At 43.4% G+C, this 72,089-nt stretch overlaps 1 protein-coding gene across 1 annotated transcript; it reads right to left on the bottom strand.

Annotated features, from left to right (window-relative positions):
• Positions 1-32,184: 32,184 nt before the first annotated feature.
• On the bottom strand, positions 32,185-70,175 carry LOC310823781 (beta-secretase 1-like; the record flags this gene model as incomplete). Its single annotated transcript, XM_083696630.1, has 9 exons — positions 32,185-32,435; positions 49,377-49,548; positions 60,054-60,203; positions 60,345-60,446; positions 60,832-60,966; positions 61,147-61,284; positions 61,405-61,621; positions 61,995-62,083; positions 69,879-70,175. 9 exons carry the CDS (start codon positions 70,173-70,175, stop codon positions 32,185-32,187), a joined length of 1,551 nt encoding a protein of 516 aa, XP_083552756.1.
• Positions 70,176-72,089: the final 1,914 nt, after the last annotated feature.

Raw genomic sequence — 72,089 nt, 5'->3', positions numbered from 1 at the left:
TGTTTAACTATCACAAGCTCCGACGCGTTTATCTCACTTTCGGTGCCAAGTGTCATGCTGACAGACGCTGGTATCGCGTCCTCTACTGGTAGGCTTTCCATAGTGAGAAGCGAGTTGTGTGAGAGGACTCTAGTTCACCTGGCCGGTCTTCTATATCAGACAGAAGTGGTTCAAACCCATCAGAGTTAAACTCGGCAAACGGACACATGCTATCGCTGACTGTAGGGAGGTTACATATCATTGTACAGGCTGTAAGAACTTCTACAGGGATCTCTTCTCCAACAACATCCCGGGTCACAGGCTTATCCAGCGTGTGTACGGGGAAGACAAGAAGAGAAAGATAGGACAGTGTGTCAATGAAAGACTGATGGCTTGTTTGATGTTGGTGTTGGCGCGATCTCCTCTGTGTGGCCACTATGCCACAATTAGATTGAGACGAAAAACACAGTATATACGTGTGGGGGGACATGCAGCGTTCGGCCTGTAGAGGGAGCTACAGGACCGTGGCCAGGGTTGTGTCGGCGAGGGTTCGTTGCACACCTGTGGCAAATGAAGCCTCGTTGGCTAGTGCTTAAGATGTGTGTGCCTTTGTCATTTCAGTAGAGGGGCTGGGAACGAGAGGAGGTTTTCCGGAGACGACGACTGGAAAGTCGCGAAAGCGTTGAGACGGGCTGAAAAGCCAAGACTATATATATGCTATATATATATGCTATGTATATGCTAATAAACGGGACAAAATCCCTCACCGACATACTGCGTCTGCCTCTGTGTACAACGGACATTATTACAATACGATTCAAGATACAAGATACAAGAGCTCGACTGTTCATCTTTCCCTCCTAGAGATATCTACAAGGGATGTATCGTAATATCATACGCTGTGATGAAATACATGACCTCCCTATACCAGACCATGAGCGACTATGTGGATAACATTGCGATCGTACACCATAATACCCCACACATCAAAGTCTTGATCGAGAGCCTGAGAACATAGGTGAAATCGCAGGCCGTTTGTCCCTTACAATAATCTACGGATCAACTCTCTCAGCCATTTACAGCAAACTCATCCGTGGCATGCACCACGCGGAGGGATGTGAGGAAGACCAAATTGAGAACATGACAGATATTACACAGTTGAGCACTGACGTACTGATGAGGAGAACGCGGTTGAATTTTATGTTGAATAATCATATGTCCTTAAAGGATTGGTATACTTCTACTATGGGCTGAATGAATGATAGTTGTAATGTATGTGAATAAAGACAAGACAATATATGTCAGAAACTGAATGGGCATTCAGTGTATTTATTGACATCAGTAACAGATATATACTTTACACTTGTGAGTACTGTCATATTCATGAGAAGCACAGGGTGTGTTGATGGCTTCATTCCTGTTCATAAGGGCAAAACCTGTGTTTGCAATGTGGTGGGTTTATGGGTTTAGATCTCAATGTCCTCCATCCTGATCGATCTGATGTCTTGCAATGTATATTCACTTTATAGGTCCCAAATCACACTGTCAACGATCTTGCAACAAATGTCAGATTTTTAACCGTGACCATGTGCCGGATCAGCTCTTCCGCAGCGTTGAAGTGTTTACCGCTCCTAAGTCGAAGACCCAACTTGTCAAAGGTAACCTTGTGTATGGTTCCAGTTGCGGTTATAATTTCAAAGAGGTATCCAAGACTGTCTTCACTCATATGACAGAGTGCAGCAGCAGGGTTGGGGTATAGTTGTCGGTTCACCTTCTGTAGGTCCTGTACCGCTCTAATGTGGTGATCTGAATCGGGTGAACTATCAGTTGCAAGTCCCCACCTTGCAGCAACTCTACCAGGTCATGCATCTGCTTCACAACATATGTGCCAGAAAAACAGTTCTCACCATCAGCTATGCCATCGGGTCTATGCTGCAAGTGCCCCCCTGGTACTTCCTCCATGATGTCTCTGATCAGGCTAACTGTATCTGCATATTCCTGCATTGTAAAGCGGGTGCATTTGTAATAGCCTCTATTGACATGGATATCAAATGCCTCTATGGTATCTTGACGGATCCCGAACACACTCGTCCGGGCATGCCACCGAAGCACCCTGTGATGACAATAGCGCCAACCTTAACCGATTTGTTTTTGAGGAAATGTATAATATCTTCCTCAGAGACGGAACCCCACCAACATCGATGCTTCTTCATCCGTGCTAGAGATGTATACCATGACTTTTCCAGCAGAGCCCAATTGCCGTAATCAGATGTATCGTCCTTGTCTTCTCTTGGGTAACAAGAACGGAGTGCATTGAACTGGATGGGAGTGACGTACGCCATGGCTCGACACGCTATTTCGCTGTATATGCAATTGGTATCAGACTTGATTTTTACATGTATCGTAAGTACTTTTGGTCGACGGATTATGGCCTGTGTCCGGGTATGGATCTTAAAAACACCCTGAATGTGCTTACATCGAAGCCTATAGCAAAACAATTCCCGAAAATCAGGGAGCACAGTGTAAGAATTACCAGAGTAGTTGAGTCCTTTTATACACACCGAAAACCTGACACTGCACCATGACCAATCCGAACGGGGTTACCAGGTTCATCCGACCATGGCTACCCGAATCATCAGATTGTGGCTGATTCATCCGACATTAGCCTATTCATCCGACGCTATCACATTAATCCGACTGTTGCTGATTCATCCAACCCGTCAGGAGATCCTCATTCTAGCTCGGTCGCTGACAGAATGGCAACCTTTTATGTTTGAGAGTCTAAGATGGGTGGGGCTAGAACATTCATCCGACTGTTGCTGATTCATCCAACCACAGTGGGGAATGATGCATACTGTCTGGTTGCTGGTTGTGAAAATGTTGAAGCTTAGCATAGTAGCAAACAGAATACTAAACACTCTCATGCACAGGTAATGACAAGACTTTACAGGTTGTAACTTGTGTCTAATCCTAAATTAAAAAAAAACAACCCTGGGATTCCTTTGGTCATAACGCGTGGTGAAAGTGTCACATTATACTAGCGCTTCAACCTGTATCACTTTGAGTTAATTCGTTGTAATGATGTCAGAGGATAGTGGTAAAGAAACGGACAACATCGAGCTCAGTCAGGTACGAACACACGATTATATCCTATATTGCAGCACCGTATTTACCCAACAAGTTAATCATAATGCTACATCTTGCCAATCCCCCACCACAGGTATCTACCGTAACCCTCAACCGTTCTGTATGTAATACACTATATTATAAATAGCTATTCCGTCACATTTCATACAATGTTGTACAGCATACCATGTGTATGTGATAGTTCTGTGTCATTCAATACAAATTCTAGGAGAGCGATTAGATACTTGAAACGAGTGGGAACACTCTAGGTAAGGTGAGGCACTGGGAACAGGCTGACCACGGTCAGATGGTTGGGGAGTTGGAAGGAGGACGCAGGCAGAGAGAAGTCCAGTTTAGCCGCAATGGGCATTTATTGATAATTATTTTCTTTCAAGTACTCTTTCTTTAATGTTTCTGGAAATTGGTTACATTGCGTGTGTGTGCTGTAACAACAAAAGAGGCAGAAACATAGCTGTCAGAAATAAGAATACATAACCAGCACACTTCACATTCAGTGTCATAAGTTGAGTGTTGGCCCCAAATGGGCCTCCACACTAACATCTCACATTAGCAAATCACATAATTAATTAACTGTTCGAACAGCACAATACATCATTATAAAGTTACATAACTACCATGGCAGCATTAACATAAATTATTCCAAAGGATAAATCAATATACTGCAGATTTGAATATTTACATATTTACATCACTACTTCCGGTTACCGGCATCGCGCTCACGTTATCACCGCTTGCTACACAAACAATACTTGCAGGCGCGAACTTCAAACAACATGCAGGTGTCAAATAATGTTGGATATACAGCCAAGATCAAAGGCAGGAGGAGAGGGAAACCACACTCACGTTTCAAAGACGCACACAGGATAATTTCGCAGGCCAGGAGATCGGAGACGTGTCGGGATCTCGGGCAAACGATCTGGATGCAAACGACGGCACCTCGCAGCCAGGTAGGTTATATTGCGGTTCTAATTAGCTGATTGTCATCAGGTGTTTGCGTTACGTGTGAGTTGTGGCATGGTTGCATGAGTGCGTTCTGGGCAGGGACAGTTGAAGCAGCGCGATGACACAAGCCAGTTATTCGGGAAGTGAGTGGGGATTTTGTACAATACTATCGTCTGACGGAGAGGTGGGTCAAAACCATGTCGTTGAAGAAGAAGATAGACTCTTCCCCCTCGTGGTCTTCAACTGTGGACAACCTCATCAACTACTGTGTCCTATTCTCCAGCTAAACAACGAAGAAGATGACATGGTAGATCTGGAAATGTATAAGATATTTTACGATTCGCATATGTCTATGGCATTTTGGTGATGTATTTTTGTCTTTCTCTCAAGTATATAGCTGATGATGAGGAAGAGGAAGAAGTTGACGACGTGTCAATCTCGGAAGAAGACTCATGAGAAGAACTCTTCTTTATTCCATAGTGACCACAATAAAGTTGTTGGTCTTTGAAATGAATGTTGTTTTACTTCCCCGGTTGTTGACAGTGACTGTTTTGGTATGGCGTTATTGTAAATGAATGATTGTAATCTACTCTGTCAATAAAGCGAATGTTTATTCCGTTTCAGAAAACCTCTGTCTTTATTTAGATATATAGATTGATGAGTATAATACAAAGAATTCGAAATGACAGTGCAGGGGTTCTCAACCTTTTGCAAGCTGGGCCCCCCCAAAGCTGGTTCATTGCAGTTGGGGCCCCCCCCCTTCCCGGCGCCACCCCAACTACACCACCTTGCATAGATAGATAGATAGCCCTAGGCTAGGCTATTATTGTTAGGCCCACACTATTATTATTATTATTATTATCATCATCAGTAGCGGTAGGTAGGCCTATTATCATTACTAGGCTATTGCTATATAATTATATGAGGTTACATGCTTTATTGTTGTTGTTGTTATTATTATTATTATTATTATTATTATTATTATCATTATCATCATCAGTAGGCCTATTATCATTACTAGGCTATTGCTATAATTGGGAATTGGCACCAGACCTCTGATATGAATTTATGCTTTATTATTGTTATTATTATTAGGCCTAATAGTAGGCATATCATCTGCATTTTTTACAGAAGCTTGCAGGTAGGCGATGTTAATGTGAGACCTGAGCCTGCTTTGCCTTGCAAAGATCCTCAATTCTTGGCGCAATGTCTGATAAACATAGCCTCAAATCATCCTCGATTTGTGCACGATTGCGGTATTTAGTTTTGAGTGCAGTAATTTTTGAGAATCCGCCTCACACAAATATGTCGACGCGAAAGGGAGGAGAATCTTCAAGGCGAGTTGAGGGTATTCCTGCATCAATGCTGCCCAGAATGACGAAAGAGGGCAGGAGGTAAAGAGTTCCTTCAGCCTACTGTCACTCTTCAGCTCAATAAGCTGTTCCTGCATATCAATTGACAGCTCGTTTGCTGTGCACACAAATGGATCTCGAACCCACGCAAAAGAGCGATAATCCTCTTTAAAGTACGTCGCAAATTGTTTTCTCATTGCTGACAGGTGCTCAGACGCTGATTGAAATAGAGAGGAGAAATCGTGTGACGTGCCTGCATCAGTGATAAAGTCTGCAAGGCTGGGGAACTGCATTTCGTTGTCTACTGCATTTCGTTGTCTCTGTACTTGTACTCTGCACAATGACAATAAAGTTGAATCTAAAAAAAAAACATGTCGCAGTTCCCTCGACTGATGCGGCCATGCCAGAGGTCAAGTTTTTGTGTGAAGGCGTCCACTCTGTCTGCGAGGAGCAAAATATGAGTTTCGCGGCCTTGCAAAGACAGGTTGAGGCCATTCAAGCGGTAAAATATATCGACCAAATAGGACAGAGACGCAAGCCACATAGTGTCATCCAGATGCTTCGCCAGATCTGATTTGATTTCTGTCAAAAACCACTTCACCTCCTCTCGCCGCTCATACAACCGCTGTAACACCCGCCCCCTGGAGAGCCAGCGAACTTCAGTGTGCAGAAGCAGCTGTTCGTGCCCTGAAAAAAAAAATAATAATAAATTGCTAGCTAGTTAGGTAAGTGCACGCCTAGCAGTTAAAAAATTACTGGCTAGGGCTGAGATGGGGATAATCTTTAGATAGACTGTTTGTGGGGTTAGTCTTTAAAAAGACTGTTTGGGTTTTGAAGTATAGGCCTAAGTAAATCGATATCGAGATTGATAACAGAGACTAGCGAGAGCTGGCACAAGCGAACTTGGCAAGAGACTAGACTAGAGTGAATGGAGCTACGACGCGTGTGCGGACGCTTATATAGTAGCACTTACGTGACGTCGCGTCACAGGCTCAAAATACTACCCCCTGTATTGGTAGATTTGAAATGAAACTGTGTGGTTGATTTGTTTGTGTGTTATAATAGTCCAACCACTTGCATTTCGACATGGGGGAATCTGTTGCATCTCCTTTGTAGGTCTACTAATAGCCAGTGAGTCCGTGATTTTTTTTTGTTTTTTTCCCCCTCCCATCCTGTAGCCTACTCGCGCCCCCCCGGGAGCGCGCCCCACCAGTTGAGAACCACTGACATAGTGAAACGGGGTTATAAGCGTTATCACACAGACTACCAGCTCTACAGATAACATTTTGCAGTGGTGGCACGAGGGGCGACTATCATGTCTTCAGCCTCCATGCTTGTGTTCACTTGAATCAGCTACGACTGTCTTCGAGTTACAAATGTGACCTTTTCAAGAAAGATGCTTCACCTCGGCTTTTGTTACTTGTAATAAAAGTCTCTGAATAAACCATCAGCTCTAGTCTTTGACATTTTATTTCAAAGTATTTTAACTTAGAATTCCACCACAATTCCATACAATACTTATCACACGATTATACACTATTTTGAGATACAACTCAAGGGTCAGGTCAGATGGTTCCCAGCATTACACAGCCCTTAACGTCAGCAGTTTATGATCAAACGTATCTGGTTGGACAGTATCTTGTTTTGGTTGGACAGTCTTCAAAAATTAATTAAGGAGACCTTGAGTGCTTTCTGGTGTCGGACAGTAAGCACTTGAAAGACCATCTTTTGCACATGACTGTCACGCCTGAGGTTGCTGTCTGGTGACTCTGGTGCCCTCCTCTGGCGGTACGGGGCCAGTGCCCTCCCAATCTATCAGCATTTGTTTCACCTGTGTATTCTGTCTCCTGTTTGTTATATATAGCCTGTGTGTTCCCCATGAGAGAATATAGTATTCACCTTCTGTCAAAAGGTGATGACGTCACATGAATTTAATCATCAAAAATAATACTTGAAAATTATAAGTCCCGCCCCTTTGGGCTGATGTGGTGGGTGTTGATGGTTGTGCAATGAGACGTAGGTGAGAGGTCAAGGTGTTCTGCTGTTTGTGAAATTAGATTTAGGAACTTGACCCTGAGAGCTGGTCACAACGGATCAAAGACTTGTGACAGCTGCATCAGATCGATCTCTCAATGTTTAGTTTCAAACATGGGTATGACCCTGAGAGCTGGTCACAACTGATCAAAGACTTGTGACAGCTGCATCAGATCGATCTCTCAATGTTTAGTTTCAAACATGGGTATGACCCTGAGAGCTGGTCACAACTGATCAAAGACTTGTGACAGCTGCATCAGATCGATCTCTCAATGTTTAGTTTCAAACATGGGTATGACCCTGAGAGCTCGAAAGAGTTGGTGTAAACCCTCGTGATATTATTCAGCTCAATTTACGAGCTGATAGTTTACAAGATGATGTCTCAATGACAGTGCGATACGGTGAAGGTAGGCTAACAGATTTCAACCAAATTCTTGACCGTCTTGTTCAGTCTAACATGGCGATTTTCAGAGATGAGGGGGTAGAACTCATTGTAAACTTTGTGAGGGCTCCAGGGGGGTCGGGTAGGCGGAAGATTAATACATTATTTATTACGGAGACCCTAAAAAAAAAAAGCAGACATTTATTTGTAATTCCAAATCAGAACCAAGCATGCTTCGGAATAAACCTAGCTCTACTTGCAAATCCCGGTTTAACCTTTGAAGAGGCTATGCGCGAGGGTTACAATATTCATATCGAGGCCGGGCTCGGGCCTAATGATAGGACCACATTCGCGGATGTGATCAAATTTGAACAGCTGTTAAACTGTAAAATCGTTATGTTTTACAGAGCCTCAGATAGAGATAATCTGATTACGTTCCAAACTGAAACAGAGTCAGAGACAATCCGTTACATGCTTTTACACGACAATCATTTTTACGGAATAAAAAATGTTAAAGGATTCCTTGGCTGTGCATACCTCTGTGTTCACTGTCACACGGGGTATAGCCGAGAAGGTGGACACTTCTGCGAAAAAGCTTGCAACGTCTGTCTTTCAGACTGTAAACAACAAGCTGCATTTCAAAAAGTCCGTTGTAATGATTGCAATCGTAACTGTTCAAATAGTGTATGTTATAGGATGCATAAAGTGTGCAGATGGCGCCCAAAAGCTGAAAAGATGGCGAGCAATTGTCAAATAAATAAAAAATGCCTTAAATGTGGATTTACATACCGTATAAACCTCACAGACTCTAAACCCCATGTCAGTACAATTCAAGTTTGTAACATCTGTAAACAACCCCTTCAGACCGCTAAACCGCCACCTTCATCATCTGTTCAGACTTCTGAAGAAGTGTCAGAGTGCGTAGATATTCAGCAATGTTACATGCAACCTAAACCTCGTGCAGCAGAGGAGGAGATTAATCAGAAGCTGGTATTTTATGATTTTGAATCAAGCCAGACAACTGGAACACATATCCCTGTCTATGTGGCTACACAATCCTTGCAAGGGGATAGATGGGGTGCACAGGGCCCTGATTGTGCTCTAGTGTTTTTAATGTATTACCGTCAAAAAAAATTCAAAGGCACAGTGTTCTTAGCACATTATAGCAAAGGTTATGACAGTTATCTAATTTTAGATGCTTATGTAAAACAGGGGATAACACCGTTCGTCATAGCCCAAGGGAGTAAAATCATACTCATTATAGATAGACAATTCCGGCTCAAATTCATTGACACATATTCCTTCATCCCCATCCCCTTAAGACAGTTTCCAAAAGCGCTCGGTTGTAAAACGGAAGCAAAAAAGGGATATTTCCCTCATAAAATGACCGATTATTCAAACATGTTAAATCACTACAAAGGTCGGTACCCTGCTGCTGAAATGTACGGGTGTGATGAGATGTCTGTAGAGCAGAGAAACAGTTTCTTTAAGTGGTATAACACAGTAAAAGATCAGGAATTTGACTTTTTAACCGAGTTAAAGGCTTATTGTCAGAATGATGTGGAGATTTTAGCCGAAGGTGCCACCAATTTCCGCAATGAATTTATAAAGACAACTCGATGCGACCCTTTTGAGAGCGTGACAATTGCGTCAGCTGCTTTAGCTGTTTTTCAAACCAACTTCTTAATCGAAAACACAATCGCATTACCCGATGCTAACAACTACAGACGACAATTCAAGGCATATTCCCATGCTTCGATACAGTGGCTTCAGTATCTAGCGTCTTCACGCGGCATTGACATTGAACATGCATTAACACCGCAAGGTGAATGTTGTTTTGGTCCTCTTCATGTCGATGGATTTGCCGTGATAAAGGGTGTGAAAACAGCATTAGAATTCTATGGCTGTTATTTTCATGGTTGTCCGACTTGTTATAACCCTCATGACATATCACCGCTTACAGGATTAGAGTTTGGGGTGATGTACTCTGACACCATGAAAAGGCTAACTCGGTTAGAAACAGAGTTTAAGCTGAAAACAGAGGTTATATGGGAACATACATGGAATTCGATGAAACAACAGCAACCTTCTGTTAAATTGTTCCTAGAGAGATACCAGGAGCCGAGCCCTTTAAATCCCCGGGCCGCGCTATTCGGAGGAAGAACAGAGGCCATATGCTTAAGACATATTGTTGAACAGGGTCAGACCATTCAATATGTCGATTTTACCAGTTTATATCCGTACTGTAATGCAGAGTTTGAATATCCAATTGGCCACCCGGTTATAATCAGAAAAGATTTTAAACCGGTTGAAAATGACTATGGCTTCATACATGCTAAAGTTCACCCGCCGAGGCGTTTGTTTTTCCCTGTGCTACCTATGAAAAATGACGAAGGTAAACTGCTTTTTACACTCTGTCGAACATGTGGGATTGAGAATAATCAAGCAACGGCGTGCATGCACTCACAGGAAGAGAGAGCGCTTCAAGGGTTAGAATTGAGTTAATAGAAGCACAAAAAAGAGGCTACATTATAGCTGAAATTTATGAGGTCTGGCAATTTGAACAGAGATCCGATAAATTGTTTAAAGATTACATCTACACATTCCTTAAGCAGAAGCAGGAGGCCTCTGGGTATCCTGATGAGGTTACAGACGAGGTTAGTAAACAGGCTTACATAAACGATTATATAGAGAACCAAGGTATCCAACTTGACCCTCATAAAATTGAGTACAACGCAGCCAAGCGTCAGATCGCAAAACTTTTACTTAATTCCCTCTGGGGAAAAATGGCTCAAAGATCTAATCAACTTACAACCACCATAGTGAAATAACCCAGAGGGTTTTCCAGTACCTCTTTAGCAGTAAGTATGATATAAGCCAGTTCCATTTCATAAATAATGATGTTGCAATCATTCAATGGCGTCATAATTCCAGGTGTGTCTTACCACCCGGTGAATCAAATATTTTTTTAGCTGCGTTTACGACCGCATATGCGAGAGGTGAATTATACAAACAGTTACATTTATTGCAAGAGCGAGTCCTATACTATGACACCGACTCAATCGTTTACCTCTCTACCCCTGAGGATCTTTATACCCCTCCGACAGGCAATTATTTAGGTGATTTGACATCGGAATTAGCGGCTGATGATTATATTTGTGCGTGGACAGCAGCGGGGCCAAAATCCTACGGCTTTCTCACCCAGCAAGGAAAGGTGTGTTTGAAAGTCAAAGGTTTTATCCAGAATTATGAAAATTGTAAAAAACTTAACTTTAATAATTTGACTGATCTGGTAGAAGACTATATTATAGATCCTAACACGCGACGCGAGATCCCTGCCCGTTACAATAGAATTAAACGTGATATCAAAGCTTTTTCGCTCACTAATAAACAACAAGTGATCAACTTTTCAGTTGTTTTTGATAAGAGACGCCTTCTCCCCTCAGGTAGAACACTGCCGTTTGGTTACTGAGTTGTTATTACCTGTTATCACCTGTTATTACCTAGGTTCACAATAGACTGTATTCACAATATTACCGGGTGTTTTCTATAGTTCTGTCGGAACATTATTTGAAAAAATGTATTCTACAATGTATTCTACGATGTATCCTAATGGTGTTTTATTGAAATTGGAAAATGTATATCTCATTAAATTCTTATTCATACGTCACCCCGCCTCATCATTTTTACATATTCCAGGCTGGATAAAATCAGGGTTCACAGTTAACCATGCTGTTAGTCTGCTATAACTCAGCCTTGAGAATGGAGGTGACAGCCGACCTGGCATTCCAAATGCCATGTAGCATGCTAATAGTGGGGCCTAGTGGCTCAGGTAAAACTTTTTTTGTAAAACAATTACTTGAAAACATGGAGAGTACATTTTCAAAAGTTCCGGCTCGTATAATCTGGGCATACTCTTCATACCAGCCATTGTATGACGAACTCAGTCAAAATGTCAATATCGAATTCATAGAAGGTATTCCCGCAAACTTTAATGATGAAAATCTTTTCCCTCGGAACCAGCACAATCTTTTAGTAGTAGATGATTCCATGGATGTGGGAGGCAATCATGATGAATTAATGAAAGCGTTCACAGAATATCGACATCATAAAAAATTGAGCGTATTTTATCTGCTTCAGAATTTGTTTAATCAAGGGAAACATTCGCGCACGATTAGTTTAAACACTAATTACATGGTGCTGTTTAAATCACCGCGTGATAAAATGCAGATCCGGGTTTTAGCTCAACAAATGTATCCCGGCCTGAAAAAATTCTTTTTAGAAAGTTATGAAGATGTTACAAGGGAACCGTATACATATTTAATCGTTGACATACGTCCTAATTGCCCAGAAGCCTTAAGACTAAGAAGCGGGATACTTCCAGGAGAGTGGCCGACGGTCTATCAACCTAGAAAGTGACAAGAGACTTTTTAAATAAATAAATAAACAATGTCTCAACGGATAAAAAGAAACCTTCCCATTTTAAAAGCTTTGCTCGCTCTAAAACCCAAGGAGAGAAGAAGCTTTCTATGTAGGGGCTGGGAAGATCTCATACTCGCACTGTGTGAGATTGCATTAAACATATTGAAGGGAAACATCCCTCTCACACCTGACCAGTTCACTAAATTAAAAAAACAGAAAAAATTTATCAAGCTTTTTGCCGAGCGTAAAACTGGATTTAAGCACAAGCGGAAAGTGCTGACGCAATCTGGGGGCTTCCTGCTACCATTATTAGCCACTGCAATTCCGTTTATAACTAGTCTGTTCTCTCGTCAGAGATAGCCATAGACACTCTGGTTATGGCTGCGTTTAATAAAATGTACATGATTTCTCCACAACAGCTGGATAATTTAACCCAAAAGAGTTCACAGAGCATTGGTGAGCGAGCCCAACATGTCTTGCAAAACAATATGGAACGAGTTCTGAAACAGACAAGTGTTGACTCGCATACTAAAGCCAAGCAGTTCAATGATTTACTCGATAAATATCTAACCTTACATCGCAAGGGGGAGACTCTAGATCGCGAAATCGTTTTTAAACTACCTGACAAGCCCTCTGAGAAATCAGGTGAAGCTGATGAAGGCTATATAAGAGTGGGAGAGGAGGAAGAAGCTTCTGACAACCTGGAGGGTGAGATTTTGGAGAATATAGGTTCTCGCAATCGAAAAAATGCCGCCTACATTCTGCAGAAGCTTCGTCAATCAAACCTTCTAAGATGGAATCGTTCAGGCGAGATAATTGTCCAGGATACCCCTATTAAAGGATCTCATATTTTCGATTTGATGAAGACGCTGTCAAACCGTCGGTTCCATTCCGGAACTCTACCACGCGGATGGGATGTATTTTTAAATACAATTTCTGAATTAAATATTCCAATCACAACGGTTACGAACACACTGGCTCGCCAGCAATTACGGCTTAAACCCTCCAAAACCTCGAGTGAATCAATTCCTCAGATACGTCACAGCAAGAGAAACCGTGGAGAAAAAAAAAAAAAATCTCCATTGTCAACATCATTATTATTAGACATGTCTTACGCCAGGACCCCTTCTAAAACACCTAAGGATATATTACAGATGGCTACATCAGCAGACTCTGAATGGTCAACGCCCACCGAATGGCAGCTCTCTACACCCATCCATCCTAGATGGCTAGATTTCAATCGAAAAAAATGAATTCAAGCAGACTGTATGATGTTTTAATCAATAAAATGATTTATTGAAATTAATATATGACCGAAAGAGTATTCATTCATGACAATTATAACACTCTTTAAACAGTTTTAAAGAGCAGGCATTCTGATTATACATTTTAACAGTCTTCACCCGTGAAATACATTTAGCATATTTCTTGACAAACTTGCTGACCATAACATCATTCTTTTTTAAATGATCAGAATACAATCGCATTGTTTCTTGAAAGGAGAATCTTTTAAATCGTTGACAGAGGAAGAATACTACATGGGCTCCACAAGTCGTTGAATAATCATCTTGAACCTTCTGTTTGTTATAGCGTATTTCATGAGCATTCCTTGATAGAAAACGCATAAACGCTTCAGGGTAGAATCTGTGATCTGGAGGATTTGCATATGAATCAAAAAATGTTGCCTTGTCAGGTTCATCTTCAATAATCATACCCACCCAATGTTCGCCCTCTCTGTTCTGATCGTGCGTGTTAACGACTAGATAGCTCGGTCGTCTATCTATCTTGGAGGGTAGTAAATCACTAGGCCAAACACCTGCAAAAGCATCACCTAAAATTGGCTTTAATATAGACTCAGCTGATGGTTATCCATCCTTTTTCAGGTTTAAAGGTTTCCACTTTTTTTAATAGTCGATCAGGACTTGGCGCTTTGAGTTTATCTCTATGACACTGTCATAGCAGGCATACACTATCAAGGTCATTGTCTGAGGCAGGGCTACTCTGAATCTTAAATCCAGACGACAGGTACCATGCATCGAGGGTGAGAGAGCCTCGCTGTCTAATTCATCATCCCTCGACAAATTGAACAGGAACAATGAGTAACCGTTTTCAAAGTTGTCACGGTTAATGCAGAGCGGAGAGTCTCTGATATGTCGGTTTGTACCCAAATATAAGTTGTAAAATTCTCGAACACTCTGATGTGTATCAAAGTGGGGTTGGTAGGGTTTTGCGGGGATAAAGCGTGAATTTACACTGAGACTGAGATATTCAAGATCCGAGTGATGGAATCTGAACGGGTTCTTTTCCCTTGCTCCAACGAAAGCTCGATGATCAACTAATCCCGCTACTATATATTTAGGGAGCCTCCCTAAATATAAATTGTCTTGCGAGCACACCCGTGAGCCTCTAGGGATTGTATAATTCTTAACGACTACCCGGCTTATAGGGTATAGCGCATTGGATTTCATCAGAGCAGCCGAATGTCCTAACATGACATCGGGTGAAACCTGTACTTTTTTCGCAAAAATACTTGCCGATAGGATTTTTAATGCATACTCCTGGTCTGCAGCTGACACCAGTGTAAAAGCACTTTTGGCTTTCACCAGTTTCAAACGGACATCCACATTGTTTAACAAGAGTCTTTCGGAGAAAAATATGTCACTGTGTAGAGGCCCCATAAGTTCGAATGCGCGTGAACCTCGACAGAAGCTCGCGCGCTTAACAAGCCCTGTATTAGGACCATCAGCCGCGATAGATACAGAATCCAAATCTGCACCTTCATCTTTGTACCAGAGCCCTGCTGAAAACTGGCTCTCCAAGGTTTCTTTTGAAAAGTTGAGCAGAGTTTCAATAATAGATCTGTAAGGATGTGTTGCGGACGATGAGCTAATGAGAACATCATTCAGACTGACATCTACCTGTGAGAATATAGTAATTAATGGGTATTGTATTATTCCACAATTATCAGCGCCTGCAAGATCTGTTCCATCTGCCTTGGTAATCTTGAGTCGTAGATAGAGCAATGTTGAGTTTAGATCTAGATAGGCACTTCCACTTCCGGATATCTGAAAATCCAGAACCTCTTGATCCACAATAGAGTTTAGAGGATGGATCTCCACGTAACTGCTTTGTTTTATAGACAATTGGGTCATGGGCGGTGCAAAAAGGTCAAGTTCCGATTTGGTGCACTCAGCTGAGAGATGATGTACAAGAGACATTCTTCTTCTTATTATTCTTATTATTTTTAGAATATATGTCCGTCACTTAGTCTTTTAGTCTTTCTGGGTTTTTTTGATATGCGTTTCTTAGAGGTGCGATGCTCTAACAATGCCACAGATCTTTTTCTTCTTCTTCCTCTGGCAAGGCGTCCTATTCCTGATCCTTCCTGAGACTGGCTGGCTCGATTGACGATATGACTGGTTACGGCCCCCACAACGTCTGATGCTATCCCCTTCGCAGCTGATTTCAAATGTGGTTTAACAATATTTGCCCCTCGCTTAAGAAACGGTAGGACAAATCTGAACGCCCGACTTAAGATAGACCCTAACCCTCGGCCATATTGCACAGGAGCACCTACAAACCCACTTAGACTGCCACGACCTGTTTGGTTTACGTAATAGTTCACAAATCTTTGTGAATCCATTCTTTATTATTTATTTATTTTTTTGCGGGTGTTTTTGCTTTGTTCTATAGATTCAGATGAGAGACTTTGGTTTAAAGTGCAGCTTGCAAATTGTCTTCCCGTATGTGAATCGAATCGGCTTGTTTAAATCCGTTTTTAGCTCAATCTGTATATCCTGTATGCGCTGTTTATTAACAGGAACGTAGTGTAGCTTGCTATAGGAGAGAGTGATTACATCACCGTAAGATCCTTCTTTTTTAACGATTCTTAGAAGGGGAACAACATAGTCTCCAACATGCTGTGCTTCCACGATATTCGTATAGACGAAAACATTATACTGCCCTGCATTAATATCGCTGGGATATTTACTCATGGGATTTCCACCCGATCGTGTCCATTCGTCAGGCTCAAATCCTAGCATGTAGGCTAGTGGAGCCTTGAACCTGAGAGAATATTTATCAGGTTCTAATACAGAAATTCTTTTATGTATAGAACTGTAATATAAAAGTAGATCTGTTTTTTGTTTCTTAAATATGACATTTATCTCCTTCACTATCGCATCGACACTGTCATAATAGCCTGTAGGGATTTTCTGGTAGATTGGAGGGTCCCGCGGTCTCGAATGGTCTTTCAGGTCATAGGTATCTTCTAAACTTATAATATTATTCCATGTATGACAGTACATTATCTCTGCTAACGCCACCTCATATGGTCCATGTAACTCTATAGGCTGAGACAGCGTTATCGTATAATTTGAACTGTTATTGCTAGGGTAAACGTTGTGACATGCATTTGAAGGGAGCGTCACATAGAAAGATTCTCGCTCCTCCATCCTTGCTTCTTCTAGTTTGGCTTCTTCTTGTTTTTCTTCTTCCCAAGCTCTATGACCTCTTTAGCAGGCAGCCATGAGTCAAACTGACTAGGCCAACCTTGCCAGTGGATTAAAACCATCTTCCGTCCATTTTGAATTTTCTTGTCTAAAATCCTTTCTACCCGAAAGACCGTGTCAGGGGTGATTCTCACTTTCTGCAGTTCTGCCTCATAGAATGTGCCAGTAAGAATTTCACCTTTTATATCCCTTAATTTATAAACGGTCGGGAGTCTAGGTATACATTCGTTAACTATAAAGTATTCATCAGTGAATGATTGTTCGTACATTTTATCGAATATCCCCCTGTATTTGGAAATCCGCACAATGTCACCCTCTTTGAATTTAAACACTGGGGGCTTACTGTTCAGAGGTAAAGTCCTGTATAAATTCTCAAAGACTTGCATGCTATTGGAGGGTGTTACCTCAACAGGTTTCATTTTGATACTGCTATGATAACTATTATTATAGCTATCAAGCAAATCCGGAATCACATCAATATATCTGCGGGTGTTCTTAGCAGTGAAAAACCTCCACATCTTCGTCTTCAGCGTACGGTTAAAACGTTCCATGACTGACGCCTTCAAATCACTACCCGTTGCAAAGTGTTGAATATTATGTTTCTTCATTAGTTTTTCAAAGATACGGTTAAAAAATTATTTTCCTGCATCCGTTTGAATTTTAACAGGTATACCGCTCTCCTCTAAGACTGCAGCAAAGGCCTCTGCAACTACGACGGCCGTCTTGTTTTTTAAAGAGCGTGCATAAGCTTTTTTTGAAAATACATCTATTACTGTAAGCAGAAATTTAAAGTTATCATTGTCTTTAGACAGTGCACTCATATCGCAAAGATCCGCTTGAAATTGATACATAGGACGTGGCGCAAAAACACGATTTCTAGCATAGGTTTTTCTAGCCGTTTTGTGTAAGGTATACGCCTCCTGACCAGACAGCCATTCTCGTACTTGATCAGGGCTAACTTTTTCAGCCGTCTGCTCTTCGACGGCTTTTTGAAGTTTTTCTACCCCTCCAAATGATCCCGGGTGTGCAGGGTCATAATATATTCTCTTCATTACACGCTCAGACTTTTTTGAGGTCATGACGACTAGTAAGCATGCAAGATCTGAGTACAATGACGATTTTGCATAATTATTTATTGACTACATGTCATTACATTTGAATGATTAACACATGTTTTTAATACAACCCCACAGAAGTGTGTAAGGCATTTAGGGCCCTATCAACATCAAATGGTAGACCATTCTTAAAGCGATATGCTGCTACATCAATTATATAGGTATACAACACCATGAGATGACTAAATTTGAAGCTATGCCTAGACACTTCGATAATAATTCCATCTAATGTTTTTTCAAATTTCTCCGCATCAGATGCACTTGAACCAATATACACCAATTCCTTCCAACGGTTAAAAGACACACAATCTCTCACAATTTCCAATGACCTCTCAAAACGGACAACTTGTTCAATGTCAACATCGCTACATGTTTGAAATAAAGATTCATCATTAACACGATTAGCAATAGCCCGTTTTACAAGAGAGCTGACCCCAGGATGACCTGAAGTGGAATTTAAAAAGTTAAAGAATAGTCTGAAAGCATTCCCCATTTTTTATCAGTTTAGACTAGTTCAAAAGAGGGTGTGAACTATGTCAACACGCTCCCAGTAGGATACGAGTTCATCTGTCATACGATCCCGGTCCTTGTTAACCCCCACATACGCATCAACGATCTCTTTAAGCTTCCCCTGGATGTTTTCTTCATACTTCAGACCGTATAGAAAGGCCTCGGCTGCTCCTTGAACACGGCCGGTTGCTATCTCCCCTAATCCAACCGTCTCCAGAGCAACCATAAGAGTCGGGAGAAATTTCCATGTCCACAGGGCGGTCATCAGCGCCTCAAAGTTGCTGTAAAAGTAATCACTCTCTAGAGGGTACAGACAAGCATGCTGACGTTGGCTTGGATGACCGGTTTTACACCCATAACATTCGTTTTTTATCTGATCATCTATCACCACTGTTAACACAATGGCAACGCCGGCCTTCACTGTGTCCAGAAAAACATCACCACCCCGACGCTGAGATTGAAGCCGGTTCTCTAGAATTTCTTTAACCTCTACAACCATCGGATCATTCAAGGGAGGGTTCTGAGGGGTCCCCTGAGCAGTGATGCTAGCTTCCGCACCGGGTTCGTTCTGAACCCCAGCGGATCCCGCTACTTGCAGGCGTGGCGAAGTCGGAGGTGTTGGATAGACGTTGAGGACAGAACGATCTTCAGCCACGGGGGCAGCAAAATCTGAAGCCAGGCCCCCAGGGGTGTACAGACCGGGTGCTTTGTCGGATGTTGGCTTGCCGGTATACGGCCTATATCTTCTGACGGGGAATTCAAGAGGCTCGAACAGAGTATTTGACACGTCGCTGTCGGGCGAGACGGGTGAGTAGGTGACAGGGCTAATAGGCTCCTCTGAATCGCTCTGATGCTCTAGGTCTTTCCACCTTGTGAGGTCGTCCGTCTGTGCATTCCGGTAGTCTTCAAGAACCGGTTTATACAAATCATCGTAGCCGCCAGATTCCTGAGAAAGGCTCGGAAGATAGCTGAGAAGCTTAGACTCTTCATCTTGAGATTCTAGGGGTTTACATTCCGCAGCGGCAGAGTAGCCTTCGTCTTCACTTGATGAAGGCAAATCGTTGACTGTGAAAAAATCAGCCATGTTGAAGTAATAAGTAATGTCGCACAAACTCGTTTTTCCAAACTTCTTATATAGATTGAAGGGGGGTGTGTCTAGTAGACGTGTCTAGTAGGCGTGTCTAGTAGACGTGTCTAGTAGACGTGTCTAGTAGCCATTGGTAGTAGAGGTGTCTAGCATGATTTACTATGATTCAACACCGTCTGTTTCAAGCATTGAAAAGATTGGAAAATAATTACGTCTGGATGGCTCAGAGTCAGACAGAGATCTAGGGGTTAAACGCCTGGACGGGCCTGAGATCCATTTACCAGAGCACGTGTTCAGACGTTTTGACAGCTGGTTGAGTCTCAGTCTCTGACTTTCCTGATTGAAAAACTCGGTGATAGTTTTCAAGAGATTTGTCAACCTTGAGAAGTCTACCACTTTGAACGCCAGTTTAATAGGCCAGTAGCGCTCTTTCTCCATCACCGTCTTTGGTCTTTCAGAAGACTCTGCCTCTGTCTGGAATCGCACCAACAGCCATATGTGAGATCTTGAACAGTCAACAAGAAAAGCTTCCTGCAGGGAACGGCTCGGTACTCTGGGATCCACGTTCATCTGGATAGAGGGTTTCATACCCTCCAGGGTCGCATTTTGCTTGTCGTGTACAGAATGCATGTAGCAGATGAATTCCATGATGTGACCCTTCAATCTTTCGAATTCTGATGAATAGATTCTCAAAATATTCTCAGATTCTTTTTCGAAAGTGTATATGTCCACATAGGGGAATGCACCTCCTGATGCAAACTCTACACGCACTACACGACCGCCGTCCAATTCCCACATCATACTTGTAGACGACATTTTAGACACTGTCATATAGTGACAACTACTACAGATCTCACACAGGCTCATATATATACACCTTTTGCCCGGGAAACATGTGATCTTATCAGTGACACGCCCGCGACCTGTCATTTTAAAAAATTTAACCATTTTTTAATTCCCCATTTTATTAACCCTAACCCTTCATTATTGAACACATTACTACCACTAGAGTAGCAGCCTAACCATTTTTTAATGGCCTATTTTTTAATTGCACATTTTAACCCTCTGTATTGAGCCTTTATTTTAAGCCACATATGCAATTTTGACAGATGTATGTATGCGGCATGAAGTCATCACGACACAGTCATCACTAGCCCTTGCTTGGGGGTTCAGCCAGTTCAGTTCTGATGCAGCTGATCAAGTCTTTGATCCGTTGTGACCAGCTCTCAGGGCCCCTGGTTAATTTCTAATTTCACAAAGAGCAGAACACCTTGACCTCTCACCTACATCTCATTGCACAACCATCAACACAAACCCCATCACCCCAAACGGGCGGGAGTTATAAGAGACCTCTCCCCTACATCTCATTGTACAATCAACACAAACCCCATCACCCCAAAGGGGCGGGACTTATAATTTTAAAGTATTATTTTTGATGATTAAATTAATGTGACATCATCAACTTTTGACAGAAGGTGAATACTATATTCTCTACTTAGTCTTTTAGCCTTTCTGGGTTTTTTTGATTTTTGCGTTTCTTAGAGGTGCAATGCTCTAACAATGCCACAGATCTTTTTCTTCTTCTTCCTCTGGCAAGGCGTCCTATTCCTGATCCTTCCTGAGACTGGCTGGCTCGATTGACGATATGACTGGTTACGGCCCCCACAACGTCTGATGCTATCCCCTTCGCAGCTGATTTCAAATGTGGTTTAACAATATTTGCCCCTCGCTTAAGAAACGGTAGGACAAATCTGAACGCCCGACTTAAGATAGACCCTAACCCTCGGCCATATTGCACAGGAGCACCTACAAACCCACTTAGACTGCCACGACCTGTTTGGTTTACATAATAATTCACAAATCTTTTTTATTTATTTGTTATTATTTATTTATTTTTTGCGGCTGTTTTTGCTTTGTTCTATAGATTCAGATGAGAGACTTTGGTTTAAAGTGCAGCTTGCAAATTGTCTTCCCGTATGTGAATCGAATCGGCTTGTTTAAATCCGTTTTTAGCTCAATCTGTATATCCTGTATGCGCTGTTTATTAACAGGAACGTAGTGTAGCTTGCTATAGGAGAGAGTGATTACATCACCGTAAGATCCTTCTTTTTTAACGATTCTTAGAAGGGGAACAACATAGTCTCCAACATGCTGTGCTTCCACGATATTCGTATAGACGAAAACATTATACTGCCCTGCATTAATATCGCTGGGATATTTACTCATGGGATTTCCACCCGATCGTGTCCATTCGTCAGGCTCAAATCCTAGCATGTAGGCTAGTGGAGCCTTGAACCTGAGAGAATATTTATCAGGTTCTAATACAGAAATTATTTTATGTATAGAACTGTAATATAAAAGTAGATCTGTTTTTTGTTTCTTAAATAAGGCATTTATCTCCTTCACTATCGCATCGACACTGTCATAATAGCCTGTAGGGATTTTCTGGTAGATTGGAGGGTTCCGCGGTCTCGAATGGTCTTTCAGGGCATAGGTATCTTCTAAACTTATAATATTATTCCATGTATGACAGTACATTATCTCTGCTAACGCCACCTCATAAGGTCCATGTAACTCTATAGGCTGAGACAGCGTTATCGTATAATTTGAACTGTTATTGCTAGGGTAAACGTTGTGACATGCATTTGAAGGGAGAGTCACATAGAAAGATTCTCGCTCCTCCATCCTTGCTTCTTCTAGTTTGGCTTCTTCTTGTTTTTCTTCTTCCCAAGCTCTATGACCTCTTTAGCAGGCAGCCATGAGTCAAACTGACTAGGCCAACCTTGCCAGTGGACTAAAACCATCTTCCGTCCATTTTGAATTTTCTTGTCTAAAATCCTTTCTACCCGAAAGACTGTGTCAGGGGTGATTTTCACTTTCTGCAGTTCTGCCTCATAGAACGTGTCAGTAAGAATTTCACCTTTTATATCCCTTAATTTATAAACGGTCGGGAGTCTAGGTATACATTCGTTAACTATAAAGTATTCATCAGTGAATGATTGTTCGTACATTTTATCGAATATCCCCCTGTATTTGGAAATCCGCACAATGTCACCCTCTTTGAATTTAAACACTGGGGGCTTACTGTTCAGAGGTAAAGTCCCGTATAAATTCTCAAAGACTTGCATGCTATTGGAGGGTGTTACCTCAACAGGTTTCATTTTGATACTGCTATGATAACTATTATTATAGCTATCAAGCAAATCCGGAATCACATCAATATATCTGCGGGTGTTCTTAGCTGTGAAAAACCTCCACATCTTCGTCTTCAACGTACGGTTAAAACGTTCCACGACTGACGCCTTCAAATCACTACCCGTTGCAAAGTGTTGAATATTATGTTTCTTCATTAGTTTTTCAAAGATACGGTTAAAAAATTATTTTCCTGCATCCGTTTGAATTTTAACAGGTATACCGCTCTCCTCTAAGACTGCAGCAAAGGCCTCTGCAACTACGACGGCTGTCTTGTTTTTTAAAGAGCGTGCATAAGCTTTTTTTGAAAATACATCTATTACTGTAAGCAGAAATGTAAAGTTATCATTGTTTTTAGACAGTGCACTCATATCGCAAAGATCCGCTTGAAATTGATACATAGGACGTGGCGCAAAAACACGATTTCTAGCATAGGTTTTTCTAGCCGTTTTGTGTAAGGTATACGCCTCCTGACCAGACAGCCACTCTCGTACTTGATCAGTGCTAACTTTTTCAGCCGTCTGCTCTTCGACGGCTTTTTGAAGTTTTTCTACCCCTCCAAATGATCCCGGGTGTGCAGGGTCATAATATATTCTCTTCATTACACGCTCAGACTTTTTTGAGGTCATGACGACTAGTAAGCATGCAAGATCTGAGTACAATGACGATTTTGCATAATTATTTATTGATTACATGTCATTACATTTGAATGATTAATACATGTTTTTAATACAACCCCACAGAAGTGTGTAAGGCATTTAGGGCCCTATCAACATCAAATGGTAGACCATTCTTAAAGCAATATGTTGCTACATCAATTATATAGGTATACAACACCATGAGATGACTAAATTTGAAGCTATGCATAGACACTTCTCTAATAATTCCACCTAATGTTTTTTCAAATTTCTCCGCATCAGATGCATTGAACCAATATACACCAATTCCTTCCAACGGTTAAAAAACACACAACCTCTCACAATTTCCAATGACCTCTCAAAACGGACAACTTGTTCAATGTCAACATCGCTACATGTTTGAAATAAAGATTCATCATTAACACGATTAGCAATAGCACGTTTTACAAGAGAGCTGAATTTAAAAAGTTAAAGAATAGTCTGAAAGCATTCCCCATTTTTGATCAGTTTAGACTAGTTCAAAAGAGGGTGTGAACTATTTCAACACTCTGCCAGGGAAACACGTGATCTTATCAGTGACACGCCCGCGACATGTGTCATACCCATGTTTGAAACTAAACATTTTTAAAAATGTAACCATTTTTTAATTCCCTTTTTTTTTTTAATTGCACATGTAACACTTACCTCGAGTTGTAGATAAGTATGCTATGTTAGGACCAGTGACTAGGCTCGTAGGGAGCAGTAGTAGTTAAAACAGTAATAATAGCAAAATAATAATCAGACACACCACAGACCATCAAGTAAGTTTTAAATGCCGGCTTGTTTATACACATTTGTAGAAAAAGTTAGAAGTAGAAAATTGGTACCATAAGACAGTTTACATTACACATACATACATTGAATACTGAAAACAATTGCATCTAAATGCAAATGGGTCAATAATAAACCTCTTCTTAAGGAATATCAAGAAAAACAAAGTCTCTCAGTTCAAGAAAATATTTCTAAAGTGAAGTCTCGGTTAAAGTTTCTTTTAAAGTTCTATTTGGTTTCTAATTTCAATAGTTAACTATTTTAAGTTCAATGGCTATCTTACTTTTCCATAAGATTATTCTATCTAAGTATCATTAAGATCTTTTAAATCTTCATTAAATCAATATTTTCACTAGGCCTATTTAGAATCAAGTATCAAGTATTAATCTCCTATTCTAGCAATATAAACCAGTGAGCTACTATGTTTAGCGAGTTCAGAAACAAAATCAAAATCAGTTTGGCATTAGCATGAAACCAGTAGGCTAACAATAATACCATCAAACATCAAGTAAAACATTCACCATTCAACATTAACATCAAGGCTATGAACGTATAGTGAATAACTATCAAGTATCAAGTTAAATGCTAATCAATCTTTTCAGGCAACAATGCAATTCAATCATAGACCGTATACAACGGTCAACGAATTCAACCTTGCTAGCAACCAGGCGAACAGTCCAGCGAATGCCACGTGCGAACTTAGTTTTCATTGAGTCCACGCTTACCGCAAATTAAAGTCCAAACGAATCCTCTTGCAACGAAATAACGAAGGCTTTACACAGTCCTACCGCAAATCCGATGAAAGAGTCCTTGTTCTTCTCCAGAATGTAGATGAATCTTGTGGATGCAACGTGATGATGATCCGATGGGTCTTCTCAAAAATGTAGGAGGCTCGCCAGCGGGAGCGTGGCTCCGGATAATACACGGTTTTACTCTCTTATATAATGTCTAAATAAACCACAGTCTACCTTTGCAGACAGAATACAACATAAAACACTTTCAAATCAAAGAAAATAAACGTTTTCACTCGGTTTTGCTGTTATTTTGCTCACTGGTTAGTTCCACTAGCTTTCAACTTGCTTCGTCTCTGACTCGCATTCTCAATGAAAAAGGAAGTTGCAACCAGCCATTCTGATTGGCTGACTAGTTTAAGTGACAAAACTTCCTGTAAAAATCAATATTGTAACGAATTATTTTTAATCCTATTTATTAGACTAAATCATGGACTTTCATTTCTAATGTCAGAATATTTATTCCGAAATATTTTTACTGTTATTTATTCAAGTATCTGTTTATGGCTATTTTAACCTAGGTTACACACATTTTAACCCTCAGTATTGAGCTTTTATTTTAAGCCTCATATGCAATAAACGTTTATAGTATGCGTGTCTAGATGTATGTATGCGGCATGAAGTCATCACGACACATCACACAGCACTTATCAGTGACAAACTTTAGCTGGCCCTTGGTTGGTCTTCAGTCAGTTCAGGGCCCCTGGGTTCCTAGAAAGAGAAAAGGCCCCTAATCCAACCGTTCTAACGGTTCTATATCCTATGGGTGTGACCACATCCTCAAAAAACTGTCAAGTTCCTAAATCTAATTTCACAAACAGCAGAACACCTTGTCCTCTCACCAACGTCTCATTGCACAAGCATCAACACCCACCACATCAGCCCAAAGGGGCGGGACTTATAATTTTCAAGTATTATTTTTGATGATTAAATTCATGTGACGTCATCACCTTTTGACAGAAGGTGAATACTATATTCTCTCCCATGTCTTTGTTGGAGATTCTCCCTGTCTGCCCGTCTGTTCCGCGATTCTAGTTGTTTACCCCAGTTCGAGTTTAGTATTTCTTTTGTTCTAGTTATTCCACTTGTTAAGTGTGTACTTTTGTTAAGGGAGCTGGTTTTCTCCACCTTTATTTTCCCCTTTTTCCCCAGTGTTTGTTTGTATGCCGTGCCCCACTTTTCTGATTAAAACATTACTTGATTTTTACTTTACGCTGTCCGCACTTGGGTCCACTGCACTTGCTAACACATGACTCTTGCATTCAGCACGCTTCGACATATAATGGAAAATTACAGCAGTACAACAGTTCAGTGAAAATACAGTACAGTATTCTAAGTTAACTTTTCCTACAATCTATTAGGTACAAATCATCTACCAATCTTTAATTTTTCTATCACAGGATCTACACTCATCTTATGATTTATGTAGTGCATTCTTTGGCATCCTTATGACTATGTAACACATTCTTTGGCATGGTAGCATATTTTTGTACACTATGGAAATTTACCGTAGCAGCAGAGCAGGCCAGCCGGGAGCAGAGCTAATCTCAGGGCGTTCAGAAGCACTCTCTGCCGCTTCGGGTATCACTATTTTGTGGGGGATAGATCAATTTTTTCGGCTTTGCCCCACGCGCATTCCAAAAGGCAGTGTCGTTACTGACAGCCTGTTTCCCTGGTACACTGTTGACTGCCGTGGCAGCCTCGGCATTAGCAGTGTCCAGAACCAGTGTAAGCTTAGCATTGTCTATGAGCTCTGGGCAGGGTTTGGCTAACGTTAGCTTAGCAATTGGAGTCCAAGGCAAAGTTGCCACTATTGCAATCATTCTCTGCTGCGGTACTCACAGAGTCTTCCAAACGAAATCATTTTGTTTCAAGTACTGCAATCTCCTGTAGATGTCCACAACAGTCTTTGCAGTGCTACATATCCGTGGCGAGGGGATATTTTAATCCAAGCCGACAAGGAATGAAACCGACGACATGTAATGCGTAGGCTCGTAAAGTGATTGGAGTACAGTGACTAGACTAGAGTATGAGTGTATGTGTATTTAATGGATGTTTTAGCAAATGTGCGCTTGTGTACATTAGCTAATATCTAATATATAATAGCTAATATATGGTACCCAAAAGTGATGGGACGATTGGCTTGACAGGTATTTCTAGTTCGTTCGATGTGTTTCGTCACATAATTTGTGGAGTCATAAGACAGCTGTCAATGTCGAGTATTGATTCTAGCCTTTGGAGTCTGCTATTGCTGTCTGCCAAAGAGACATCAATGAAAGTCAGGGAAGCCTTTATGAGGCTGAAATATCAGAAGAAACAGTTTGGAACATCATTAAATGTAAAGAAAGCACTGGTGAGCTCAGAAATCGCGAACGGCCTGGTCGGCCAAGGAAGACTTCTACAGTGGATGACCGAAGAATGTTCACCATGATTACGAAAAACCCCAAAACAACCATCCCACAGATCAGATCATCTCACCAGGAGGTAAGCGTGAATGTGTCAGAGACTACCATCCACAGAAGACTTCACCAGCAGAACTACAGAGGCTACACTGCAAGCTGCAAACCACTAGTCAGCCACAAAAACAGGATGCCAGGTTACGGTTTGCTAAAAACTACCTAGAAGAGCTTGCAGAGTTCGGGAAAAAGGTCTTGTGGACAGATGAGACACATATTAACATGTACTAGAGTGATGGCAAGAGTAAAGTGTGGAGGAAAACTGCCCAATATCCACAGCATACCACCTCATCTGTGAAATATGGTGGAGGGGGTGTTATGGCTTTGGCATATCTGGCTTCCACTGGAACTGGCTCACTTGTCTTCATTGATGATGTAACTGTTGACGGCAGCAGCACAATGAATTCTGCAGTGTACAGAAACACCAAGCACCAAGCCAATGCCTCCAAATGTTGGGCCTTATAGGCTGGCAGTTTGAAGGGTTGGCAAGGAAATGTGGCTATGTAACAAAGCATATCTTAATATTAATAATCTGACTAAGTAATTTAATTAACACTATGTGCAAAGAATTGTTGAGTGGGTTTTAGAGCTATTATATTTAGAATAGTCAAGTGTGAATAAATTAGGCTTTAAAAATACTGTAAACCTATACAATTATTACAAGGTAAATACATCAGAGAAATGTTACATTCTACCCTCATGGTAAATGATTGATAGAGAGAGAGGTAGAGAGGGAGAAATGAACAGACATGGTCTGATACTGTACTCACAGAACAACAGTTGGGACCTCTGACCAGAAAACAAACCATAGTAATTTAAATCAAGAGCTGTTTGTAAGGGAGAACCAATCAGACATCATCCTATTGTTACTACATATGACACTAAAGCATCAACACATTCCAAGGGCCTTTATTCCAAGGGCTTGTGAACATCACAGTGTGGCCATGCTGGCCCATTGGGGGAAGGGATCTCAAGAAGGGGGGCAGAACCATCACATAAAAGCTGAGAATATCTATTTTAACCTCACAGTTATTGTTTGATTTCAAATGCAAACATTTGGAGTGTAGAGCCAAAAGGAGAAAACAGGCTTCACTCACCGGCCACTTTATTAGGTACACCTTGCTAGTACTGGGTTGGACCCCCTTTTGTAGCCCATCTGCTTCAAGGTTCGACGTGTTGTGTGTTCAGAGATGGTCTTCTGCATACCTTGGTTGTAACAAGTGGTTATTTGAGTTACTGTTGCCTTCCTATCATCTCAAACCAGTCTGGCCATTCTCCTCTGACATCAACAAGGCATTTTCGCCTAGAGAACTGCCGCTCACTGGAAATGTTCTCTTTTTCGGACCATTCTCTGTAAACCCTAGAGATGGTTGTGCGTGAAAATCCCAGTAGATCAGCAGTTTCTGAAATACTCAGACCAGCCCGTCTGGCACCAACAACCATGCCACGTTCAAAGTCACTTAAATCACCTTTCTTCCGCATTCTGGTGCTCGGTTTGAACTTCAGCAGGTCGTCTTGACCATGTCTACATGCCTAAATGCATTGAGTTGCTGCCATGTGATTGGCTGATTAGATATTTGCATTACCGAGCAGTTGAACAGGTGTACCTAATAAAATGGCCGGTGAGTGTATATTGATATTGAAGGAATCTGAATCACAGAAATTGGTCTCGACCTCTTATTGAATTTCCAATCATACTATTTCTTAAACTTTGTTGTGACCAACTATGTCTTAATTTTTATGTAACAGAAGGTAAGAACATAAGATAGGTGGGGAATTTAGACAACGATGGCCCCGGGGTGAGATACAAGTGTCACGGACTAAGTTCCGTGAAAAAGTTATGTCCTCTCCACGCACATGTTTTAGAAGGTCTTTTCAGTATATAACAAATTAATGTTCAAGTGTTCGTCAGAGAGTCTTTGGGAGCTGTGGCTTCCAGTAAACAACTATTCTATTTCACCTGGGGCATGTTGTTGCTCTCTCCTTGCAAGTTTTTCTTTCAATAACTGTTGGTTATTGATGTTGTATTTGATTCTTACTTGAACATTAATTGAGTATTAAGTGAACGATAATAAATTATTCATTTGATTGATCCCAATTAATGTAACACTGGTGTCTGTCTCACATTCTATGTATTTCAAGTGAAAAAGTTGATTCCTACACTACCATTCCTCTTCTGTTCCATGCATTACAATGAGCCTGTCCTCAAATTTCTACCTCCAGCAGCCTCCCCTGATACAGTTGCTGTTGTGTAGATATGATAGGAGTCAAGCATGTATTTGTAGCGGTTGATCTACTGAATCCATCCTCTCCCAGCCCCTTGTCCACTATCATGCACATTTTTGTTAATGTGGCCATAGGACCCCATTCATTCTGTAATTATGTCCAAAACACCTGGCAGACACTCCAATCCAACTATTATGACAGATATACTTTAAGTCTACAGTAAATGTCCTCACAAATTATGTAGCACTCCCCTTGTGTGGATTGGTGACAATGAATCAATCAGTGTAACTTCAGAATTTCAGTTGTTTACTATAGCATCCCCCCAGTGCCATTTTGTAAATACTGGATCTCTATGGCAAGACGCATCATTCACCCAAGTTTCGTCAAAATTGTCCCAGTGGTGTCTGAGATATCGCATGTGACATACAAATATACAAATGGAGACAGATCCACAGTCCCCTCCCCGATTTCATCATCAATCCAGATGATATTTATGAGGAGCTTTAGTGGTCCCCAGTGTCCTGTGACTTAAAGGGGCAATCTGGGATTCAAACAACAACAACAACAAAGTGGTCACCCCGCCTCTTTTTTTTGGTGGGGTAAACAGCTGAGGGATGGGGCTGGAGAAATGTCACCACTCTCAGATTTCATAGACAGAGCGGGTGTACAGTACCAATCCCAGATTGCCCCTTTAAGGGAAATTAACTTAACAACACAGAGACATTTCCAGTTATATTAAGTACTTTATTGGTAGTGTGTGCTTTCAGAGTGAAGACGTTCGCTGTAGGTGAGAATCATTTGTAGTGTGTGCGTGTGTGTGTGTTCAGTGTTCTGCATGTATTTACATCACAAGCAGTGAGGTGATGCACCGACAGTGCATGTATGTATTGTATCAATAAACAGTGCATGTATGTATTGTATCAATAAAAATGTATTAAATTGGATATTGGTATACACTCACCGGCCACTTTATTAGGTACACCTATTCAACTGCTCTTTAACGCAAATATCTAATGGTGTGGGGGATATTTTCTTGGCACACTTTGGGACCCTTAGTACCAATTGAGCATTGTTTAAAGGACACAGCCTACCTGAGTATTCTTGCTGACCATGTCCATCCCTTTATGACCACAGTGTACCCATCTTCTGATGGCTACTTCCAGCAGGATAACGCGACATGTCACAAAGCTCAAATAATCTCAAACTGGTTTCTTGAACATGACAATGAGTTCACTGTACTCCAATGGCCTCCACAGTCACCAGATCTCAATCCAATAGAGCACCTTTGGGATGTGGTGGAACGGGAGATTCGCATCATGGATGTGCAGCCGACAAATCTGCAGCAATGATGCTATCATGTTGATATGGACCAAAATCTCTGAGGAATGTTTCCAGCACCTTGTTGAATCTATGCCACAAAGAATTAAGGCAGTTATGAAGGTAAAAGGGGGGTCCAACCCAGTACTAGCAAGGTGTACCTAATAAAGTGGCCAGTGAGTGTATATCGCTCTCTTTATATACTCACCAAACACTTTATTAGGAACACCTGTACACCTTCTCATGGTGGAAGTGGTGTGGGGAATGTTTTCTTGGCACACTTTGGGCCCGTTAATACCAATCAATCATCGCTTGAATGCCACAGCCTATTTGAATATTGTTGCTGACCATGTGCATCCCTTCATGGCCACAATTTACCCATCTTCTAATGGCTACTTTCAGCATGATAATGCACCATGTCACAAAGCAAAACTCGTCTCAAACTGGTTTCATGAATGACAATGAGTTCAGTGTTCTACAGTGGCCTTCCCAGTCACCGGATCTGAATCCAATAGAACACCTTTGGGATGTGGTAGAACGGGAGATTCATAGCTTTAAAGTGCACCTGAAAAATCTGCAGGAATTGCGTCATGCCATCATGGACCAGAATCTCAAAGGAATGTTTCCAACATCTTGCAGAATCAATGCCACGAAGAATTTAGGCTGTTTTGAGAGCAAAGGGAGGCCCTACCCAGTATTAGTACAGTGTTCCTAATAAAGTGTTCAGTGAGTGTATGTTCATTCATTGGCACTTACTGAAGCGTACCTCAGAGCTGGTTGTGTTGTTAAATGAAAGAAATCGTTTGTATTCAATAACCATTTCCATAATTTAAATGTTTTAGGTCACCTATTGTGATCCTTATGCCATACACACGACTCAGACAATAACACACACACAATTTATACATGTATCATGCCCTTATATCAACAAAGCTGCTGTCTTTATGAAGGTGGCCATTTCAACCAAGCATCTGAGTATATCCACCTTTGACACACACACATACATGCACGCACGCACATACACACAATCCAGTATCTCAGTGGCTCGTCCCATTACACAGATCACAACACAGATCCAATCGTTGTGATACCCCCCCAAACCGGCCCACCAACCAACCAACCACTATCGTCCATGTGTGTGAACCTGTAATGCCTTACTCAACGAGACTATGGAGCACCCAGAACAATAACAAGCTTTATTATCTTCTGTGGTGGGCTGTGCCTCAGAGATAGAACAGTGCATAGCGGAGGCTCACTCTCAATCAAGGTTCTGTTATTTGAGGAGGGAGATGTCGTCAGCGGAGTTGTTGTCGTCGGTGCCGCAGGGGCGGACACAGCGGGCAAAGCACCACTGGCACACCATGAGGCAGAGCGGCAGCATGAAAAGGGCACAGATGCCTGCCATGATGTAGGCGATGGTCATGAGGGTGGACTCGTCTGTCTGGGGGATATTGTAGCCGCAGTCCTCCAAGTCCACGCCGTGAAACGGCCCCTCCACCGACGCCGTACGGAAATCATCGTGCACTGTGGCGGGGGGACGGATGAGAGAGAGACCGTAAATGTCACACACAAATCAGATTAGTAGCATATACAGTTGTCAGGGGTTTAATACGAGCACACCAACATTGCAGCAGGGTACACCTCAATGCCGTCTGCAGCAGACACACGGTGTGAAGTGCTGCAGAAAACCACCACAAGGTGGTGATAAGAGCTGTGAAGGATGTTTGAAAAGAGAATCAGCTTGCCTTAACAGATAGATTGGCAAATAAAGTTTATTATAGCAGCTCATGAATTGAGATGAAGAGTGGAAATGGTTTAAATATCAGGTTATTTTAAGGAGGACCAAGCAATGGGACCAACTTTACTCTCATACCGTCATCACGCATTCTCTCACAGCGCAGCATTTTCAGCAAGGGCAGCTTTCTCTCGTTCACAGAATGTAATAATAATAATAATAATGATGCATTTATTTTGTATAGTGCCTTTTGAGGGATCGTTTGAAGGGGGAGAGTGTGCTGGATAAATCGTCATGCCTTTGTTTGTTAATCGGAAACAAGAAAAAAAAAAAAAAAATCAAGGAAAAGATTACCCTCCAAACCTAAAGACCTCTTCATCCCCACTACCCCCCTGTACAGTTTCTCTACTGTAAATATAGATTTTTTTTTTTTAAAGAAAATAATCCTTCCTTCTTCTAGCCAATGGCCCCTGGTTCTAGCATAGATTCGTTTTTCTTATGATGACTGATGTATAGATGATTACTTTAGACAAATGTACTTGCTTGTAAGTCGCTTTGGATAAAGGCGTCTGCTAAATCTCAAAAATGTCAAAATGTAAAATGAACCTGTATTTCAACAATAAAACAATTACAAAAACACATCTCGCTCCTGTCACACTGGATTTTAGGTGGCTCTAGCCATCCGCTGTGCACTCTCTCCATCCTCTCTGGTGAGAGGATATTTTTGGTGATGAATAGGACACTATTGTGAGGCCGCGTTGGTAAAAAAACCATTATTGACAACTAATTTGGCCACGTCTCTCTTCAATGTCTTCCACAGCAGAGGCATGTCTTTCTTTCCGTATAGCCGACTAGAATGGACATTTTACAGATAGCGGACATGTATTCATTCCCCTTGGTTTTGCTCATTCCATATTGCTGCAAATACAAACAGCCTTTTGGACTTGCAATGACTACTGAATACCTAAGGCTCTTAAAACGCAAATGAATACAAATGCAATTTACACAAATCATCAATATAGGCTACAGGGTCCATCCGACTGCAGCCATGTATTTTCTAGGGAAAGGAAAGGAGGCACGCAGGCAACGAGCATGGCGTTATTTCTATTACAGCATATTGGATGACTGTCATTCATATTCCATTAACCAGCTCAATGTAACATCGATAACATCGGTTTAGGCTATTTACATACACACCCTGGGCATGATACTCAAATTTACCCATCCTATACCCATCATGAGGTTACACCAACCAAGGACATCTTCTGTAATTGTCGAAATCGGGACAAATTCAGGCACGTAGGGCCGCACCCCCTGTTAGCAGGTGTCTTTTTCTTTTCTTTTTTTTCATTTGATACAGCTCTCGTATTCTTGTGATGGTGTGTGTGACAGTATGTGGAAGTCTATGTGTGTCATCTAGTCTACTGGTTAAATTCTGTGACTGCTGCTGATTCCACGCTTTTCACTCGCACTAACCACTATGTTATTCTTCCGTCAAAAGTCACCAGAATCGCATGTTTAACAGCAACATTTTCGCTGGGTAGAGAGGGTGGCGGACGGACAGACATCTTCTGTCATTGTCGGAATCGGGACAAATTGCCAAAATGTGAGGTGTTCACCTAACTCCGTCTCACATGCTCTGTCTCACTATCTGTGGTAGTGCACGTTGACATAGGCTCCTGCTAGATTGTAGCGCAGGTTTAGATGAGTTAGGATTGACATATTGACTAATATATGCAACACTCTCGTGATCAGAGCTGTTTATCGGGTCCGGACGGGTGCACGGGTAAATCAGTTGTTGGCCTTGTGTCATTTACCTGAGACCCGATCATTTGATGCTTTTCACTCGCACTAACCACTACGCTATTCTCCTATCAAAAGTCACCAGAATTGCTTGTTTAAAGGGTGATATGCAACATTTTCTCTGGGTCCCAACATTTTAGGCAGCACCCCCTTGGGAAATATACTTCCTACGTCCCTGGACAAATAGCCAAAATGGAGGGTGATCAGATCAAATTGACATACTGACAAATATATGCAACGCTCTCGTGATCAGAGCTGTTTATTTGTTTTATTCTCGTCATTACACATGGCATGTAATCATTTTTGACTGATTCATGAAAGTTCTAATTTCAATCATGTGAAATCTGTTCAGTGCCAGAGCAAAAAATGAATGACATGAACTGCGCTCTTTGCTTTGTGAGTGTGCTGTGTCCATGTACAGTAGCCTACTGCTGAAATGCATGGAATCAACTGAGAAACATTATATCCAAATTGAAACAACTCATAAACTACTCTTCACATAATTAATCAAGCGCCAATGTTTGTAAACACACTGTAAACATATCTATAATGCTCAACGATGCCTCCTGGTGGTTGTTTTGACATGGTGAATGACCTGAAGAAAAAACTCACCCGTGTTGTCGTGAGCCGTTGCGGCATCGCCACAGCGGCTCAGCTCTAAACTTCTGCCAACTGTACTGACAAATATATGCAACACTCATCAGAGCTGTTTATAGGCCTTTCATTTACCTGAGATCCGATCATTTCATGCTTTTCATACCTGAGCACAGGGTGTGTGCACTGAGCAAAGTGTGTGTGTGTGTGCACTACTGTAGAACTAGTCCTCATCATCTGTTTCATCCCAATCTCTCCTGTTGCCTTTATTCATCCCTCACGAGTGAAGCCAAAGTTTATATATACAGTATTCTAATTAACTGCTTGACGCTATTCCAACATGAGCATCGGATGACTGCTTTTACTGGAACACAACCACTCAATCTTCTCCTAGTAAATGACTAAACCTTCCATTGAACCGCTATGAGGAAAAAACTGGTGACTTTTGAGAATATTATAGTGGTTAGTGCGAGTGAAAAGCGTAGAATTAGTAGGGCAAAGTGATGCAGTATGTGGCTGCTGTGAAAGTGAACTGTGTGTGCGGGTGATCAGATCAGATCGACATACTGACAAATATATGCAACGCTCTCGTGATCAGAGCTGTTTATACAGTAGGCCTTGTGTCATTTACCTTAGATCCGATCATTTCATGCTTTTCACTCACACTAACCACTATGTTATTCTCCCGTCAAAAGTCACCAGTATTGTTGGATACGGGCAGTAAAACAGTGAAAATATAATTTGTTTTATTCTCATCATCCCACATGGCAGGTACATTTCACAGTCACACATATTCTATGTCTGACATAATTGTATGAACTGTCCATAAAGACATGATTTGTTCTAAATTAAGGTTTATCCAAGGACATAATTTAGAATTTCTCCGACCAGACAATAATTTGTCCTTTTCCAAATTCAATTCAAAACTCATAAGCTACTCTTCACATAATTAATCAGGCGGCAATGTTTGTAAACACAATATAACACACTGCAAGCATATCCATGCCTCCTGGTGGTTGTTTTGCCGAGTTGAATGACCTGAAATAAAACTCAAGGGTGCCATCGTGGAACTCCTGCGACACTGTCACACCGGCGGCCCAATTCGAAACTTCTGCCAACTGTACCTGTACACACAAACACCACACACTCACTCACTCAGACATACTATACATACAGTGCCCTCCATAAGTATTGAAAAGTGTAACGGTCAGACAGGTGAACCCAAGTGCAGAACACAGACTAAGAGCCAGGATCAGTGAAACCCCAAGCTGGGGTGTATTTATTGAGAGAAGGCTGACTGAGCGATATGTAGACAGGTAGTCCGGTAAGGGTCAGGCAGGCAGGGGTCAAACAGGTAAGCTGGCAGGCAGATGGGCAGAGTTCAGGCAGGTAATCGGGTTGGCAGACAGGCAGTCGTACACACGAGGTCAGGCAGGGAAGCGGGCAGTCACGCAGGGGAACAGGCAGGTAGGCGGATAGTCATCCAGGCAGGGTTCAGGGAAGGAGGGTCGGTGGCAGGAGTCAGGAGGGAACTGAGGACACAGGAACAAACAAGGTAAGGAGGCTGGGAATGCTAAGAAGCAGGAACTAGGAATAATAGCTAGAAGCGTGACTAACAATATCTGATGTTACGATCTGGCAGGGTAGTGAAGGTTGAACCGGGTATTTATGGCAAACGCTGGTAATGAGAATGGGGAACAGCTGGTCATCTGACTCCTGCACACCTGAAATCAGCCTGACTGGTCGAGTGAAAGAGAGAGAGAGAAAGACTGCCCTCTGCCTCTACGGGCGCCACCTGGCGTACATCTTGGAAGGTCCGGGTGCTCTCTATGAAAATCTGAGACGAGTGAGGGATCCAGGATCTGGCGGCGAGGAACCCAACAACGTTCCTCAGGACCGTACCCCTCCCAGTCGACCAGGTAATGAAGCCCACGACGACGTACATCCAGGAGTCGCCGGACGGTGTAGGCCGGGTGGTCATCAATGATCCTGGGCGATGGAGGAACAGGAATAGGAGGGGACAGCGAGCTGGTGGCGACAGGCTTGATCCGGGAGACATGGAACATAGGATGGACTCGCAGGGAGCGGGGAAGCCAGAGGCGGACTGCAGATCGGTTTATGATCCTGTTGATACGAATGTACCAGGGAGACAGTTTACTGGACTCTACCCTGAGGGGTAGATCACAGGTAGAGAGCCAAACCCTTTGTCCAACTCGGTAGCAGGGAGCCAGAGTCCGATGATGATCGGCTTGCCGCCGGCGCTCTCCTGATCGGGAAAGAGAGGAGGTTGATAACCAAGCGCACATTGGAAAGGCGAGAGACCGGTAGCAGAACTGAGGAGAGTGTTATGGGCATACTCCACCCAGGGCAACTGTTGACTCCAAGTGGTGGGACTGGATGACGAGAGGCAGCGCAGTGCGGTCTCCAGACCCTGATTGGCCCGCTCCGACTGCCCATTGGATTGGGGATGGAAACCAGATGACAGACTGAGCATAGATCCAATAAGAGAACAAAAAGCCTTCCAGAATTGAGAGGTGAACTGTGGGCTGAAACAATGTCAATAGGGAGGCCATGGAGTCTAAAAACATGTTGTACCATGAGTTGAGCTGTCTCCTTCGCAGATGACAATTTAGGCAGAGGAATAAAATGAGCTGATTTGGAGAAACAGTCAACAACTGTCAAAATAGTACTGTTTCCTTCAGATGGAGGTAAACCAATAACAAAATCCATAGATATATGTGACCATGTCACTAGTGTCTCTTTCCATGTTGGGCCACCAGAAGTGCTGTCGGAGGAAAGCGAGAGTCCGGTTCAGCCCAGGGTGGCAGGTCAACTGATGAGCCTACTGAAGAACGTCAGAATGGGCAGAGTCAGGCACAAAAAGACGGTTCTCCGGGCCGTTACCTGGGTCAGCCTGGTCCTGCTGAGCTTGGCGAATGAGCGACTCAATCTCCCAGGTAACAGTAGCCACATAGCATGCAGGAGGCAGAATGGACCCCGGGTTGGAACTCATCCTTAGTAAACTGACGGGACAGCGCGTCCGCCTTGACGTTTTGGGACCCTGGACGGTAAGTAAGACTGAAGTTGAAACGCCCAAAAAACAGAGAAACCTGGTTTGTCGCGAGTTTAGATGCTTGTGGTTCGTCCATATGAAAAAAGGGGAGAGCTGTTCCCTCCAGCCAATGGCGCCACTCTTCCAGAGCCAATAGACATTAGAGTATTTGGTCATGCCCTTTGGTCTTACCAACGCCCCTGCTGTATTTCAATCCATGATTGGATGTTTTGTTTTTGTGTACCTGGATGATATTTTAATTTTTTCTAAGGACCTTACTACTCACCAGTAGCGGACGGATAATCTCTGTGGAGAGGGAGTCCTGAATATACTTCTCCATGGCCTCCACGTTCTGGGAGAGAAAGATTAAACAACCGGCTGCAGGAGTGTCAGGCAGGAGGTTAATGGCACAATCATAAAGGCGGTGGGGAGGCAGAGACAAGGCATGATGTTTACTGAAGACCAGGGCGAGATCATGATATACTTCTGGAACAGAGGACAGGTCGGGGGGTTCAGGCAGTGGAGAGGCATTAGTGGAAACAGGTCTCTGAGCAGCATGTAAACAGTGAGAGTGGCAATGCGTGCTCCATGAGATGATGTTGCCTGAGGACCAATCAATATGTGGGTTGTGGACCTTGAGCCAAGGGTAACCGAGCACCAAAGGAGTGAGGGGACAGGTGATTATATGGAAGCTTATCTCCTCTCAATGATTACCGGATAGCAGAAGGGTAACAGGTGAGGTCTTGAATTCAATTAGAGCAAGAGACATGCCATTAAGACCTTTAGCCTTTACTGGAACTTCCAGTGGTTCGAGTTCGATGCCCAATTTCTAAGCCACCTGTATATCCATAAAACTCTTGTCCGCTCTGAAGTCAACAAGGGCAGAGAAAGGTTGAAATTGGTTGTGCCACAGGAGGTGCGCCTCAAGCTGGGGGCGAGAAGGAGAGGTAGAATAAGAGGTCTGGCTCGAACGTAACTCCCCATCTACGGACGAGCCGTCTCTTTTAGTGGACGGAGGGGACAGGTTGAGATAAACTGACCAGGGCGACCACAATAGAGACACAAATTAGACTTAACCCGGCGAGCCCTCTCTTCTGGTGTTAACCGGGCTCTTCCAAGTTGCATGGGTTCGACCTCGGGAATATTCGTGTTGTCTCGGCGGAGCTCGGAAAGGTGTGGAAGTGAGGACCTGGGCGTGGCTGACGAGGGAGAGGGAAAAAACAGCATCTTTTTGAGACCGTTCTTTACGGCGCTCACAGAGCCGATTGTCAACTCGGATGGCGAGAGCAATGAGTTGTTCCACACCTTGAGGTTCATCACGGGATACTAATTCATCCTTTATGCTGTCACTGAGGGAATGCAAAAAGGAACTCTGGAGAGCCTCGTTGTTCCACCCGCTCTCCGCCGTGAGAGTGCGGAACTCAATGGCCATCTCGGCAACACTACGAGAGCCCTATCAGAGAGAGAGGAGCCGTTTGGCCGCGTCCTTGCCACAGACAGGATGGTCGAACACTTTACGCATCTCATGGATGAAAGAGTCATAAGAGGAGCAGGCAGCCGTTTGTCTCTCCCACACGGCCATGGCCCACTCGAGAGCGGATCGTTTCATCAATCCGATAACGTAAGCGATGCGAGTGTGGTCACATCCAAAAGCATGAGGTCTTTGTTCAAAGATCAGGGAACATTGTAGTAGGAAGGGTCGACATGACCCAAGATTTCCACCGTAGCACTCAGGCGGAGGAATAGAGGGTTCTCTGCGGGGAAAGAGAGTCCGTAACAGGTGGCAAGTGAGCGGGCATGTTAAAATCTGTGGAAGGTTCACCGGGGCTGGAGGAAAGAGAGAGAGAGAGAGACTGCCCTCTACCTAGAGGTAGAGGGCGTGACAGAAAGAGGAAGCATTTTGTCTGCCTGCCTGAAGTCTGCGACCCATTGACCCCACCAGATGCTGGGTATATTCTCTGGTGATGCTCTGCCAGGCCCTGTACTGCAGCCATCTTCAGTTGTTGTTTGTCTTGAGGTCTTTTTTCTCAAGTTCCCTCTTCAGGTAATTAAATGCATGTTCAATTGGATTTAAATCTGAAGATTGACTAGGCCAGTCAAGAACCTCCCACTATTTGGCCCTGAAAAACTCTGCGTTGGCACTATGTTTTGGGTCATTGTCTTACTGTACTGTTTGGAGGCTTGTGAGCATTCATCGGGGTTGCTCACCGGCCCCGCAGCCCACATATTGGCCGGCCCACCGGGAATTCACCAGATGGCCAGTGTCCACTGCTGGTCTCTGACACATTCACGCCTACCTCCTGGAGAGTGTTCCTTATCTGTGGGACAGTTGTTTTGGGGGTTTTCTTAATGGTGAGCATTCTTTGGTCATCCACTGTAGAAGTCTTCCTTGGCCTAATAGCCTGTTTGCAATTGCTGAGCTCACCAGTTCTTTCTTTCTTTTTAATGATGTTCCAAACTGTTGATTTTTTTACACCTTTACACCGTAAAATTGACATTTAGCCGAAACAATAATTTAAACTTTACATTCCGATCACAGCTTGACAAACTAAACTAAACAGTTGGATAGCATAATAAGATAGCTTAATAAGAAGCATCACGCTGCATTCGTAATAATATAACTTGTCTCATGACCGGTGTCATATTACCCATAGGCTATCATTTGTCTAGAAAATATTGATTCAGTTACCATTATGAGACTCTGCTCTGGGAGTCCTAATTCCGCTTGCTTCTTTTGGGGCCAGCTGTGAGAGAAGGCGGTGGTAATGGCACGACAGACTATGAGGACCCGCTCTGTCCGTTGCCTCTGGTCCTCCACTGCGTTTGTCACCACCAGATTGAGGTTGTGGCCAAAACAGTTGAGTCATGGACAATTCAGGGCCCTGATGACAGCTGCAATGTTAGCAACATTATCAGTCGTTGAGTTTGAGATGTGAGTGTAGATTAGTTCCCATTAGTGTTCCCATCTCTGGCCGTCATCTTTTTCATGCAAATCTTGCAAATAACCTTGTCCAAATCTGCAGGTTCTCCTTTATCGTCGGGTCGGAACCTGAAATGCTGCCATATAGCAGCAGTGGCATTTTTTTTAGGGACCAAGTCATTAGCGCCTGTCGTAGCAGTAGCTTTGCTACCTCTGTTGCTCCAGTGTCCGAACAGGCCAATAGCAAACTTAAATTGGACAATGGCCAGTCAAATTCTGAATCTGGAAATGCTCTTCAAACCCAGTGCTTGTTTTGTAAGAAAGACCATTCCATGGAGCTCGTTCAAACAAAAACCCAATAAAGAAAAGACAGAGTTCATCAAGACTAATGGACTATGCTTTGGCTGCTTAAGAAAAGGGCACATGAGTAAGAGCTGCCCAAAACGTATGTCATGCCAGACTTGTCATAAGAATCACCCAACAGTCCTTCACATTGAGTCTAAAGAAATTCCCAGACCATCTCGGATCAAAATGGAGTCTAAAGAAGCATCAATGTCAAGTGCTCTGGTTTCCTTAAATTCAGAGAGCCATACTGGGGCCGGATTGAAAGGGGACAGCTATAAGCTGTCTGGTTTGGAAGTGGCTGCTTTAAAAGAAAACGTATATCTGAGATTGCCTGATGTGTATACCCAAAAGTCAATCCCTGTCACCAATGAGAACATTCCTAAAGAGGAAGATTTAAGAAAATGGCCTTACTTTAAGGATGTGGAATTAACACCAATAGATGCTAGCATTGGGCTGCTTATCAGTGTGAACGCTCCTAAAGCACTGAAACCTTGGAGAATAGTTAACAGTGAGGGTAGTGGGACCTATGCTGTGCAAACTCGTCTTGGGTGGGTCATCAATGGTCCGCTCAGTCCTAGTATAGATAGTAATGGACACGACACTGCTTCTGTTCAAATTAACCGCATCTCTATAAGCAATTTGGAAGAAATGTTTGTCAGGCAGTACAATCAAGATTTTTCTGAACAGCATTATGAACATACAGAAATGTCTGTGGAAGACAAACAGTTCATAGATATCATGTCAAAATCAGCAGTGCAGAAAGATGGCCATTACCACTTGAAACTGCCTTTTCGGAGGTCAAATGTAAGAATGCCCAACAACAAACAGGTGGCCCAGCAGAGGGCGCAATACCTGCTGAGAAAGTTTAAGAAAGACCAATCATTTTATGATGAATACAAAGAGTTCATGAATAATGTGATGGCAGAAGGACATTCAGAGATTATACCACAGGATCAGCTGGAACAGGAAGAAGGAAAAGTGTGGTATATACCACAACATGGTGTCTATCACCCTCATAAGAAAACCTTGCGTGTGGTGTTTGACTGTGCCTCAACTTTTGCTGGAACCTCATTGAATAAAGAGCTCCTACAAGGGCCCGATTTGAAAGACACCTTGCTAGGTGTGCTCATTCGCTTTCGCCAAGGTCCTATTGCCCTCATGACAGACATTAAAGGAATGTTCCATCAAGTCAGAGTGGCTGAGGAAGACGTTGAGTATCTCCGTTTCCTCTGGTGGCCTGATGGTGATATCACCAAAGAGCTTACTGAGCACAGAATGTTAGTTCACATCTTCGGAGCAGTGTCCTCCCCCAGCTGCGCCACATACGCCCTGTTAAAGACGGCTGATGACAACCAACATCTCTACCCAGAAGAGGTAATCAATACAATCAAGCATAATTTCTATGTTGATGATTGCCTTAAGTCTGTTTATTCCGTAGGGCAGGCGATATCTCTGTACCAACAACTTACTGAGGTATGCGCCAAAGGGGGCTTCAGACTCAACAAGTGGGTCTGCAATCATCGTTCTGTCCTTTCTGAGATCCCTGAAGAAAACAGAGCTAAAGGTGTAAAGACACTGGACCTCAGCCGGGACCAGCTCCCCATGGAAAGAGCGTTGGGAGTACAGTGGGATGTTGAATGGGACGTCTTCACCTTCAGCATTATGGACAAACACAAGCCACTGACAAGACGTGGAATTCTGTCTGCTGTTAGCTCCATATATGACCCCATGGGCTTCTTAGCTCCAGTCATTCTCACTGCAAAGCAGATTCTGCAACATCTGTGCAAGATTAAGTTTGGATGGCAATTCCAGTAGGTACGGCACAAGCGTGGCAAAGATGGGTGGATGATTTAGTTCTGCTTAATACATTTAGCATTAGTAGATGTTTCACACCAAAAGATTTTGGTGAGATCACAGTGGCACAGCTGCATCACTTTTGTGATACCAGCAAGGCTGGATTTGGTGCTGTGTCATACCTTCAGCTATCAAATAGCAAGCAAGAAGTGTGTGTTGCCTTTGTTATTGGCAAAGCAAGAGTGGCACCACTGAAACAAGTCACCATACCCCGTCTGGAACTCACAGCCACAGTTTTAGCTGTGCGCTTAGACAAGATGCTGTCAGCTCATCTAGAGCTTAACCTGAGAGAATCAGTCTTCTGGTCGGACAGCATGACTGTTCTGAAATATATAGCAAACACAACAACACGGTTTAAAACCTATGTGGCCAATAGAGTGTCCTTCATTAGAACACTGTCCAATGTCACTCAGTGGAGACACGTTAACACCAAACTGAATCCTGCTGATGCAGCCTCTCGGGGCATGAAGGTAGGCCCTTTCCTAAAATGTCCAACCTGGATCAGCGGCCCTGATTTTCTCATGAAACCTCAGTGTCAATGGCCTGCGGTCATGGATGAAATATCTGTCCATCTAGATGCTGATTCAGAGGTGAGGGATGAGATCCTTTCTTGTGCAGCTGTATTGGAGCAGGAGATCTGTCCCACCACTAAGTTGCTGATGTACTTTTCCAGTTGGACAAAGCTCAGAAAAGCCGTGGCATGGATCTTAAAACTTAAGGAAAGGGTTCAACTGAAAATAAAGGAAAAACAAAACATAAAGAATACGCCCTGTGGAAATCAAACCTGTGTTAAACAAGAAAATAAGTGGAAACCGCAACTCACAGCAGATGATCTGTCTTTGGCAGAGGAAGCCATTGTACGCTTTGAGCAGAGAAGATATTACGGAGATGAAATGGCTGCCTTGACCTCTGGTGCTGTTAAGAAGTCAAGCCATCTGTACAAGCTTGATCCGGTTGTTGCTGATGGAGTGTTGAGAGTGGGTGGAAGGTTGAGCAAGTCGGCCTTACCCGAAGAATCAAAACATCCTGCAGTTTTGCCAAAAGCCAGCCATGTTTCAAAGCTCATTCTTCAACATGTACATGAAAAGGTTGGTCATAGAGGAAGAAACCACATGCTTTCCACCTTCTGTCATCGTTACTGGATCCCTCATGCCAAATCAGCAGCTAGAAAAGTCATCAGAGAGTGCATGGCGTGCCAACGACAACGGCAAAAACCAGTTGAGATAAAAATGTCTGATCTCCCTGCTGACAGAATCTCAGCTGATCTTCCACCATTCACACATGTTGGCGTGGATTACTTCGGACCAATGGAAGTAAAGAGAGGCAGGAGCTTTGTAAAAAGGTACAGAGTCCTGTTCACCTGCCTTACTTGTCGTGCTTCTTATTGCAGTTGGTATGAGATGGCGCCGAGGAAGGCTGCCGTGTCTCACGCTCCTCCTCACCTTTTTATTGTTTTAACTTATCTTGCTAGTTTATTTTTATATTTACGCCTAACTCTCGGTAACAGGCGAACGGCCAAAGCGAGCCCTATCATACGATATGATAGAGAAAAACTTTTGCGCATTAGATCGTCGGTGGAAAACACTTTTTCACCACCACCCGCAAACAATGGCAATCTACCCTGGCTACCTGCTGCCTCACCTGGACAATGGAGGAGACGGAGGAAGCGAGGCTCGCGGGCGGGAGTGCTGGTCAGGCTGAGGAAACGTGAGAACCGGCCTCCTCTCCCCAGTATTCTTCTGGCGAACGTCCAGTCACTGGACAACAAGCTGGATGAACTCCGGAGCAGGATGGCGTTTCAACGGGACATTAAGAACTGTAACGTTATGGTTTTCACGGAGACTTGGCTCGACCCTTCGGCCCCAGATTGCGCCATTGTTCCACACGGATTCTCCATTCACCGCCAGGACAGGACAATGACATCGGGGAAGAGCAAGGGGGGAGGTGTCTGCTTCATGGTGAATAACAAGTGGTGTTCAGACGTGGAGATACTTTCATCGGACTGTTCTCCCAATTTAGAGCACCTCATGATCGGATGTCGACCTTATTATTCGCCCAGGGAGTTTACATCGGTTGTGCTTACAGCTGTCTATATACCACCAGACGCTGATACCAACCAAGCGCTGCACGAGCTGTATGGAGTTATCGACAGGACGGAGACCTCACGGCCCGAGGCTGCTTTCATTGTGGCTGGGGATTTTAATAAAGCCAACTTGAGGAAAGTCCTGCCGAGATACCGCCAGCACATCAGCTTTCCCACGCGAGGCGCAAACACGCTCGACCATGTTTACTCTCCCTTCCGCGACGGATATAAGGCCCTCCTACGACCCCCATTCGGCAAATCAGACCACAGCTCAGTACTGCTTCTGCCTTCCTACAGGCAGATACTCAAACGTGACAGGCCGGTGACGCGGACCATTCAACGTTGGTCTGACCAATCAGACTCCGCATTACGGGACTGTTTCAGCACTACGGAGTGGGATGTGTTTAAGGACGACAATTTAAACACACACACGGACTCGGTGATTTGCTACATTGGCAAATGCATTGATGACGTCGTGCCGCGGATTACTGTACGGACATTTCCCAATCAGAAGCCCTGGGTTAATGGAGAAGTCCGAGCCAAACTTAAGGCACGGACTGCCGCCTACAACTCAGGTGATTTGGAGGAGTACAGCAATTCCAGGTATGCACTCAGGAAAGCTATTAACATTGCTAAGAGACAATACAAGGACAGAATGGAGTCCAACTTTGAGGGCTCCAACTCAAGGCACATGTGGACCGGACTCAGAACAATTACAGACTTTAAAGGGACTACGAGTGTGACTGAGGAAGTGTCTCCATCTCTCCCAGATGACCTTAACACCTACTTCGCACGTTTTGAGAGCTACTCTCCGGCTGAGGAAGTACAGATGGACCAGGACCCCTGCACACTAGCAATAACAAGGGCAGATGTGTGCAAATCCTTCAAAAGGATCAATCCACACAAGGCCCCTGGTCCGGATGGCATACCTGGCCGGGCTCTCAGGGTGTGTGCAGATCAGCTGGCAGGTGTGTTTACAGACATTTTCAACCTGTCACTGCTCCAGTCGGTGGTCCCCACATGTCTCAAAAAGTCCACCATCATCCCCATCCCAAAGAAGTCAAAAACATCCTGCCTCAACGACTACCGACCAGTAGCACTGACTTCCATCGTCATGAAGTGCTTTGAGCGGTTAGTCAAATCATTCATCACCTCCTCCCTCCCTGACTCACTGGACCCCATGCAGTTTGCATACAGGGCAAACAGGTCCACAGACGATGCCATCGCCCTCGCCCTCCACACTGCCCTCTCCCACCTGGACCAGAAGAACACATATGTGAGAATGCTGTTCATTGACTACAGTTCAGCATTCAATACCATTGTGCCCTCCAAGCTCGCTGTGAAGCTCAGGGACCTCGGGCTCAACACCACGCTTTGTGACTGGATCCTGAGCTTCCTGACGGGCAGACCCCAGGCAGTGCGGATAGGAGGCGCCACATCATCCACCCTGACTCTCAACACCGGCGCACCCCAGGGCTGCGTGCTCAGCCCTCTCCTCTACTCCCTGTTCACACATGACTGCGTGGCCACACACAGCTCCAACACCATCATCAAGTTTGCTGACGACACGACCGTCATCGGCCTGATCACCGACGGCGACGAGACGGCGTACAGAGAGGAGGTGAGAGTCCTGACATCTTGGTGCCAGGACAACAACCTCCAGCTCAACCTCAGCAAAACTAAGGAGCTGATTGTGGACTACAGGAAGCGGCAGGGAGCTGGGCACGCCCCTATCACCATCAACGGGACGGCAGTAGAGAGAGTCAGCAGATTCAAGTTCCTCGGGGTCCACATCTGCGAGGACCTGACCTGGACTCACCACACCGACGCCATCACAAAGACGGCAAGACAGCGGCTCTTCTTCCTCCGCAGGCTGCGGAGGTTCAACATGGACTCCAGGATACTCTGCAACTTCTACAGGTGCACCATAGAGAGTATCCTGACTGGCTGCATCACCGCCTGGTACGGCAGTTGCTCCGCCCTCAACCGTAAGACATTACAGAGGGTGGTGAAAGCTGCCCAGCACATTACCAGGACGGAGCTGCCATCCATGGAGGACCTCTACACTCAGCGCTGCAGGAAGAAGACTAACCGGATTATTAAAGACCCTCATCACCCCAGCAACAAACTGTTTCGGCTGCTCCCGTCTGGCAGACGCTACCGCAGCATCCGGTCTCGCACCACCAGACTCAGGGACAGTTTCATCCCACAGGCTATAAGACTGTTGAACTCCTGAGCTACTTAGCTCACCACAATGACACTTTAACTATGCCACTTTATAACATGCCACTATAAAATGCCACTTTAGACCAGTCGACATCTGGATAAAAACGTCTGTTTACATTTCACTTTTTACATTTTACATTTACATTTATTTAGTTTTATATTTAGGTAAATATTGTTATTGTTGTTGTTTCTTATTTTTATTATTTACACTTCTTATTGCACTGTTGGAGGAGCCCAAGACTTAAGAATTTCATTGCCAGCGATTGCTCTGTAACTGTTGTGCATATGACAATAAAACCATCTTGAATCTTGAATCTTGAATCTTGCAGTAAATGCAATAAGAAGATTCATCTGCCGCAGAGGGCAAGTTAAGGCAATCCGGTCAGACAATGGAACAAACTTTGTCAGCTCAAATCGTGAACTAAAGCAAGCCATCTCAGAACTGAATCAAAGCAAAATCCAAAACAATTTAACACAGTATGGCATAAGATGGACCTTCAACTCCCCATATGGAGCCCATCAGGGAGGCGTGTGGAAGCGCTTGGTGCAGGAAGTAAAAAAGGTGCTATGTTCAGTGGTAAAACAGCAAGTATTAGATGATGAAGCATTGCAGACAGTTTTTTGTGAAGTGGAGGCGATATTGAATGACCGCCCTATCACCCCCTCTTCAGATGATCCGAATGACATTGAAGCTTTAACCCCCAACCATTTACTCCAACTAAAGGGCAAACCAATCCTGCCCCCTGGTTTATTCCAGAAAAAGGACTTGTATGTTCGGAGGCAAGTTCAATACATCGTGGACCTATTCTGGAAAAGGTGGGTGAGGGAGTACCTCCCCATGTTTCAAGAGCGACAAAAATGGAAGAAGATTCACAGGAACTTTGCTGTTGGAGACGTTGTGCTCATCATGGATGAATCTGCACCAAGAAATTCTTGGCCCATTGGACGCATCACTGAAGCCATGGCAGATTCTAAAGGATTTGTTCGGCGACAAGACACGGACAAGTGAATTAGAAAAGCCCATCAACAAGATCTGTTTCCTGATGGAGGCAGTGTAAAGGCAACAGTGAATGTCTGCCTTCAACTGAGTCAAGTTCTGGAACCTCTGACCCTGCTTTACACCTGCTTGACATGCTTTACACCTCATTATGCAACATACACCTTTTTGAACACAAGCCTACAGTCCATTAGCATCACATGAAGCATTTGTCCCTCGACATTTGTCTTTTTCTGTTTTTTTACCTTTTTGGATTTTCAAAGAAGACATCTATGAAAAGATAAAAAACATTATTTGGTATTTTTTGCAAGTGTATGGACTATTATATCTAGTTGTTAAATCCATTGGATCATGCATTTGTTTAATACTGCATTGTGCATTGTAATGGCTACTGATGCTTTATGTTGTAATTGCTTGTAATACAAGAATTAGGGGCCGGAATGTCGTAGCCATTTCAATATTTTGACATTAATATGCATAATCATGCCCTTAAGAATATAATATAATTTTCTAAAGAAAGTGTCGGAAGTGCGTTTGAAAAGGACCACCTGTTCACTCGATCCACAGCCTTAATTTGGATTTTAAGAAACTTTGGAAGGCCGATACAAGCGTGCAACACCCCAAAAGTTACACTTCTGAAGGTGAAATATTGTAATTCTTTATCCGACCACATTGACAGTGGCGCTATTACAAATTGTGAAGTGACAAACAGAGTTTAATTTGGCAGTTTGATAGATAATGGAGCAGAAATGTTATGACAGTATTGAAAAGCATTTTCAAATCCCGCGGGATACAATATTACTGTTATACCGCCCAAGCCTAACACACACACACACACACTCCCCACGCCCCTCACCGTGACAGGTGCTGACAGCGAAGCCGATGCGTTTCCTCTGGCGGTCGAAGACCACGAAGAAGCCCTCCATGATGACGGCCCCCATGACCGTCCCAGTGCTGGACTGGGACACGGCGAATTTGTAGCAGTCCTCCTGGGCCGAGGCCACGTCCTCTACTGGACGCAGGTACTGCTGCAGGGGTGCAAAGACACACACAACACCTACAGTGGATATAGCATATAGGGAGGCTGGTGGAGGTAGAAATCGGAGGACGTGCTCATTGTTAAGCATGGAACGGAATGAGGAATGACATCAAACACATTTCTTATTCCATTTTATGCATTACAATGATTTCTCCGATGTCTACCTCCACCAGCCTCCCCTAGGACATAGCCTACCCTCAATAAGGAGCAATACAGTAATTATTGGGAGCTAACTGCTCCATTGGCTTGTTTAACTACCTACCGGTATGTACAAAAAATAAAGTGTGTGTGTGTACAGTGCCCTCCATAAGTATTGGAAAGAGGAAGCATTTGTCTTCTTTTAGCTCTATACTCCAACAGTTTAGATTTGAAATCAAACAATTACTATAGGGTCAAAGTAGAGATTCTCAGCTTTAATTCAATGTTTTTTTCTTTCAGATTGGTTTCACCATTTAGAAAGTACAACATTTTTTAAACATACTCTCCCTATTTCAGGGCTCCAAAAGTATTGGAAAAAATCATCTAATGTCCAAATAAAGCACTACTGTTTAGTATTTAGTGGACAATACTTTGCATGCAATAACTGCCTGAAGTCTGCGACCCATTGACCCCACCAGACACTGGGTACATTCTCTGGTGATGCTCTTCTAGGCCTGTACTGCAGCCATCTTCAGTTGTTGTTTGTTTTGAGGTCTGTTTACCTCAAGATTCAAGATTCTTTATTTGTCACGTGCATACAAGTATACAGTGAAATGCAAAAGTGACAGTGCCACAGAGTAGTGCAACAATACAATAAGTTTTAAAATAGAATAAAATAAAAATAGAAGTACTAAAAAATATACATTATGGACAGTATAAACAGTATAAACAATATGAACAGTATAAGCAGTAAGCAATATAAACAGCAGATGGATGATTATGTGTGTGCATATGTGTTATGATGTCTGTGAGTGACTTGAGGGGGGCACTGGTGGGGTCATCGTTGATGATTCTGATGGCGTGGGGGAAGAAACTCAGCCTTAAGTTCCCTCTTCAGCAAATGAAATGCATGTTCAATTGGACTTAAATCTGGAGATTGACCCTGGCCCTGAAAAATTCCCTAGTTGCTATGGCAGTATGTTTGGGATCATTGTCTTGCTTTATGATGAAGCGACGTCCAATGAGATTGGAAGCATTTGCTTGTACTTCAGCAAACAAGATGTTTCTCTACACTTCAGAATCCATTCTGCTGCTGCCGTCAGCAGTTAGCCATACATGCCCAAGCCATAACACCCCCACCATATTTCCCAGATGAGGAAGTATGCCGGGGATTTTGGGCAGTTCCTTTTTTTCTCCACACTTTACACTTGCCATTACTCAAAGATGCACATGTTTGCAAGACCTTTTTCCAGAACTCTGCAGGCTCTTTTTGGTACTTTTTAGCAAGCTGTAATCTGGCCATACGGTTTCTGTTTCAAACTAATGGTTTACACCTTGACGTGTAGCCGCTGTAGTTCTGCCGATGGTAGTCTCTGACACATTCACGCCTACCTCCTGGAGAGTGTTCCTGATCTGTGGGACAGTCGTTTTGGGGTTGTCCTTAATTTTGGTGAGCATTCATCGGTCATCCACTTGTGGAAGGCAAATCATTTTGTATAAGTATAATTGCATTTATTAATCATTTTGTATAACTATAGTTGCATATATTAAAGAACACAATGTAGAGTAATATGTATGTACAACCAAGGGTAGTCTGGGAGACATTCCTGTGTGGTTGGGTGCTGGGGGGAGAGATAAGGGGACCCCTGGGTACCCCCAGTTAAGAGGGATCGGAATGTTGAGGAACGAGAAATAGGCCAAGAAAGAGAATTATATGGCCTGGCCATATAATGGAATGGAATGTATCTGAAACATTCTCTCCTATAAATACTGCGCCCTTTTCTTTGTACCCTGACTTATTCTGGTTATCTCTTAGAGAGAGACACTATTGCACTCCTGCAAGTTTGTATTAAAGCTTATTATTGACAAAGCCAAAACAGGTTTTTAGAAATGTTTGCTAATTTATTCAAAATAAAAAACTGATATCACATTTACATAAGTATTCAGACACTTTACTCAGTACTTTGTTGAAGCACCTTTGGCAGTGATTACAGCCTCAAGTCTTCTTGGGTATGACGCTACAAGCTTGGCACACCTGTATTTGGGGAGTTTCTCCCATTCTTCTCTGCAGATCCTCTCAAGCTCTGTCAGGTTGGATGGGGAGCGTCGGTGTACAGCTATTTTCAGGTCTCTCCAGAGATGTTTGATCGGGTTCAACTCCGGGCTCTAGCTGGGCCACTCAAGGACATTCAGAGACTTGTCCCGAAGCCACTCCTGCGTTGTCTTGGCTGTGTACTTAGGGTTGTTGTCCTGTTGGAAGGTGAACCTTCGCCCCAGTCTGAGGTCCTGAGTGCTTTGGAGTGGCTGAGCGCTTTTTCCCTCGATCCTGACTCGTCTCCCAGTCCCTGCCGCTGAAAAACATCCCCACAGCATGATGCTGCCACCACCATGCTTCACCGTAGGGATGGTATTGGCCAGGTGATGAGCGGTGCATGGTTTCCTCCAGACGTGACACTTGGCATTCAGGCCAAAGAGTTCAATCTTTGTTTCATCAGACCAGAGAATCTTGTTTCTCATGGTCTGAGAGTCCTTTAGGTGCCTTTTGGCAAACTCCAAGTAGGCTGTCATGTGCTTTTTACTGAGGAGTGGCTTCCGTCTGGCCACTCTACCATAAAGGCCTGATTGGTGGAGTGCTGCAGAGATGGTTGACCTTCTGGAAGGTTCTCCCATCTCCACAGAGGAACTTCCTGACGATGGCCCTTCTCCCCCTATTGCTCAGTTTGGCCGGGCGGCCAGCTCTAGGAAGAGTCTTGGTGGTTCCAAACTTCTTCCATTTAAGAACGATGGAGGCTACTGTGTTCTTGGGGACCATCAATACTGCAGACATTTTTTTGTACCCTTCCCCAGATCTGTGCCTCAACACAATCCTGTCTCGGAGGTCGACGGACAAATCCTTCCACCTCATGGCCTGGTTTTTGCTCTGACAAGCACTGTCAACTGTGGGACCTTATATAGACAGGTGTGTGCCGTTTCAAATCATGTCCAATCAATTGAATTTACCACAGGTGGACTCCAATCAAGTCGTAGAAACATCTCAAGGATGATCAATGGAAACAGGATGCACCTGAGCTCAATTTCCAGTGTCATTGCAAAGGGTCAGAATACTTTTGTAAATGTGATATTTCAGTTTTTTATTTTTAATAAATTAGCAAACATTTCTAAAAACTTTTTTTTTGCTTTGTCATGATGGGGTATTGTGTGGAGATTGATGAGGAAAAAAATGAATTGAATCCATTTTAGAATAAGGCTGTAACATAACAAAATGTGGAAAAAGTGAATACTTTCCGAATGCACTGTATCTTGACGTTGCCTGCGTCGCGAGGGCTGGAAAGCGGTGAAGTGAGACTGGGATAGTCTCAAAGAGGGGAAATGTGGAAGGCAAATCATTTTGTATAACTATAACTGCATTTATTAATCATTTTGCATAACTATAGTTGCATATATTAAAGAACACAATGCAGAGTAATATGTACAGTGCCTATAGAAAGTCATCATACCCCTTTGAAATAGTTACTATATTTGTCGTCCAGCCTGAAATCAAAACCCATTAAAAAAATAACTTTTTCCAGCTTTATGTACAAATTTAGCCATACAACATCAAACTAATGAAAAAAAAAAAAGGCGACAGTTCTGAAAATTTATTAAAAAATGAAAAACAAGAATAACAGGGTTGGAAAAGTCATCAGTCCCCTGATTTAATACTTTGTAGAGCCACCTTTTGCTGCAATTACAGCCATCAATCTGTTTGGATATGTCTCTACTAGCTTTGCACACCTAGATTGGAGAATATTTGCCCATTCTTCCTTGCAGAATTGTTCGAGTTCAGTCAAATTCTGTGGTGAGCGGCGATGGACTGCTGTCCATCCACAGATTTTCTATCGGATTTAAGTCAGGGCTCTGACTTGGCCACTCAAGGACATTCACCTTTCTATCCTTAAGCCACTGCGTTATTCTTTTGGCGGTATGTTTAGGATCGTTGTCGTGTTGGAAGGTGAATGACCTGCCCATCTTCAGCTGTCTAGCAGAGGGACGCAGGTTGTCCTCAAGAATTTGGGTGTACTTGGCAGCATCCATTTTCCCTTCAATCCTGACCAATTGCCCAGTCCCCGCTGAAGAGAAACATCCCCACAACATAATGTTGCCACCACCATGCTTCACAGTAGGTATGGTGTGTTTTGGGTGCTGTGCTGTGTTTGGTTTTCGCCAAACATAGCACTTGGAGTTCAGTCCAAAAAGTTCAATCTTAGTCTCGTCTGACCATAAAACCTTTTCCCACATGGCGACATAATCTTCCAGGTGTGTTTTTGCATAGCACAAATGAGACTGAGTGTTGCACTTTTTCAGAAAAGCCTTCTTTCTTGCTACCCTGCCATACAGGCCAGCTTTGTGTAAAGCTTGTGAGATTGTTGTCACATGCACAGACAGACCAGTCCCAGCCATAAAGACTTGTAAGTCCTTCAAAGTTGCCTTTGGCCTCTTGGTAGCTTCTCTGATCAATGTCCTCCTGGCTCAGTCATCCAGTTTGGACGGACGGCCTGATCTAGGCAAGGTGTTGGTGGTGCTATACGCCTTCCACTTCTTAATGATGCTCTGAACGGTATTCAGAGGGATAGCTAAAGCCTTCGAAATCTTTTTGTAGCCTTCACCTAACTTGTGCCTTCCTAGAACTTTATCCCGGAGGCCTTTTGAAAGTACTTTTCCAACCATGGTGAATTCTTTGCAGAACCATGCACTTCTAGTAGTGGAATCCTCAAGAAACAGCTGATTTTATTCTGAAGTAATCAAAACCACTACAATTGATGTCAGGTGGGGGGCAATTAGCCTGGTGTTTGATCTGGAAGTTGATTGGTTGCACCTGAGCAAGTTTATAATGGTATACTCTCAGGGGCTGATCACTTAACCAAATCAGGTATTTCACGAATTAATTTTTAAGAATTGTCCAGAATTTTTTATTTTTTTATTTTCACTTTGATGATGAGGGTTATAATGTGTACATACAGCTCAAAAAAGTTAGATTTGATTTATTTTAATTTCCAGGGTGTAATGTGACAAAAGGTAAAGATTTCACAGGGTATAATGACTTTCTATAGGCACTGTATGTACAACGAAGGGTAGTCTGGGAGACATTCCTGTGTGGTTGGGTGCTGGGGGGAGAGATAAGGGTACTGATCGGAACTGGAGAATAGGCCAAGAAAGATAATTATATTCTGATGTTGGGACACAGTGGGGCGCTCCTTGTTTGAGTGACTCGCGGTTTTGAGGCTCAGTGTTTTATCGTGTTTTGTTTGGCTTGTTTTATCACTTTCTGCACGCGATCAGAGGTTGACGTGCAGGTTGTCAATTATGTGCGCCAATATGAAACATTGGACATTACTTCTGTGAATTTTGCTATGCGTTCCACAACCGGCTTGGATTTCACCGGCAGATCCACACATCACCAACCCAGGTACGCTCAACTGTACCCGGACTGACCTTCTGGAGCTACGACATGCTTCCTGGAAAAAAAACAGCATCACCACTCCTGGATCTAATCCCCGAGCATCTGTTAAGGAAACGCATTCGGACGAAAAGGAGATCAAGAGGAGGAATTAGGAACCGGTTGTGGAGACGAGAAAGTAAGGTCCCACTACCTGTTTTTACTCTGCCAAATGTGCGCTCACTACAAAACAAAATGGATGAACTCTCTGCGCTGATCAAATTTGATTCTGACTACCGGAAGACAGGCATAGGAAAATTGGGGGTGCGCTTTGCAAGGCCGTAAATGACAAATGGGCAACCAACTTTACAGTTCGTGAGACGGATTGCTCATGGCATTACGAAATAAGCTCGCAGCTGAACGCATTGCAGATAGCTACAAAAACGCTGTCTCCAGAGCAGCTGATCAGCCTGTGTTTCTACTTTGGGACTTCAACAGTTGTGACGTCGCTATGCTACTCCCACAGCTGGAGCAGTATGTCACATCTCCAACACGACTGGACAGAATGCTGGACCTATGCTTCGGAAATATACTCGGCGCATATGTCTCCAAGCCCCGCCCTCCCCTTGGTTTCTCAGATAATAATGTAATATTACTGCTGCCAAAATATAGACAAAAATTTAAAACACATAAGATCCACTCAAAAACCATCCAGGTTTGGAATAATGTGGAAGCGCTGAGGGGGTGTTTTGAGCTCACTGACTGGGAGATGTTCTTCCAGAGAAGTGAGGGTGACCTGAACATACTCAATGACTCCATCTGCTCATATATATCATTCTGCGCTGGCAGTGTCATTACAACTAAACAGGTCAGACTCTATCCTAATAACAAGCCCTGGGTCACCAGAGAGCTTAAACACTGTCTCAACCTAAAAAAAATGGCATTCATACAAGGAGACAAAAAACATATTCATGAAATGAAAAGGGAGCTGAAGCACAAAACCAAGCTGGCCAAGCTATAAAGCTACAAAAATAAGATAGAGGAGAGGTTCACCAGAGGAAATGCGAGAGAGGCGTGGCACGGTCTCAACACCAAGATGGGTAGAGCTCAAAAACTAGCCCAGATACAGTGCCCAGACCCTGCCTCCTTCACTGAGCAGCTGAACACCTTCTATGCCAGGTTCAGCAGGACTGACCTCGTGGGGGACTGGACCCCGACCAATACCAGCTACGTCCATGCACCAATCAGTGTGGAGGAGCGGAAGGTTGTTTCCATCCTCTCCAAGTTAGACCCAAGGAAAGCTCCTGGACCGGATGGGCTCAAGGACCGCGTACTGAAAGAGTGCGCGGCTCAGCTGGGCGGTGTGGTGGCACAGCTTATCCAGCTGTTCCTGAACGCTAGCTTTGTCTCCAGGGCATGGAAGGAGACAACCATCATCCCTCTTCCCAAAAAGCCCCATGCCAAAGCCATGAATGATTTCAGGCCCGTGGCACTCACCTCCATCCTCTGCAAATGCATGCAGAGGGTGGTCACTGGGGAGCTTACCACCATGGTGGGCAAGAGTCTGGACCCGTTCCAGTTTGCCTACAAGGCGAAACAGGGAGTTGAGGATGCCAGCCTAACTCTTCTGGGTACAGTGGCTAGGCATCTCGACTCACCAAAATCATATGTCAGGATTTTATTTATGGACTTTTCATCTGCTTTAATACAGTAAACACAAACACACTTCTGCACCGCCTCCATGGACTACAGGTCAACACAACACTGGTTTTATGGATTAAGGATTTTTTTAAAAACAGACCCCAACATGTCAGAGTGAACTGTCTTAAATCCAACAACATTGTTTTAAATACTGGGGTCCCACAGGGCTGTGTCTTGTCACCCATCCTCTTCTCCATATACACAAATGAAATCACCTGCAACAGCAACGAACTGTCACTTTTTAAGTATGCTGATGACATGGCCTTGGTGGCCCACATGACAGACGAGCGCTCCCTGTCCACATACAGGCAATATGTGGACACCATGGTCCTCTGGTTCCAGGAGAGCTCCCTGGAACTGAACATTGGTTTTACTAAAGAGCTGTGTTGCGGGGGGGCGCCAGGCACCTAACACCCCACACCCTCTCTCTGGACCACTCAGGCTGGAGGGGCAGGCAGTGGAACAGGTCGAGATCTTTAAATACCTGGGCACTGAGATCGACCACCGCCTGTCCTTCACACAACATGCGGATGGGGTCTATAAAAAAGGCCCAACAGCGCATGTTTCTCCTGAGAAGGTTGAAAAGTTTTAATGTCAGAAAGGACATTTTAACAGCAGTATATCGGTCACTCATCGAATCAGTTCTCACATTCAACATTGCATCCTGGTACAACCTCCTCACAGTGAAAAGCAAGAACGAACTCACAAGAATCATCAAGCATGCAACCAAAATCACCGGTACCACTCAAACCCAAATCTTTACAGTCACGCAGTAAAAAGAAAAGCAGACTCCATCACTAAGGACCCTTCACACCCCCTTCACCACTTCAGGCAGCCGCTTTAGAGCACCTCTGGGAGAAAAAAAAGAAAAAAAAAAAAGAAAAAAAAAATACTGACAAAAACTCTTTCATTCTCTTTAAATAAGGCCAAATACACTGTCACTATTTTTTAATGCAGCTCTCCACACCTGTTCTTATTTATTTATGGAATTGTTTGTGTTTTAATGTAATTTTATGTGAGTCTTTCATGTATGTTTTATGTTGTTCTTGAGCCTCTAACCAAAGGCAATTTTCTGTCATGGCCTGGCCATATAATGGAATGGAATGTATAGGAAACTTTTTCTCCTATAAGTACTGCGCCCTTTTCTTTGTACCCCGACTTTCTCTCTAAGAGATAACCAGAGTGACACTATTGTACTCCTGCAAGCTTGTATTAAAACGTATTGTATATGTCTTCATATACTGAATTTTAGAGTTCTATACCCACCCAAATGTTTTAGGAAGAAAAGAGAATTTCTTCCACACTGTAAAAGTCTTCCTTGGCCTACCAGGCTGTTTGTGATTGCTGAGCTCACCAGTGTTTTTCTTCTTTTGGATGATGTTTCAAATTGTTGTCGCTGGCAAGCCTAAGGTTTTGGATATATTTATGGTAGTTTCTTTCTGATTTCTCAGCCCAATAATGGCTTCCTGACTTGCAGTGGCAACTCTTTGGTCTTCATGTTGACAGACACCAATAGCCTCCAAAAGAAAATGTAGGCTAGAATCAATACTAGACATTCACAGCTATTTTATGCCTGCACAAATGATGTGACAGATGTGGTGGAAGTCTAGGATTTACCACTCTGTACTTTAGCTCTTCGGAGGTAAGAATCAAGAAACAAGTCCTGAGTAGCCACAATATCTGAGTCCGGTATTTATTGCTTGCAAACAAGAGACAAGAGCGTAACAGCAGCCCAGCGTAGAACCGGGGGTCCGTTCAGCACAAGTCTCAAGAGACAATGATCAGGTTTGTCTTTTATACAGTTTGAACATATTGCCAGGCGCCTACAAGGCTATCGGCTGATGGCCTTGTGCTTACGTGAGAAAGGGCGGGAGAGAATGAACAATGGGGAGGCTTTCTTACTGATTAATCGCTGTTCAACATTTCACACCTATCGACAGGATGCGCCTGTCCCCCCATTATTGCTCTCTCCTACCACTCCCTCAGAGATCACCGCTGTTCATATGGTAAATCATACAGTGCTTCTCAGAACAATGGCTATAGAACTTTAGAGGTGTGGCAAGAGAAAATGTCATCACAGTAGTTACACAAGTTGTATCAGTCATATGAAAGTATATAACCTGAAAATAGTTCTATGAATGTATTTTCCATAACACAGAACACACCTGACAAACCAGAAACACCTGTCAAGCCAATTTTCCAATACTACTGGTTCCCTGAAATGGGGGGACTATGTATAAAAAGGGTTGTAATTTCTAAATGGTGAAACAAATCTTAACAAATTAAAGCTGAGAATCTCTACTTTAACCTCATAGTAATTGTTTGATTTAAAATCCAAACTGTTTGAGTATAGAGCTAAAAGATGACACAATGCTTCCTCTTTCCAATACTTATGGAGGGCACTGTATGTGAGAGTGACTTTAAGCATCAAGGCCAGTGCTGTCTCCCACTCCAGTCCCAAGCTCCTCCACTCCTCCTATCTATCTCCAAGGCCATGAAACACTGATTGTGGTGTTTACCACTGTCACCACTAGCCCTCTTTTGTCCAAGACAAACACAGATTAACCAGCAAAAAATTAGCATAGCATAGTTTTGCAGTCTAAACCCAACTGAGATGCGCTCACAGAACCTTTCAATTAACTGTTTTTTTGGGGAACACGCTTGAGCTATGCTAGCCTGATGCTAGTCTGATGCTAGCCTGATGCTAGGTGACACAGCAATTGCATTTTTTGTTTGCCTCTAGAATCTAATCTATTGTACTCAATTTATGATATCAACAATTGTATTCTATATATTATTATTATCATATTAGCTTTTTCATATCAATACATTCATGAATTCATGATAGCTGGATTTTATGAAGCATATTAATGAGATTGTAATGTCTCGTCCTGTTTCTTAGTTCATGTTTGTCTTTGTTTCATGTTATTCATTTATTGTTTCCTGTTTATTTTTGTGTTTTTGACTTTGCCTTTTTGCCTACCCCTTATCTGCCTGCCTTTTTCAACTGCCTACCTGTGTACCAAACCCTGCTTTGTCTACCCCCTTCCTGGATTATCTGCCTACCCATTGATTGCCTACCTGTGTACCAAACCTTTCTGAAAGTAAAGCCTATTCTATTGGATTTACGTTTTTGCCTCCTAGTCGTGCGTTTGAGTCCTTTGCCTGAGTACTCCTGCCATTACAGAGATAAATTAAATCCAATCACAAATGGTTAAGAGAGGAAGTGTGGGCGGTACCTGTGGGAGGATGGAGATGCGGAAGGACTGGTTACGGTTCTCACTCATCAGGTAGAGAGAGATGACAGGGAAGATATGCCACGGGGTGGTGCCAGCCTGCCAACATACCAGCTGCTCCCCCAGCCAGAAACCAGACGGAAACTGCTCTGTCTGATTGGGGGCGGGGGGTGACCAAATATTTAGCAAACAGAGAAACTAGACTAGAGAAAGGTGAAAAGAAAGATACGTTATAGACATGAAACCATTAACTGACATAAGACATTTAGGTGTAAGGTATGAAGAGGAACTCACAGAGGAGGCAGCCTCGATAGCCTTCACTGCAGCCTGAAACACTTTGCGAGGGAGCCGGAGGTTGGTGGTGCCGCTGTCCACAATGCTCTTATCATAGTTGTACTGAGAGAGAGAGAGAGAGAGAGAGAGAAAGAGAAGGGAAGGGGAGAGAGAGGACACACATTAGTATTCCCTCCCAAGCATTCTCTCTTCACAACACGTGTAGCTTCACATGCCGTTCTCTAGATTCTGACCTGTGAGCGAGGCTCAGTACACAATCAGTAACACAAGGTACATTGGTACAAGACCATTTATTGGTACAAGATCATGGTATATGACCACTTTTGGCTTTTTATTTGAAATAAATAATTTTCAAAGCAAACATGAAATCAAAGCCATTTTTGATGACCAAACAGCTAGATCATGGCTGATGATGGAGTGGATAACTGAAGAGAGGAAGCCACCTAAGACAATTGAGAAGCGCCATACAATATGTACTGTGTCTTACCTCTTTGCAGTCCATGTTGAGATTCTGGCCGTTGACCTCGATGCGCACAATGATGACCTCAAAGTACCACTCCCGCCGGATGGGTGTGTACCACAGGTCCCCGACGTAGAGGGAGGGGTCCTGCCCTCCGATGATCTAGAAAAACGCCAGTCACATGGTCACATGCTGGGCCCAATCATAAACATCATTATGTAGGGGCAGGCAGGCGGGCAGGCGGGCAGGCAGGCAGACAGGCAGGCAGGCAGGCAGGCAGAGCCTTGACTGGCAGACAGATAGACAGAGATACAGGCAGACAGACAGCAGACTGTCTCTCACCATGCTGCCCCCCACAGTGGCACTGCCCAGGCTGTAGTTCTTGGTGAACCCAGTGCCACATAGCTGCAGGGAGAACAGGTTGGGCACGGAGGTCTGCTTCACCAGGGAGTCAAAGAAGGGCTCTAGGGACTCACCAGGCTGAACCAGACAGAAGAGAGCGAGAAAGAGAGGGGGGGGTAGACTCAGAAAGAGAACCCAAATACAGATGGTCATATGGTCTGACACAGTATCTTTTGTCCCCCGCTCTCCCTCTCTCACCCGGGCAATCTCGGCATACGCCAGCCCCAGGATGCCCTCCCAGTTGGAGCCGTTGATGAAGAAGCGGTCGGACTGGGTGATGGCGGCGATGTTGGCACGCAGCGAGGTGTTGGGCCCGTGGGACACAGAAACCAGGTCCATGCCCAGCTCACCCTCCCAGCGCCCCTGGGTGTAGGGCACGTACACGCTGCTCCCCATGTCCCGGTACGAGTTAGACCTATGAACAGGAGGTGGAGGGAGAGGTGGTTACAGCACCAGCAGATCAGATCCCAGGCAAATACTGTATGTATTTAAAGATGGTCGTCTACAGGTGCTCAAACTATCAACTGTCTTTACATGCAAAAATACATTGCTAAAGGTCAGGCTAAGGTTTGTTGTTGATAGTTAGTTTGCTGAGCACTGTCTATCTGTAACAGTGGAGGCATAAATCGGAGGACGGGTTTGATGTGTCTGATACCATTCCTCATTCCATTTCATGCATTTACAATGAGCCCGTCTTCCGATTTCTACTTCCACCAACCTCCCCTGGCAGACACCCTCCAACAGCTCTGTTGTCTATGACAGGAGTAGGTTACTTAAGGTTTACTCACAGTGAGCGGTGGTAGTATCTGTGGAGGAAAGGGTGAGCAGCTGCTCCTACTGCAAAGTTACTGCTTCCTGTGTCGACCAGGATGTTCAGCTGATTCACACACAGAGAAAAGCAACCATTAGCACACTTAATAACAACCGTTATTACACTGTTAGTGTAACTAACATAACAGTTAGTACAGTTTATGCTATGCTTACAGCTATGCTTACACCAATCCAACGCTTTTAAATCCATGGGGTAGAGAGAACCAATGACCACCTCGGGGGGTAAACGGCAGAGTGTGCAGATGTTAAAAGTGCTGTTACGGTCCCTCTCCCTAACCTACCCTCTGGCACCACCTTGAGGACCCGGCGATCATCGCTGGAGCGTCCACCTCCCAGTCGGCAACGCACCTGCACCCGATCGTCAATCAGCACACCTGCGACCCATCCCCAATCAGCACCCTATAAGAACCCTGCCCAGTCTTCACTCCAGTGCCAGAACGTACTGTGTCCATGGTAACCTTCCCAGTAACCCGCATTACGCTTCGAGCCATTGATATCCTCCCGTGTTCCTTGTGTTTGTCTGTGTTTCACCGCATTCTCCTGTGCCCCTCCAGAACCATTGTCTTCCTCGGATTCCCCTCATCTACCTTCCACGGACCTAGCCCTTTCCTGTCTGATTACCCGTCTGCCTGCTCGACCCCTGCCTGTTTGACTACCCGTCTGCCTGCCGACCCCTGCCTGTCTGACTACCCGCCCGCCTGCCGAACCCTGGACCGACCCTTGACTACTCTCCCTTGGATTATCCTTCTCTCTCCCCTACCCCTCTCCCTATTACTTAGTTCTGGTTCTGGGCTTCGCGGGGTTCTACAGGCGGTTCATCCGGGGTTTCAGCCAGATGGCCACCCCACTGACCGCCCTCACCTCCACGCTCCGCCCGTACACCTGGACCTCGGAGGCGGAGGCCACCTTCTCGACTCTGAAGAGTCTGTTCACGGCGGCCCTGGTGCTCATCCACCCCGACCCATCCCGTCAGTTCTTTGTGGAGGTGGATGCGTCCGACACCGGCCTCGGTGCCATCCTTTCCAAGATGTCCGCGGAGGACCAGAAACTCCACTCCTGTGCTTACTTCTCCCAACGGCTGACACCAGTGGAGAGAAACTATGACGTGGCCAACCAGGAGCTGCTGGCAATATATGCAGCCTTGGTGGAGTGGAGACACTGGCTCGAGGGGGCCCAGCAACCTTTTGTGGTTTGGTCCGACCACAAGAACTTGACCTACATCCGGTCGGCCAAGAGACTCAACTCCCGCCAGGCACGCTGGGCCCTCTTCTTCACACGGTTTGAATTTACCATCTCCTACAAGTCAGGCTCCACTAACACCAAGGCCGATGCACTCTCCCGCCTGGCCCCGGAGGAGGTGGCTCCGTCCCCGGCACCATCCTTCCCCCCTCCCAAGTGGTTGGCGTCGTCACCTGGGCCATCGACTCAGGTCAGGGCTGCCCAGCATATTCACCCCAGCCCAGGAGGCGGACCCCCCAGATGTGTCTTCAGTCCCCCGTCAGCCCGATCCCGAGTCCTGGAGTGGGGGCACGGTAGTAAGTTTGCGTGTCACCCGGGAGTGGGCCGGACTCTATCGTTTATCCGCATTTCAGCCACTGAAAGAACATCTCCCTCTTTCTCTCTCTGTCCCTCTCTCCCATTCTCTCTGTATCACTCTTTCTTTTCCCCCTCTCCCCCTCTCTCTTCCTCCTTCTGTGAGATTATCACATTTTGCGCAGTCAGTCAGTCAAAGAGTGGAGCAGACAGGCAAGGCAGCCAGCATCTGGTGACCAAAACCAACCTGATCAATAATAGAATAGGTACTGTATGTGCTCTTTAAATATCCAGGACGGTTCTCTCAGAGCCTGAAGGACAAGGCCTGGAACCTCCAGCCTAAACATCCACACATGCATACACACACACACACATTTATACGACACAATACACCGTATGTGTATACATTTGCATATTATCCCAACAAAATAAACCTTTATCCTAGCATCATTACGAAAGTTAGACTGATTGACTTAATGCTGTCTGAACTCAACTCAGTCAGCCTCTTGTTCTGCTCCCTTCCCTACTCCCTGTGTCGAGTGTATTTTGGTGAGGAATACGCTGACTCCTCATAATTGATCTGTCCTGTCTGCTTCCTGCTTCACTTCACACACACACACACCACCGTCTAGCCCACGGTTGCATCCTGACACACACATGCACACGCACACACACACAAATCACCCGAGTCCCCTGGCCTGGAGTTGCACACATACACACGGCTGCATCCTGGCACACCAAGACTTCTCTACAAAAAAAAAATATATATCTTCTTCTAGCATTGTGACTGCCAATGGCCCCTGGTCTGAGCATTGATTACTTTATCTTATGACTGATGGATAGATGATTCACTTACTTAACACAGATTCTTGAGACTTCGGCGAAAACATGTCCCACTAAGAAAAGTGCTAATTCCGTTGAAAATGAATTAAAAAATTGTATTTAAAATAATCAGGGTTGATCATGTGAGAGTCTTTTGCATAAATGTAACATTTTTTCCATATGTTTGTTTTTAATTTGATAAATTATATGATTATATCATAGCCCAGTACCCACAAAACCAGTTGTGCTCAGACAAGAGATTCTCATTTCAATTTGATAAAAAACTGTGAAAAAAACATATGCCAGATGAAAGAGTAGAGTGAAAAACCTCTTTAAAACTAAAAGCAGTGAATTTTCAACAATATTTACTCTTACTTTGTGGTTGCTCAAAATGTGTCCCAAGTTTTTGTCAACACCATCAGATATTTATAAAAAAACAATAAAATCAGGCAACCACATGGTCAACTATATTAGTGAGGACCCCCTTTCCACCCTCCACATCTGCTAAATACAACAAGGTCAAACAAGCTCCTGTAAGTTTGCTATTTTATCAATAATTTGTACATATTTATTGATGTTGCTACTGTCACAACCATGACGTGTCAACACAGTCTCTTTTGTATAGAAATAATTATTTTAAATTATGACATAAATGTATGCATTTTAAGTAGAGGCCAGAGGCAGCTAGCAACAGAGGGAAAACAAGATGGCTCCTGTATACAACTCATGCATGTCATGTAAAAAAGTGTGTTTTTGTGAGACGTCAACACAGTCAGGTTTTCTGTCTGACGGTGGTGATACATAGTTTGACAGTGTTGACAAAAACATCCAAATCATCCTCAGTGGAGGTGGGAATACAATTTATGGTCACAATAAATAGTAATATGGCTTGTAATGTTTTATTAAACTCTTTATTTATAATACACATAATTTCTCCTTTACTTCTTCCACACACAGGCCTACAATATTTCCTTACTATATGTATCCCCAATGACTAAAACCATAAATGAATTTAGTTGCACCATTTCATAATAATTTCACCAAATTAAACATAATTAAATTCATAGTCTTAATTACTCATAGTAATTCCATTAAATTCTGACTTTCCTTTTATGTATTTTAGGAAGTTATGGCTAGGCAGCAGCTATCAGTAGAGGAGCGAACGAGAAGAAACAGGGAATACCAAAAAAAGCGGAGAGAGAAAATATATAGTGAGCCAGAGTTAAAGGAGGAATACCTGAGAAAGAAAAAGCAAAGATGGAAGAAGAGAGTAGAGGATGGGAAGCTAAAAACTATCAGTGATTTGAATGAAAGGGAAAAGAGGAGTAAGAGAAAGGTGTGGAAATGTTGACATTAAGAGTCAAGAGAGCTTAAGAGAAAGGGCCTAGAACGCCCTGATAGTCCATTGGATCAGACTATACAGGAGCCAGCTCGCAGTAGGCAGTCTATAGCTGGGGAAAGGGAAAGAAAGAAACCAAGAGCAAGATACTCGAGAGAGATGAAAGCTTTGAAAAACAAACTTCAAGAGATAATAAAAGATAGGAACAAACTGAAAAAGCGTTGGCGACGAGAGCAAACTAGAAATAAAAAAACACAAGAATCACCAAGAAAAAAAACAGAGCAGATGCTACAGGAAAGCAAACTCAAAAACCCCTCCATCAAAAAAACCCTGTTCTTCCACAACTCTCTCATTCAAGAATTTAATCCAAACAAAAATAATTTACAGTCGCCCTGCAAGTCTGCTCAAAAATCAAAGAACTTGACTCTGTCAGGCACGGTTCTAAAGAAATATCTCCTATTACACCTCACAAAGCAGTTCGGGCTGACATAGAACTGTGGGGGACATGCAGCGTTCGGCCTGTAGAGGGTGCTACAGGACCGTGGCCAAGGTGCGGAAGCGAGGCTTTGTCGCACACCTGTTGCGAATGAAGCCTCGTTAACGAATGGTTTAAGATGTGTGCCTCTGCTTTCAGAAGGAGGGTTGGAAAGCATCGACTGAAAAGTCGACGAGGGATTGGAGGACTGAAAAGTCAACCAGAACCAACGAATGATAAAAAGTGTTAATAAACGGGAATTACCCTTACCATACCTACTGAGTCTGCCTCTGTGTCAAGGACCCTGTTACAACAACACACTGCGAAAGGGAAGGACTACTGACAAAAAACCCACTTACATTCAAACAATAACCCAGATTGTTCAGGATTTCTACCATAATGCTGCACGAATGACGACTGACAAACAGGACACGATAACACGGAAGAAAATAAAGCATCAGAGAATGATTTTGACTGACACAATATTCAACCTCCACAGGGAGTTCATCAAAAAGGAACCAACTGTGAAACTCAGTTATTCATCCTTCTGTGCTTTACGTCCATTCTATGTCACAGCACCAAAACCATCAGATCAATGCCAATACCATGAAAATGCAACGCTGATGTTCGAGGTCTTAAGAGCATATGGTATTGTCAAGTCCAGCAAACTGGAGGATAGTTTTGAACTTGTGTGTTGTTCTTAGACAAGCGAGGCATGTCTTCTGCGCTCCTGCACCCGGTGTCTCCACAAGCACACACTTCCCACCCCACAGCAAGAGTTGACTGATGTTGAGTGGCAGCAATGGGAACGAGTTCAGGACCAAACAGCAGATGGAATTCACTACAATACAAGACTTGTGAAGCACAATGGCACACTGACAGAGCTCATCAAACTGTATGAAGACAAAATAAAGAGTGAAACAACAACACGTGTGCTTGGCTCAGAACCAGTCCAGGGAATACACGAGCATGATACAGAACTGCAATGAAAGCACTGTAATTGTGCATGTGGACTTTTCGGAGGCATGGAAATGCAAATATAGTTCTGACTACAGTCATGTAATTTTGGTCAGAACCTCCCACAGCTCAATCTGTACACTGGCATGTACTACACAAAAGAAGAGAAAGCAAGATTTTGTACAATATCAGAATCCAAGCGACAGGATGCTTCTGCCATTTGGACTCACATGGAACCAGTCCTCAGAAAATTTCCAAAAGTTGATATTCACTTTTGATCAGATGGCCCCAGCAAACAGTACAAAAACAAGAAGAACTTCTCCCTCCTCTGCAATGTCCCTCCAACACTAGGTTTCCAGAGAACAACCTGGAACTTCTTCGCCACTTCACATGGGAAGGGAGCTCCAGATGGCATTGGGGGAACTGTGAAAAGGACTGCAGACAACCTTGTACTACAGGGGAATGACATTGTGGATGGCAAGATCTTCCATGAGATGGTTGGGAGAAGCCTTTGCAGTACTAAGCTCTATCATATTGCTGAGGGTGACATGCATATGCATAAGACATATGATGCACTCCTTTCTCAACCACTAAAACCTATACCAGCAACAAGGTCACACCTCATATTATTCAGATCAGGTCACACCTTACGGAAACAGCATCCATTGCAGATCATTGTCATGTTTCTGCAGTGAGCCAGAGATGTGCCAGTGTTTTAGCCCAACAACATTTCAGTTAACTGAAAACACACATGCCAGGGTACAGGCTGAGGAGAATAATGGTCCTAACACAATGGGAAAGAACAGAGGGCCTTTGGCAATGTTGATGGAGGAAATGGAGCAGGAACCCCAGACTGGTCCTGACGGGACAATGACACATATACTGTATCTGCTGGTGTCATTAACTGTGGAGATTGGCTTGCAGTCATTTATGACCAAAATTGGTGGTTAGCAAAGGCTGCCACTGTGGATGTTCAAGTGGAGTTTTTCCACCCTCATGGGCCCAACACGCGCTTCCATCCAAAACCAGGTGGAAAAGATATGTGCTTCGCACCAATTGAAGATATACTGGTCAAACTGATGGAGCCATCATCACCGGGTCGTGCAAGCAGGATGAGGGAGATCTACCACCTGTCTGCTGAAGTCATGGACTTCATAGAGAAGGGGCATATTAATCGTCTACTTCCTGATAAAGCTGATTGAACGCTTTAGAAGATTTTCAAGCCCAGGATTTTTTTTTTTGTTCCTGGTGTGTTTTCTGATTTCTGCTTTTGCTTAAACATTGTAGTTGTACTGTAGTTTTTATTTTGCTGTTCACCATTGTTAATATTTACATTACATTTAGAAGGATAAAATGTACATGACAAATTGTTATTTGTTGGAATTGTTTGTTATAATTAGGCCACTGCCACCACCGTCAGATCTGTGTCACCACCGTCAGATGAAACTTTCTTTGTTTTAAATTAATATGCTTACAATCTGTTCCTCCAATGAAGTTGATTTATTAAAGTTATTGTCTTTTTAAAATTAAAAATTTGTTATTTTGTATATTTAATGCTCATGATAAATGTTGCATGATGTAAGAAGCGTTTTTAAAGTACATGTGAAATGGTTTAAAAAAATTAACAAAAGTGAATATTCAACATTTAACAACATACAGTATATGTGTACCTATGGTGTAGACACAATGATTCAAAAGCTCTAAATCTATATAAGACTAAATCAATAGGAATAATTAGCTTTTGTAGCTAATGTCTGACTGTGTTGACAAAAACTAAGTAATGACAGGAAAAACACACATTTTATGTAAAAAATACAAAATCAGGAGGTTGCACCGAAACATTGCTTGATTGCTGAGACCTTGTTCTATAAACATATAAGTTTAGATTTCTTAGCATTTAAACTAAATTATTTTCAAAATTAAAACCTGTTTTATCCAAATTCTCAAGAATCAGTGTTAAACAAATGTATTTGTTGTAAGTCGCTTTGGATAAAGGCGTCTGCTAAATGCCATAAATGTAAAATGTAAATGTAACTTCAGACCTGCTATGAACCTGCAAGCACTTCCTCTCGCTGGCAGAGTTGCTTCCTGTCCTTTTCACAGGAAAAGCTGATCATACAAAAATGATTTGTTGCTCTCTGCACAACAAACATCTCAAGGTTACAGTAACAGACTCTTGCCTACATGGACATTGTGCTTTTGCTGTATCATTGTCACAAAAGCTATAACAGGAGCAGGAATTCCAATCCTATCACACGTAATTCTGCTATACAGGTATTGGGCTGTACCTGAACCAGGGGACGCTGGTGGAGGTAGAAGTCAGAGAACGGGCTCATTGTAATGTGTGTGTGTGTGTGTACGCTCGTTTGGACGTTTGGGTCCCATTGTAATGCATGGGATGGACGTGTGTTTGATACCATTCCTGATTCTGTTCCATGCATTACAATGAGCCCGTCCTCCGATTTCTACCTCCACCAGCCTCCCCTGAACTGTACTTGAAGCAGCATGTGTAAATGTAAGTCAGTGGATGGTGGCCAGCGTTGGCTGGCTGGCTCATCATTATGGGGCACAATGGGACAAGTCCGAGGCAAGGCGACGGTGGTGCTGTCACCCGCTAATCCTTGTGACACAGCAGATGTCATACAAGGTCAATGATAAGAAAGAAAGAGATCGAGGCAGGGGATGAGAGAGAGAGAGAGAGAGAATTCCAATTACCTTCTGTGGAGGTGTACCCACTGCCATTTCCACGTAGTAACCCTGTCCTGATTTTCCGCGGAGGTTGTCGATCATGTCCACGAAACTGATGCCGCCCACGCCTCTCCGCCTCCGCCCTACCCTCGGGGACGGCTGCCGGGCCGCAGGCGGTTCGGATCTAGGTCCCTGCCGCAGTGGGACGCGGATGGCCAGTGAACCGGAGCTGTTTTGTTCAGCTTCGTTGGTGCCAAAGCTGACATCAACAAACAGGCCTAAAGTCGCCCATAACAACATCCAGCAAGGACAGAGTACCTCCATTCTGTAAAGCAAATACGCGTTATCTTAACTTTACCGTTCCATTTCAGTTTGACATCGTTAGAATTGCTGCGGAATTGTTCTTTAAAGCAACAAGATCAAGTGGAGATACTGCGCAGATTGACAGTTGCAGCCATATCAACTTAAAAGGGCTGACATGTATATCAAAAGACAGAGGAGACACATTTATCGGCAAATATTTTCTGTGCGTGTTTTTCTCCTCTGTATGATGTATTTAGCTGCTGCCGCATTGGGCGCTTTGCTTTGCGATCATGAACCTTGTCACTTTTGAAAAAACAAATAGGCTTAATAATTTATACAATCTTAGATAGCCCTCAACAATATGAAAAAAGGCTGAGGTCCGAACATCAACAATCCAGAAAGGCGCGTTTCCAGTCCGATCATCGCTCTTTCACCCGACCACAATCAAAATCACAGTCCGATAGGTGACACTTTATTTGTGTTCTCTAAACTCCAATAGTGGAACTCCGCCCATCTACTTCCGGTCAATGTAAATGTGTGTAAATGAGGATTTTTTCAAAATAACAGGACACAATATGCTAATCATCTTAACAAATATACAGTATATCAATCATAAACATATAATATTTGTTATAGTATTGCCCCAGAAGGGTTTGTAATTGTTCTTATATCCTAACTATTATTATGAAATGGTATTGCCCCAGAATAATGGCCTGTACAGAACTATTTTTCCAAGATTTCAATTCATCTTTGGTACCACTCCACTCTGGAACACTTCTAGAATGCATATCAGGTGAGTTTGAGTCTAAAGCGATGTCATTGCAAATGTTGCTGGCTATTTACTGCCGCCATACAGCTCAAAGTACCCAAACTGCACTGTGTAGGATATATATAATGGACTGTGCACTATCTATTTTTCAACAATTGCAATACATCTCTGGTACCACTCGACTCAAGAGCACCTCAGGTGAGTTTGAATCTAAAGCGATGCAGATTGGGCACTTTGCATTCTAGAAATGCTCCCGAGTAGAGTGGTACCAGAGATGTATTGAAATCTTTGAAAAATAGTTCTGTACAGTCCAGTTTATACAAATATAATAGGCATGTGAACAATAACTGTCATTAAATGTAATTCCACCAATATGTAAATTTTTAAAGCTCAAAATTACTTTTTAAAAATTGTATATACTTTCTCTTGGGTAATTTATGCTTATTTCTCGCGCTTTTATTTTGAAGCCGCGAAAACGGTCAAAAGCGAAACCGGAAGTCTTAATGCAGCTAGATTGATCCTATTAGAGCTCAGAGAACACAGATCTGTCTCCGCTACCTTGTCTCATTCACCGGCCTCCATCAATCCTGCATCCTCGTAAACTGAGAACGGAGCATCTCCCTGCAACCACCACCTCAGTCGGGAAATACAGCAACGAGCAGAGCATTGTGGGTATAGTAGTTTTATATTTATTTACACGTCTCCTTAGTGTGGGGCTCTGTAGCCTATTTATTGTTGAGAGAAATATGTGCCTAATTTTTTTTAATTCGGCATGAACTAGAAAAACGTAATTGTCTTAAAATCATTAGGGCTACTATGAAACAAATACTGTTATGAAATTCCTCTTTATGAATTTTATTTGAATGAACAACAATTGTCATTGCCAACAAACAATTTGAAACTGCCTGCGTAATGGCGGGGATGATGACAGAGAGATTACTCATAAACAGTGTCTTTATGATCAATGGGAAAACAGTCTCTAAATATGAATTACTTTACTAAAAAAACATCCATCTCTGACAACTCGTTAGGATATCAGTGTATGCATGGACGTTTGATTTTAAATCAATTCAATTCATACAACATAGTTTCAACAGCATTCTTACGAAATAATGTACTGGAATTAATGATGTGATTCCTGGAAATGTTTTCTATTTTTGTCAGGC

Source organism: Argentina silus (genome assembly GCF_951799395.1).
Source record: "Argentina silus genome assembly, chromosome: Y".
NCBI lineage: Eukaryota > Metazoa > Chordata > Actinopteri > Argentiniformes > Argentinidae > Argentina > Argentina silus.
This window is presented reverse-complemented; position numbering and strand designations above follow the sequence as displayed.